We start from the raw sequence: 72,089 nt of genomic DNA on the forward strand, positions 1-72,089 counted from the left end.
GTAGGTAAATTCTATACTTCTTCCAGATTGTGTATAAACTTCTCCGTACAAAATGGTGCAGGAACATCGAGTTGACCTTTACTTTGTCATGCCATAGGTATGCGTGCCATCCAAAAAATTTTTTATATCCCTCTAGGGCTAGTAGTTTCTTATTCTTTAATGTCATCCACTCTTTCAACCAAACTAGGCAGATTGCATCATGATAAAGTCTCAGGTTGGGCAGTTGCATTCCGCCTCTTTCCTTTGCATCTTGTAAAACTTTTACTTTCACTCGAGGCTTCTTGCCTGCCCAAACAAAATCTGATATTTTCCTCTGCCATTTTTCAAATTGTTTAGAGTCTCTGATGATTGGTATTGTCTGTAGCAAAAACATTACTCTTGGTAACACATTCATCTTAACTGCTGCAATCCTGCCCAACCATGACAAGTTCAATCTATTCCATTTGATCAAGTCTCTCTCTATCTGAGTCCATAATTTTTCATAATTGTTCTTGAACAAATCTATATTTTTTGCAGTCAGCTCAACTCCCAAGTATTTCACCTTACTAGTTACTTCACAATCCGTTGTTTCCATTAACAATTGTTGTTTCTGCTTAGTCATGTTTTTGCATAATATCTTTGACTTCTTTTTGTTAATGAAGAAACCTGCCAAGTCTCCAAACTCCTTGATCTTATCTATCACTTTTGGCATGTTCTCCAATGGGTCTTCTACAATTAACATTATGTCATCTGCAAATGCTCTGACCTTATATGAATAGTCCTTTATTTTTATTCCTCGTATTTCCTCATCTTGTCGTATTTGTATCATCAGAATCTCCAATACTAAAATGAACAACAATGGAGATAACGGGCAACCTTGTCTTGTTCCTTTACTAATCGTCAATTTCTTGGTCAGTTCATCATTCACTACAATTGCTGCAGTCTGGTCTCTATAAATTTCCTTAATTGCTCTGACAAATCTTTCTCCCAGTTGTAGCTTTTCCATAGTGGCAAACATAAAGTCCCAGTTTAAATTGTCAAACGCTTTTTCAGCGTCTACAAAGAAGAAACCAACCTCTTTGTCACAGCGCTTGTCATAATATTCAATAGCATTGATCACTGTCCTTAAATTGTCTCTTATTTGTCTGTCTGGCAAAAAGCCTGCTTGTTCCTCATCTATAACTTCCGAGAGCCACCCCTTCAATCTCTCCGCCAATATCTTCGCAAAAATTTTATAGTCATTGTTAAGTAGTGATATAGGTCTATAATTTTTCACGTTGGTCAGGTCTTGGCCCTCTTTTGGGATCAATGATATATTCGCTTCACTCCAAGTATCGGGAATCCTTTGATCCCTAAAAACTCCATTCATCACCTCTTTTAGGAATGGTGCCAGTTCATTGGCCATTGTCTTATAAAATTTAGCCGTAAGTCCATCTGGCCCTGGCGCCTTTCCTAGATTTGCGGATTGTATTACCTTACTTATTTCCTCATCAGTTACTTCACTGTTCAACTTATTTCTCCAAGCTTCCGAGATTTCTGGAAGTTTGGTTTTCTCCAGATATGATGCTATTGATTCTTTGTTTACTTCTTTTTTATTATACAGCTTAGCATAGAATTTATAAAAGGCTCTACTAATGGTAGTCTGCTCCAAGTACGTTTTATTTTCTTCACAAATTTTATTTATTATTTTCTTTTCCCTTTTCTTCTTCAATTGCCATGCCAAATATTTCCCAGGTTTATTAGCACCCTCAAACGCTTTTTGATTCAGGCTTTTAAGGTTCCACTCCAATTCTTTATTGCTCATTGCTGTTAGCTGTTCTTGAAGAATTTTGATTTCCTGGTATATTTTCTTTTTTCCTGGTCTCTTTTTTAGCTGTGCTTCTTTGGCTTTTATTTTCTCCTCAATCTCTTGTCTTTTCTCCTCTTTCTTTTTCCTTGCTCTGCCATTTAAATCCATTAGTATGCCCCTTACAACCGCCTTGTACGCATCCCAAACTTTATTGGTTGGTACTTCTTTGTTCACGTTGTATTGTATGAAAAACTTTGTCTCTCTTCTCAATATTTCCATATTCTCTCTTTCCTGTAACAAGTCCTCATTTATTCTCCAGGCTTTCCTTTTTCTCCTTTTCCCAAATTTCCACATAATTGGGTTGTGATCTGAGCCTACCATCGGCATTATTTCTACCTCCTTAGTCCATAACGCTAAGTCTTTTGAGGCCCAGATCATATCAATTCTTGATAATGTGAAATGCCTTGCAGAGTAAAAAGTAAACTGTCTGGTTTTAGGATATTCTCTCCTCCATACATCTTCGAGAGTCTCTTGTTGAGTCAACTAAAAAAAAAGCTTTGGCAATAGTCCTCTTTTCTTTTGTGCTGTTGTAGTCTTTTTGTCTAGTTCCAAATCTGTCACTCCATTGAAGTCTCCAGCAAGAATTATCTGGTCATATACAAGATCGTCTAAATGCTTCCTTAAATCCTCAAAGAAGCTTTCCTTTGCACCGTTAGGTGCATAAAGTCCGACTACCAACACTCTCTTTAAATTCCAATTGCATTCCACTGCTACAAATCTAGCTTCCACATCTCTCATAACAAATTTTGGCTGCAGCTCCTCTTTTATATACAACACCACTCCTCTTTTTTTCTTGTTGGAGGCCGCTGCAAATTCTTTGCCCAATTTTCCAGATTTTAAGTATTTTACATCCTGTTTTCTGATATGGGTCTCCTGCAAACAAACAATATCACATTTTTGTTTTAGTAGCCAATGAAAAATATTTTTCCTCTTATTCGGTGAGTTTAGTCCATTTACATTCCAAGATAATACTTTACACTCCATATTCATGGTTTTGTTGGTAAGTCTTTTTCATTGTCCTTAATAAATCTCTCCATCTCCCGCTCAGATCTGATGCGTTTTTTTGCCCCTCCAAACTCAAAGGACACTCCTTCCGGTAATTCCCATCTGTACCTGATATTCATGTCCTTCAAAGTCTGAATTAGCACTTTATATTTTTTCCGATCCAATAACACTGATCTGGGCAGTTCCTTCATTATGATAATCGTCTTGCCATCAATCTCCAATGGATCTTGAAATTGTTTTGTCACAATCCTCTCTTTCATGTTTCTAGTTGTAAACTGCACAATCACATCCCTTGGTAATTTCCTCTGGGTTGCAATTCTCGAGTTCACACGGTACGCCACATCTAGGATAGCCACAATTTCCTCCTCCTCCTTCCCCAGGTATTCAGCCAACACCTCAGTCATCTGTTCTTGCGCTGACTTCCCTTCCACTTTTGGCAGACCACGAAAACGAAGCTGCTTCTCCATGTGTTTAGTTTCTGCAACTGACATCCTCCCCTTCACCAGTCTCATCTCTGTTTGTTGCGTGTCTATTAAATTCTCCATCGCGTCTTCTACTGTTTTAACTCTCTGCTGCGTTCCTTGTAATTCACTACTAATCGTTTCCACGCCTTTTTTCACTTCTGACAGCTCCGACTTTACTGTCTGTGTAACCTCTTTAACCTCCTTAATAAGCTCCAATTTCGTGTCCTTAAGTTCTTTCATCATGTCTACAAGTTTTTTGTCCAGATTTTCTATTGCCGATTGCCACTCTTTTTTCGACATTGTGGGGCTTGCTTTAGCTCGCTCCCACGAATCTGCTCTCTTCCTTAACTCCGTGGCGTATAATTAAACGTTTTCCTTTTTTCAAATATCCCAATCTTTGCCAAAATTAAATTTTAAAGTGTCCAAAATGTCGGGCGTCTTTTCTCTATGGTTTCTCTATGCTGTTGTAATCCAAGATGGCCTACTTCCTCTTCTGCTGAAGCCGCGACCCTTCCCCTTTCAAAAATGGCGATTCCCTACTTCCTGTCCTTCGGCAAGGGCCGCTTCTCTCCAGCCACTCTATTGTTGTTACGCACTTCCTGTCTCCCGTCTTCCCACAGCAGGTCTCGCGATGGTGTCTTTTTCCCACAGCTCCAAAACCACAGGTATTCAAAACAATAGTCCGATTTTTATAATAACTTCTTTAAACTTAGTCTCTTTTAAAATACAACTCCTGCCGAGTCTTCACCTCCTTTTCACTAGTCTGTTGCAGTTTAAAAATCTACTTTCTTTCCTCTCTGTTTTTGTCAATCTGTCCCGTTTCAAGAGATAGCGATCTTTACCTTCCCTTCACCTTTCTCGGGTTGTAATCGCTGTTTCGATCTTAAATTCTCCTCTCAGCTTCCTTCCCCGATCGAAGCTTGGGTATGTAGGTCTTATGCCAGCCGAATTGGCCCCGAAACTGCCGCAGAGATTATAGCCGACCCGTCGCAAGGTGGGACCTCAAGGATCGGGGGGGAGACTCGTTGAGTAGAGCCCCCCCTCGTCCGAGATCTAGCTCACCCTAGGGTCTTGAGCGTTCTTTGCCTGCTCCCCGCCTGAGAGCAGTCGGCCGCGGGCTATTTTCACCCCTCTGGCCGGTTAAAACGGCAGTCCGGTCAGCTCCGCAAATGGAGCTGCGTTAGACCTCCATGAATCCCAAACCGGAAGTCGGAGGAATTGCTCTAACACTTGATTAGTTCTTTCAGACATTTCATCGCTTTGAGGATGGTGGGCAGAGCTTATTCCTTGTTCAATGCCCGCCACTTGTAAAAGCTCCCGCCAGAAGTTGGCAATGAACTCAACTCCCCGATTCGAAATGACCCTGCACCACTACACTCAGCAGGTCTCGAATTAATGGAATCGGATAGGCATTGGCCATATACACAGTGCTGATGCCTCAAAAGTCGGTACAAAGTCTGAGTCCCCCATCCTTTTTCTTCACGAGCAACACTGGGGTGGCATGTGGGGAGCTAGCTGGGCAAATCAATCCTCTTTCTAGATTCTTGTCTATGAATTTCCTGAGTTTTTGTCTCTCCGCCGGACTCATGGAATATAACTTTCCTTTGGGGAGCTTTTCCCCTGGGATTAATTCAATAGCACGGTCCTTGTTCCGGTGCAGTGGCAGGCTATCCGCCTCCTCCTCACTAAAGGCTTGAGCCATGTCCTGATACTCTGGAGGGATTAGACTTAGTTCCTCAGCGGTTAACAGGGCAACTTCCGCATGTGTGGGGAACACTATCATTCCTTTGGCCCAGTTGATGTAGGGGTTATGATCCCATAACCACCTACTGCCTATGATGAGCGGGTATTTGGCAGCTTGGCTGACAATGAACGGACGCACTTCCCAATTTTTGCCCATGCCTGTGGGCACTTGCTCTGTTTCTAGGACTGCTGGGTTCATGTTAGAGCCATCCATTTGCTCAAAGATAATTGGGACTTTCAGTTCATGCATTTCTAGACCCAGTCCATTCACTAGCGCTGTTGCTATAATATCTCAGGAGCACCCTCAGTCAATTAAGGCTTGAACTCGAATGTGGGTCCCCCTCTTAGGGTTTAATAGCATAATGGGAATGAACAATATGGCCCCTCTTTCTCTCACCTCCTCAGGGGTGGTCTTCCTCTCGATCTGCCGTTGGGGCCTCCTCACGACAGATCCATCTCGTTTCCCGATGGCGGGCTGAGCTCATCGGTCTCCGGACCTGGGCTTCAAACTCCATGCACACTTCCTCTGCCTCCAAGCCCGTCTCGGTGCGCCCTTTTTTTGGTATACCCTGGCCCCTGCTGGATCGTGGGGCCGGAGTGGGACATGGAACCGTGGGACATGGAACCGTTCCCAGACTTGGCTCCATTCCCAGATTTAAGCAAGGACGATTCACTGGTTGCCAATCGCTCTGCAAACTCAAATATACGTCCTGTAATGTGCTATAAGGACAATGTAGTCAGGTCTTGAGACTCAAGGACGGCAATTAATGGGAGGCAAGTGTCAGGAAGTGATGAGAGTAAGATTAAAACTTTGTCCTGCTCAGTGACAGTTTTCCCTCTCAAAAGTAGCTTTCGAAAACACTCTGCCATGGAGTTTATGTGAGTCTTTACACAACCTCCCCGGGCCAACTGCATCCGGTACAGCTTCCTGGTAAGAGATATAACAGACCCAGCAGACTGCTGCAGATATATCTCTTTCAAAGTGTCCCAGGCTGCTTTTGCACTGGTTTTATTAGCCACATGTAGAAGCTGATCATCTCCCAGGCACAACACAATAGTGGCAAGAGCCTTCCTGTCTCTCACCTGCTCTGCAGGACTTGGCTGATCAGGAGGTGCATCCACACTTTCCCACAGCGACTCCCTGACGAGGTAGTGCTGCATCTTCAATGCCCAGACGCTGTAATTACTGGAAGTGAGCTTGTCCACTGACAATCCCATCTGGACCTGTGCCATGCTGTCTGTTAGGACAGAAACTAAGGCTGGGATCCAAAACAGGTACCTGGAGCTCTTCCTCCTCCTCCTCAGGCAAACCTTCGTGAGTAGACAGGTTTCTTTCCGTCTCCTCCTTCTTTGCTGAAGGTAGCCACTCCTGGCCTCTCTGTTGTCTTGCCTCTTGAATGCAGCTCACAGTCCACTGACCTTGAACCCAGCACCACAGCCGCGTTCTGGGCCCATAACCCTGTCAAGGACATCTTCCTTGGTGTGGACAGCAATGCCGGGTTGCAGGAAACTGTTGCTATAGAGGCACACACACCATCCAAAGTGTATGAAGTTTTATTTACAATGACTATATTACAAGCTATCATAAGACTGACTGGCATAAGGCTCTGCCAGACTTGTGTTACCAACAGAGGGCACAACATAATAGTATTACAACCTTTAAGTACACAGTTGCTTAATCACAGGAGATTACACAAATTGCACCAATTAACCAATCATGGAATAGTTGCTGACTCACCATGACTGAGTCTAATTATCCTTGTGTATCACCTGACATGCAATCATGTGACTCAAGTATGACCTGTCAGGCTAGATCATTCTCATCCAGCTAGCTGTCACTGCCAGTAAACAGCCTCAACATGGTATTCCATGGAACAATCTGGCATTGAATTTGTGTCTTCTGGCTCGACTCCATTCCACACGCAGATACTGTGAGCATACCCTGGTATGTCTCTCAACATGTGCATATGTATGTGCCAATTTCTCCCCATAATAGTCACACGTGATCCAATTAACGCCTCCCCTGTTAATTTGCAGTCCATAACATCATCATCTCCTTGAGCCATCATCTAGACAACATTTCCTTCCATGGGATCCCATTGTACCAAGCTCCTGTCACACCAAGCCAATCTGTCAGGACATATTGCAGCTGTTCCTGTCAGAGTGCAAAGCCCAACTTCTGGTTTTGGAAAGGGAAACCCTTCCTTCCCCCCCCCACTTGTTTGTCAATTGGGGAAACTATCGGTGGTCCCACTGGGTGTCTTTCTCCTGGTTCGACTTCCCCCTCTGACTGCGGGTGTGTTCCTGAACTCTTCCCCAAATCTTGGGTCTCCTCAACAATCTTCCCCTCTTGTGGTGTCTGTGGTATCAGAGTTGGAGCTATTCTCTTTGGAGGTGGTATTGCATTGGGTGTTGGTGGTCGAAGAATTGCTCTGCCTATACATTTTTCTGTAGCTTCTCCATCTCCTATTAGCTTTGCCACACAACCCCCCCCCCCTTGAACATTGGGCTTGTGATTCCCTTCTAGGCCAAACACAAACGTATGAATCCTTCAAATTGTGTGCTTCAAAAAGGATGTCCATAAATATCAATCCAGAACTCCCTGGATGTATGTATGGTCACCCCTCATATGGACATCGTTTTCCTGTCTCACTCACCAGTATTACTCAAGGTCTGGTGGGTATCCAGAAATCTGATAACTTTTACAGGCTCCTGTGAACAAACCTGACCCACACAGAGCATCCAAACTGGATGGACACCTTTCTGGTTGTCCTTTTTTGCACTATGTCTGACACCTTAGTTACCAATTCATGAGTGTTTTGTAGCATTTGGAGTATGGGTAGAGTCTGGGTTGTTCCCGGGATCCGATCTTTCCGGAGGTATCTCTTTCTGTATCCATTTAAGTATCTCTTCCTCAGAAGCCTCTTTCCCACATGTAACCAAATTTGTTTCCCATGCACACATTTCCCCTTCTGTCTGTACTCCCAATAAATAGGGTCCAGCCAGACCCCCATCTAGAAAAACATGAAACATTTTAGTTGCAGGTCCTTCAAATGCAGCTACAGAACTCCTTAATGGGCTTCCTACCAGGGGTATGTCTGGATTCAAAGCCTCCTCCTCCTCTGGGTCACATGTCAGTAGGGAGATTTCCCACTCACGTGCTCTTTCCTCCCACAAAATTGCCCCCATCAGGACTGGATCTTGATCTTTGGTTCCCAAAAACTCATGTTCCAACTCTCCCACTGGAAGAGATGTCTGGCAATTGTTGGGTCCCTGTTGAATTTGAATGGAACATGTGCCCCTATGATACTGAAACGTTATGCTCACCTTCCCATTTGGGTATTCCCACAACTCCTGTGGAGATCCCCCACAGTTTAGCTTACTCACTTGAATGTCAGGCGTAATTCACTTCACACTCTCTGGGTTCCAAACACAATTCTATGTATCCGGTAATTGAGACCCTCTCAAGTTGTAAGAGACAAGAGCATCTGTCACTTGGGAGCCATTGTTTGAATCAATTTGCTGATCAGGTGTGACGTATGCATTGCTGCTGGAATTTCTGGTGGAGGTACGATCCAAAAGAAGAAGAACAGGGAAAACAGCACAACAAAAGAGAACAGACAGCAACAACACTTCATGCACATTGTGTCTCATCTGTTAGGTCCAGTTTTTCTGTAGAATCTCCTGAAAATAAATGGTATAATGCTCCTTGGCTACTATCTATATACACAATCATAAAATCTCAAAACAAATTATTCTTATACTACTAAAAGTAAATTATTCTTATACTCTAGCATGTAAAATAACATATTCTGTGTACAGCTGAAGAGAATTGAAAGTAAGTATCATGGCTCATTCTAGGTTCCTTTCCATTGAGATGAATGAAACCATTTCTGTTTTGTGTCCACGTCTGAGCCAGACCCTTTCGTTATTTCCACTAGGTATACTGTATATACTGTAGGTGAGGCTCTATCAGCAATGTAGCACGGCCCCTTCCAATTTGGGGTCAGAGGATGCTTCCTTTTTGAGAAGTCCCGGTACATCACTTCAGATCTTGTTGTCTATTCTATGGGATTCTTCACCCATCTCAAATATTTATCCATTCTTTTTATGTTCACTCCCAGTTGATTTGCAATATTTCTGTGAACCTCCTCCAGTCTTTCACTTAGTTGTTGAATCCAGTGATCTGTTAGCACTTTAGGTTGCCATTCGTCAGGGATTTCTGTGTTTAACCACCATTGCTGTGGAGTATTCATTAGTCTCCCTGTCATGGTTTCAAATGGTGTGTAACCATGAGAGGCAGTGGATGCTCTAATAGCCATTAGTATTGTGGGCAACTTCTGGTCCCAATCTTTGCCATCTGCCTTCTCTAGCTTCCTCAATGTTTCCTTGATGACCCTATTTTTTCTTTTCATGAGGCCAGATGCCTGCGGGTGAGCAGCTATATGAAGCCTTTGTTTTATTCCTAGGAGTTGACACATTTCTTGCATCACCTGACCCACAAAATGTGGACCCATATCAGAATTTACGCTTTTTGGGATCCCCATGCTTGAAAAAACGTGGTTGTACAGGTGTTTGGCAGTAGTCAGAGTTGTGTTGTCTTTTGTGGGAAGTGCCTGCACCCATTTTGAGAACCCATCTATTAATACTAGGCAATACTGATTCCCATTCTTAGTCTTTGGTAGTGGGCCTATAAAATCTATCTGTATGTCTGACCATACTCCACTTGTCCTCTGGTGTCTCATAGCTCCCTTTTTAATCTTGGAATCTGCATTTACCATGGCACACTTGAAACAGTTGAAACACCATCGTTTCACATCTTGCTTTATTTTAGGCCACCACCCTACACTTTGAACTTGTTCCAGGGTCTTTTCCCAACTGAAGTGTGCTTGGTTGTGTACATATTGAATCAGATCATTTTGGACCTTCTGAGGAACTATCCATAATTTTAGCCCCTCTCTCTCAGCCCAAATCACTCCTTCAGTCTTGCAGACAGAATATTTTCCATCAGCACTTTCCCCTTCCTCTAGTAATTTCTGAACCTCTGTATCATCTGCCTGCAGTGTTCCCAAATCTAGTATTGGAGGAGGAAGCATTTTATTCTTTGACCTAGTAACTACAGCCACCTTTTCTCCCCCCCTTAGGGTCTCTGATCTGGCAGTTTGTTTGGCAAGTGAGTCTGCCTTATTGTTCCAGTAAGCTTCTTTAGAATCCCCTTTCTGATGTGCTTTTACCCACATAACTTTAATCTCCCCTTGCCATTTCTCAATGTGTTCAGCAACCTCTCTCCACAAATTGGCATGTGCCACTGGTTTATCATCTAATGTGCACATGTCATGAGATTTCCAAATAGGTAACCAAACTAAGAGAGCCTGCTTTATTCAATCTGAGTCTGTAAATATTGCAAGCTTCTCAGTATTGGCTTCTGTGTTGAACACCTCCCTAATTGCATTGAGTTCTGCAGCCTGAGCAGAGTGTGGTGTCACTGCCCCTCCTTTCTCCAGCCCATCATTAACTCTGATGCATACATAGCCTGTTTTTGGCATTCCTTTCTCATAGAAGCATGCCCCATCTTGCACCAAACTCAGAAGTTCTGTTGTAGAGCATCCTCCATTGATATTCCTGGCATAACTGGCCAATCTATGCATGTGTATTCAGGCAGCGGGCATTCATGTTTGGTTCCCTGAATGATTAATCCATAGGGAACTGGAGATATCACCTTTCCTTTCTCTGTTTGAATACCTTGGTTATTGATTGCCAGGGACCACTGAAAGACCCTTGAACTACTCATGTAACCGTCCTGAATTCTGCCAGAGATTATGCATTGTAGTGGACTGTGAACTGTTTGAACAATTACTTCACTCTCTCCCAGCATGTATTCCCAATGTTGCAAGCACCAAAATAACATAGGGCATTCTTTCTTGCGTGGGGTGTAATTCTGTTCCAGTCCACCACATAAGCAATTACTCTTCGTTTCCCCTCCTGGTTTTGAGTCAGTGTTGCAGCCAGGGCTCTGTCATTGGATGCCAATTGAACCTTGAACGGCTCCCCCACCCAGGGATATGGTAGAGCTGGAGCCTGTGCCAAGTCTCGCTTCAGCTGATCAAGTGCTTCTGTATGCTCTGGGCCCCATTCCCACTATCTGTTTTTCTTTAACAAAGCCCACAAGGAACGTGTTTTGTCAGCAAAACCTTCTATAAATTCCTGGGAAAAGTTTAGCATTCCCAGGATGGCTCTTAGGGAGTGGGCATCAGTGGGGAGTGGCAATTTCCCTAAAGCTTCCACCCTCTGTGTATCTGGAGACCTCCCCTCTTGGCCCAGATGCACCCCCAGGTACTTAACCTCTCTTTGTACTAGCTGTGCTTTATCCTAGTTAATTTTAAACCCCATGTTTTGCAAGAGTTGTAAAACTGCTCTGGTTGCTTCATGTGCATACACCAAGCTCCTCCCATAAATGAGAATGTCTTCCACGTAAGAAGTGACTGCCCCTTTGAACTCCAAAGGGAGTTCTTCTAACATTTGAACTACGTATTTGTTGCATCTTGAGGGGGACAGGAAACAACCTTGTGGGACTCTTTTGTAATAATATTGTCGGCCTCTAAATGTAAATGCAAGTTTGTACCAGCATTTTTCAGCCAATGGGACGGAGTGAAAGCAGTTTGCTATGTCAATCACACTAAAGTACTTTGCTCCTCCTGCTATGGCAGCAATAACCTGTGGATAACTGGCTACCACTGGAGCTACAGCTGGAGTGACGCTGTTTAAGGCCCGAAAGTCTACTACTAACCTGTAAGTACCGTCCTTTTTCTTTACTGGCCAAATGGGTGCATTATTAATGCTTTCCATTTGAATCAGGACTCCTTGATTCACTAAGGACTCTATGATTTCTACAATTGGCCCCTCTGCCTCCTGGGGAAAGTGATACTGTTTCTGTGGTTTCAGATCTTTCCCTACAATTAAAACTTCAGCATCTATCTTCCCACATTCGTTCATGTTTTTAATCCCCAGATGAGGGAATTCTTTTACCCACTCCTCTTTCCCTGAGGTTGTCTTAAAGCACTTGCTTTCTGCACTGAGTAGATTGGAAGGGAACTGTCCCCTCCACTGGGCATTTGCCACAGACAATCATTGCAGAAACAAAGAAAACGCAGGGACCACGACAACCAAATCCAGCTTTTATGTTCCAAATTGTAGAACTGAAATATACAATGCACTGGAGCTTGATATATATAAATATTGAGTCAAAAAATACCACCAAACCTCCCGGCGGGAGATGGCAACGGGCTTGCCGGCTTGCAATTTTCCCGTTTCGCAAGAGTTATGCTTCTTCCAAAGCCACAACTTTTCTGAAATTAATATACAAATACAAATCAGGATGTAACCATCAAGCAAAACTTTCTGCAATAGATATTTTCATTTACAACTTCATTTGCAAACTTAATTGATTATGTACATGGTAAATATAATGTATAGCATCATGAAATGAATAAGAAAGCCCACTTCCAAAAAGATCCCCCAAATGCATTCAAAATATTCAAAAATATAATCCAATGCATTCAAACATATACATTCAATATTTTCCCTTTATAAACTTAACTTTTTCAACATCCTCTTTGCACTTGGTAAAGAACATAACATTTAAAAAGGGGATCACATTAAACCATTGTTCCCTTTTATAGTCTCGTATACAAACTTAATACTATATAAACTTTATAATATACCAGTAATTACTTCATGCAATGGTTAAACTCACCAATACACTTGCAAAATAAACCTTCAGTCCTTTCTTTTTTCTAAAGTCAATCTGTTCCTAACTCTTTTTTCGAGCGTTTGGTGAGGAACGCTGTGTAAATTAACTCTTTAAAGGGAGCGGATCTTGTCAAATCAATCATCCCCGTCCCCACAATTAAAGGGTCAGGGTCGCAAGGCTCTTTAGGAAAAGAATGTGAAAGTGTCTGATATAAACAACAATGAAAGGACCAATTATATCTTATCCTAAAAAGAGAGTGAAATCAGCCTCATTGTTAAGTCCAAATGGTGATAGGCTATTTAAACGAAAAATCCACTGAGTCTCCAGGCGTAACAAAGCTCTCCATGTGTCCGAAGGATGTTTGCAAGACAAGGTCTGTAATACAGAAAACTGCAATTCACGTTCATGTGTGTGCCTATCCTGGAAGTGCTGGCTCAAAGGGGCTTCTAATGACTTGTTTCTAATTCTGGATAGATGTTCTTGAATGCGAAGTCTCAAGGGTCTGATGGTGCTTCCAACATACAGTAAATTACATGTACAACAGATTACATATACCACGTTGGATGTGGCACAGGTGGAAAAACCTTTTGCATACAATTTTCTACCCGTTTTTGGGTTGGTGATACTATCCACACTCACTGCAAGATCACAGACATTACAATGCCCACATTTAAAGTGGCCACAGGGCAAATTACAGGTAGGTGTTCTATCTGTTAGCTTGGTTGCTAGCCAACAGTTTACCGTGCGAAAGGGGGGGATCTTTTAGTATATCTTCAACTGAGTCAGATTTTCCCAAATGAAGAGAGAGCAAGGATACAACACAGGCCTGGACATAAATTTCAGTAAGTTTTATTTAAATCATTTTGCATAGGGTACATAGACTTTAAGTATCGTGGTACAGCATGGTCTTAGCATAGCAATAGCTTGATCAACAATACAACAAGAACAAGGCATAGTAAATCATCTTACCAGTCCTGGAGATGTCCCAGAGATTCTCGTTGATGGAAAGAATGGGAGCGCGCTTTGCCAATCTGAAAGGAAAAGGAGAGAGATAGCAAGGAGGTATTCCTTCCTTTCTCTCCTCCTAGCTTCTTAGACTCCATGGTTTTCTTGCTCATTTTTATACAGTTTTGGCTTACATCAACCCATTCAAATTCACCAATGAGATTCTTCAGAGTCATTCCTGGCACTGGAAATCACCTAAAAATTGCAGCATTTGCAGATTTTGTGCTGAGATTGTGACATCTGTAAAACGGTCAGGTAATTCTGATCCCTTAGCATTTGATATCATTGCTCATATGAATATCATGTATCAGCAAAAATCCCCTAGATCTTAACTTATTGCCACGTTTCCATTCCAAGTTCATTTAGACTCCATTTTGTTTGGTTCAGTATATCCTTAGTCCCTTATGATTAAGGCCTATGTGATTGATATATGTATAGTGATTGCTGAGTTATTTCATGTAGAGATATAGTGAGGTTGATTGAGCTGTGAATATATGGATATATGCATGCATGTACGTGTGTTTCCAGCAAAACAATCATGTGGTTAGTGTCAGCGTGATGTTATAGTCAAGGCAGTGTTTCTAAGTGACTTGAACTAGTATTTCTGAATGGTCTGAACTAAGTCTGCAATTGGTCAGTCAGTGTTTCCTCCTTTTAAAACCAAAAGCTCTTTAAAAGAATCTCTCTTGCTGTGGATTATCCTCATGTTCCCTCTTTAATTGTGTTCTCATTATTGCTAGTGTGTGCACAATGTCTTCCTTCTTCTTTAGACATAAGAGTAGATGTATGAATTACTGTGTTTTAACGTCTTTGAATCTTAAAAGAGAGAAAAGTTATCCGTTTAAAGTAAGCCTCTGAGTTTATTGTCTGTCAGCCCCTCCTTTTCTGCTAGGTTCCTGTGACACTGAGCATGATCAGGTTCTGGCCGACTGACAAGATACTGACCTGCCATCGATTTTTGCTTCTGTACACTGGCTAATGCAAACAGCAAAAGCAAACACTTTGTCCTTTCCCGTTCAGAATATGTCATTTTGGAATCCGTCCCAACTGAGCATAGAGTGTGTCAAGTAAAATAGTATGGTGCTTTCCATACTTAAAAATGGATTCCAAGATTATGGAAAATAGGCCGGCTTCACTTATACAGGAATACAACACAAAATCAGAATGAACTACTGCTTCCTTAATGCTCTTTGTTTTTCTTAACCCCACCAATGGGGGAGACTCGCACCCTGGGATATTCTGCACAATGTGCCAGTTCTTCTTAACAATCCTTATAATGCCCCGTGCCAGTGATGAATATTCTATAGACCATGTCAATCTGTCTTCACTTGATCTGTCAGTTGGTATTAACAAGGTTTCCCTGGGAACCTGATTTGCTCGCAACCTGGCCTGTTCTACCACCTTTGCTGGGTAACCCCGTTGGATGAAAGCCCTGGCTAATTGATTGCATTCACAGCTATAATCCCCAAACATGGTCAAGTTATGTCTCAATCTCAGAAATTGGCCAAAGGGTATGTTCTTTTTCAATTGGATGTTATGGTGAGATGAATAGTGGAGGTAGGCAAACCTATCTGTGGGTTTTCTATAAGGCTTAACGCTTAACCTCCAATGTCTAGTTTTATATACACAAACATCCAAAAAATTAATTTCCTCACAGCTGTAATGCCATGACAATTTTATGTTTGGATCAACTGAATTCATCCACTGGGCCAAACCTTCCATGTATGCAATATCATCCAAGATCACGGCCACATCATCAATGTATCTCCCAAAGTACAGTATCTCCTTAAAAAAAGGATTCCTTTCTGGATTGAGAAAAAACTTTTCTTCCAATTCAGCCATGTATAAATTTGCAATGCTGGGTGCAGCAGGGCAACCCATCGCCACTCCTTTGCATTGAAAGTAAAATTGCTCTTTAAATCGAAAATAGTTCTTTCCCAAAATTATATCAACTAGCTGAAGAATAAATGGAGTGGGGGGAATTTCAATACTTCTTGAATGAAGGGTATTTTCAACAACGAGTCTGGTACCCTCATGAGGGATTGAGGTATATAAGCCCGTTGCCATCTCCCGCCGGGAGGTTTGGTGGTATTTTTTGACTCAATATTTATATATATCAAGCTCCAGTGCATTGTATATTTCAGTTCTACAATTTGGAACATAAAAGCTGGATTTGGTTGTCGTGGTCCCTGCATTTTCTTTGTTTCTGCATTGACTTTGGGACGTCCCCCCATTTTTTCTTTCTTTCCACACAGACAATCATTGGACAAATCTGTCACCAACTGGTGCTCTTTTAAGAAAGGGTTGCCAATGATTCCAGGTTCCTTATTGTCAGCTACACAAAATTCTATTTCAGTTTTCAGAAATCCTATCTGAATGGGACAAGGGTTCAGTACTTTAGCAGAGCAATCATTTCCTGAAAACCCCACTAATTGTACTTGCTCAGTTTCCTTCATTGAGAAGCCTTCAGGCATCCATTCAGGATTTAAAATATTGACAGATGCCCCTGCGTCCAGTAGGATAGAAAGAAGCTGTTTCTCCCCCTCCCCCAGTTTTGCCTCCAAAATAGGTCTCCCCAAAACAATCATAAGTCAAGTCTGTAATTTGTTTGGGGTTTTCCTGGGGAGTGTTACCGGAACTGCTCTTTATTTGGATGGGGAATTAGCTAGCAGTCCAGAACTGAAATTAGCGGGGATCCAACCAATGTATACCATGGTCCTTTTTCCAGAGACTCATGTGACAAAGAGGCAGACTACAATTATTCAATCAATAAGGTGTATTTTCGAATAGTGTGGCATATGCCTGAGCTTACACACACGTACAAGATTACATACAAGAGCTAAGAAATACAGAGTAGGAAAATTAGAGACGGCTGCATGAGCGGGAACCCCACGATGACAGAGGATATACTTACAATCCTGAGGCAGAGCAGAGATGTTGCAGCGAGGGGGTCTAGTGCCAGCACTAGGACCACGGGTAGAAAGGCAGCAAGGAAGTTAGGATAGGAATGGCGTGCCCTTAGGTTCGAGGGGCTGGCGCCCCGTTCAGTGGTTCTCACGACTTAAATCAAAGGATTTGGGGCTATCGGAATAGCCTTGATTGGACACTGTTTGAAGTCTGATTGATATATCATGACACCTTTTGGGAGAGGGGACGGGGGTGTCAGACTGTGGCTTAGTAAAAGTTGCAATCCAGACTATCTCTTGCAATTAGACATGAGTCCATTGGTTTCAAAAGATTTTTACTGAATATAAACAACCATTATAGTCCACGGACCAAGACGCAATATCTTGGCTGGTACATGGGTATCGTTACGAATGAAGGTAAAGGTTAAGGTACAGAATAGCATAGCCCAGCAATTCCCATCCTCCTCCCCCACAGGCAGTTCCCCTCGGTTTCCTGGCTGCCTGAGAACAAGGCTGTTGTCGTGGGCACGGTTAGGACTTACCAGCAGACTGCCTGGCAGTGATGGCAAGCTTGGTAACCAGCCCGCGGGAGGCTCCCGGTGGGAGCTGGCCAGAGGGCGCCTGGCCAGGTTTGCTGAAGATCTCCCTGGCTGGTGCCTGGCTGCTAGCAGCGTGGCTGGGGCCCAGGGTGAGGCAAGCTCTCATGGCAGGTGAGGAAGCAGCGTCTAAGACACAGTCCGTGGTTGGTGGTAGGGTAGAACCACAAGGGAAAGTCCAAATATAAGCTTGAACAGGGCTGTGCCACACAAGGGTCCTGAAAGCAATTGTCCAGGAAACCGACACAGTCTGTTGCAGCATCAGATATGAAACTGACATGTGTATTAGAGGCACACGTGCAAGGCAATCTTTTAGTGTAGAACTCAGACACAGTTCGTGGCTGGCCTCAGGGCAGGAGGGGGGGCTGCTCGGTAACAGGACGGCCTCTCTATTGCTGCTTGGATGTGGAAGGGAGAGGGTCTTTACCTTTCAATCCCTTTGCACATGCTTGTGGTGCAGCCTGATTTTCTGTTAATAAACAAGCTGCTTCTTCCTGCTGCTTTATTATCTCTGCCAGACCTTATTATCTCTGCCAGCTTCCATATCCTTGATCTGACCCCTTCATTCCAATCCCGTCTAGGTGGTCTTGGAGGACAGTCTCAATTTGGTGTCCCTGGGTTCTCTTGAAACCTCCTGAGTGGCACATTTCCTTCCCCTCTTGGATTGTCCCATGCTGTATTAGATCTAAAATTGCCCCAAAATTTGTTTGTGTAATTGTTCCAAGGTGTGTTGGGTCTGGGATTGCATGGCCATACATCTGGTACACGATTCCAGGGTCCATTATTAGAAAAAGTTACATTATGCAGGAACCCATTTTTACCTTTTCTGATCTCTGCCTTCCTATTCTCCCTAAACAAGTTTCCTGTGGTTTTAATCTTATCCAAGAGCTCTGGGTATGTCATGGGTCCTACAGTAAGTGGCCTCAAAATAATTTTTGTCTGGACATTCAAGCCATCTACCAACTCCCGTTTAAACTCTACTGTGTCAAAGTCAGGACCCCCTTGAGGAAGGCGAATCAGGTTGGCCGCAATGCCAAGCAGTTCTTTACATTTTATGTAAATTTCATGGGATTCACCTGGTTTTTGTTCCTCCTGGTAGTAGGCTTTTGAAATACTTCTGCAAGGCAATAAAGCTTGTACACAGCTGGCAAAGAATCATCCAATGCTTTGCGCCCCATTGTTAGCGTGAAGTTGGATCGCAGCTCAAATCTCCGGATCTGAACACTGCCTAGCTATCCGTTTTATGTCATCTAAAGCGAGTTCTGAATTTCAGGAAATTTCAAACATCCAGGAAAGGACAGTGTCTGAATTTAGAGGCCCAAATTTCTTTGCTGCTGCTTGTAGCTCAGTGAATTTCATTGGGGCGATCTCCTCTATGTGATCAGTTATGGCTTGGCCACCGTCCCGCCATGTGTGGATGAATTGCCTGACCAGTGGGTCCACTGGGCATGGAAGTTCCTCGGCACAGTCCTTCTCTGACTCTTCCAGCACTGCCTGTGTGTTTTCATCACAAATATTTTGGGTCACTTCCCAAATGCCTTCCTCACAGGCTATGAGGTTCGGATCACATTCTGGGAAGGAATCCATTCCCTCCATGACTGCAGAAATCAACCCCCTTTTTGCAGCTAAAGCACCTTTCAGTTTCTGGATATTTTTCCTACACTTCTTGTGTCCATGGCCTTCGGGCTTTTTGTGACCTGAAATCACACAGATTGCTGCTTGGGTCTCTCCAATCTTAGTTGTGAGACTGTGTACCCTCCTTTCAGGGGTTTCTGCTTTGGTTTTCCAGACCTGACAATCTGCTTCCTTGTGATGTAAGGTCAAGAAGACTTTACAGTTTCAGTTTCAGATTTCAATTTCAGTTTCTGGATATTTTTCCCACACTTCTTGTGTTCATGGCCTTCGGGCTTTTTGTGACCTGAAATCAGACAGATTGCTGCTTGGGTCTCTCCTATCTTAGTTGTGAGACTGCATACCCTCCTTTCAGGGGTTTCTGCTTTGGTTTTCCAGACCTGACAATCTGCTTCCTTGTGATGTAAGGTCGAGGAGATTGTAAATTTTGGGATACATGATCAAAGTACTGAATTGTCCATAGAGATTCTTTCTCTTTTAGGTCGTCAATTTGGTGCTCTTGGTCATTTAGTTTAGTTTGACACTCTCGGAGCTTGTTGTTTTGTTCCTGGAGTGTCAGCCAGAGCGTCCATATTCCAATTCTGTCTAACTGCTTTTTGTTTCTTGTCAAGCTTTTTATTTCTTTGAACGTTAGGCTAGCTGCTTCCATGGGATTTTCTCCCTGGAGCATTTCTGGGTTTACAATGCCAATTTTTCCTTTTCCTTCCACCCATCTCTGTAAAGGGTCTGCATCTACATGTTTATTTCCATTGCTCTTTCTCCAAGCAAATAGTTTTGATTTTCCTTGTGGAGGTTCAATGGAGGTTTTATTTCCCATTTTGAGCTAATGGTTAAACCACCTTGCTGTTCCAGAACTCAGATAAAATTGTTTACTCTTTCCAGAGGGGTTTTTCAGTCCCAAAATATGCTCACATTCTCCACCAATCTGTTGGCTACAGCCATTTCGACTAAACCAGCATTAATATGCTAGAGAGGGATCTTGCGTATTTTGCACTGAATTTCCCCAAATGAAGAGAGTAAAAGATGCAACACAAACCAAGTCATAAATTTGGTAGATTTATTCAGATCAACTTGCATAGGTTACAGAGAAACTTTCAGAAATCATGTTGCAAGATTCTAGAAAGCCAAATTGTAACACAGTATAGAAACAAAGGCAACATAAGAATACAATGAAGCATGAGGAGTTATTTTACCAGTCCTGAAGATGCCCCGAGAGGTCTGTATTGGTGAGGAGAGAGAGATCTTCACCTTGCTTCTGTGTTCTGAAAAGGCAAGGGAGAGCCAGGAAGAAGAGTGTATTCCTTCCTTCTCTTTTCTCATTGATTCTGCCATTTTCAAAGCTCATTTTTATATGTTTCTTTGAGTAGTTTCTCCCCTCTCTTCCACCAGTAAGATCTCTTGGGGTCATCTCTGGCAAGGAAACCACCTAAAAATCATAAAGTCTGCAAAACAGCTGGGTCACCATGACTCCCCAATATTTACCCTCATTGCTCAAATTATGACAGTATGCAACAACAAAAATCCCCTGGGTTATTCTGACCCATTCTAACCATACTCATTATACCACGTAATTGTTCAAAGGTTCATTTAGACTCCATTTTGTTTGGTTCAGTATATCCTAAGTTCCTTATAACTATGTGATTATAACTATATATGATGTGTGATTACTAAGTTATCCTGTATGAATTGTTCCTGATAGTCTATGTGGATATATGCATTATGTATTATATATTGTTTAGCAGAAGTGATCATATAGTGTATTGTTAGTAAAAATGATGGTGTATGACAGGCCTAATTGTTTCTAGATGGACAGAAATTTCAGTGTTGTTTTCAGAGAGAGAGAGAGAGAGATGGTTTTTTCTCAGAGAGAAAGAGAGAGAAAGGAGTTTTAGCTTATGTTTGGTTCAACTATTTCCTCTTAACTGCAAGTATATGTGCAAGTCTTTCTTTATAAGAAACAGGTGGTTTTGGGGCAGCCATTACTGGTTTTAATTATTTGAATTTTAAGAGTTTAACAGAAAAACTTTTCTTTTAAACTGTGGCTTGATTTCTCTCAGCCCCTCCTTCCTCTGGCTGTTGTAATTAGGTCCAAATGTTTGGACTGTTGTCAGGACACTTGACCTCTCAAATTATTTGCTTACTACTGTTCACAAACTATAATCAAACAGTACACTGTCTGTTTTTCGACCAAAGGGCACAGCATTCTGGATCGGTGGAAAATAACAAAACGGATTGAGGTTCAGCTCTTTATTCCATGGCATTTGTAGACCATAATGGCTTTGGCATGGTCAGGCCTTATACAGGAAGGCAACACCATACTCTGGTGGGAGGCTATGAGCCCAAGCAGGGAGAGCAAGGACAGCCAGGAAGGGACTCAACCAGAGGGAGAGGGCACAGGAAGCAGAGACAGCAAGCTAGCCAGCAACCTTACCAGCAGGGAAGGAAAGTCAGCCATGGCAACCAAGGGCTGTGCCCCAACCTGCAGGCAGGCTAGAAGGGGTTAGCCAGGACCAGGTGAAGCTAGGAGCAAAGCAGCCACAGGTGGGACTTCCTGAAGCCACCAACAGAGAAAGCCCAGCAGCCAGCAAAGGAGGTGCAGGTGTGGCTGCCCAGAGCAGACAGCAAAGCAACCACAGATGTGGCTGCCTAGGAGAGTCAGGGCCATGGCTAGAGGGCTGGGGGCATGGTTGGCAGGTCAAGCTGGGAATGAGTAAAGGTATATAATGGAAGTTCTCCCATAAGGTGGGGTGGTGAGTTAGGAGCAGGAAGTGGGTTGTATAGGAGCGAGGAGGAGGTGAAAAGAGTGAGAGCTTTGCAGCGGCCCAATATGGGCCTGATTCAGCCTGAATCCATCCAGATTGTGCCCAATTTGGGCCCAAATCAGCCAAAATCTGACTGGATTTGTCCCAATTCACACCCGAATTGGGCTGCTGCAGTGCATGAGAGCACGCCACATAACCTGGGAGTGTGCTCTGGGAAGTGCGTCTCCCCCACTGGCCAGGTAAGCAGGGGTGGGGTGGAGGGGTGGAGTAGAGGATCCCCCACTGGGGCAGGAGACTGGCAAACCTTATTTGGAGCTCAGCCACTGACTCCAACTTCACCGTTGGCCTCTCTTGGACCTACTTTGCTGTGTGGTCTTCCACCTGCCTGATCAATTTCTTAGTTTGGTTGTTGCCTCGCTGCCCCCAAGGGATCCCTTCCCTCTCCTCACTGAAATAAGGCTTGAGTGTCTTTGCTTCTACCCTTTTGCTTTTCCTCACAGGCAGGTAGCTGTTAAGAAAAGGTTTTGGGGTTTACATGTTGTAAAATTTCCCTCTTGCCCCTATCTTTATTGTAACAGCTATTTAATTTGGTGTCTGTGTGTCAATTAAATAAAATGTTTTTTTTTAAAGAAATTACAAATGCTTATTTCCCCTTGACTTTTTGGGTGCTTTGCTGAATCTGGATCTCATTAAACACTGGTTCAAGATGCTAAAACATTGTGTGGAAACAACGTCTGCCCCCCCATACAAGTGCTTGTTCCGTGTCAGGAAAGGGACTGCTTTGCTGGTTAAGGGGTCCTCACATGTATAGATATTTGGGTAATATTCCCTTCTCTATAGCCCTGTTCCGTGGTAAACCTAGCACACCCAGAAAGCACATAATCTTTGTGAGCCCTCTCATCGAAAGAGGAACTGGAGATTTCCTGGCTGCAGCTGATTGATTTTTCACTTCCCTGCAGAACCTCTGTAGAATGAAAAAAATGTGCTTCAGTCCATCACATGGGGTTAGATTTATTAGGCACCTGACATTTTCTTCTTCTTATAATGCAGTATTGGGCTAAGCATTTGCACTGGACAAAAAGGGACATATTAAATTATTGAAGATGCTTCATTTGAAGGGGGAGTAAGGATTTAAGCATATTTGGAACTGGAAGACTGTTATGTAATTTGTCAATGTCAACATTTCTACAGTATATTCATTGACGTTTCTGTGTCATTATGGTTGCTTCTAAAGACTGCATTATGATGCAGTGTTGAGTTACCTCATGCAAAAAACAGGATGACTCACTATACTGTATTATTGGAAGAAATGTCTATTTTTTAATATGGACATACCATTGCCTTTCCCTCACCTAGCCTCATACACATTCCTTCCTTCTTTATGTTCCTTTGCAATATTACCTCAAATGTTGAGTTGGTTACCTATTATATAAAAACAAGAGACTTGTGGAGGGCATATTTCCCTCTCTAGCCCTCTGCCACTATTTCCCTTTCCCTTTTCCTGGAAGCCCCTAGAACATTTCTCATTTTCATATTTCCTTCTTCTCTTTGCACCCATCAGGCAACCTACCTTTACCTACCCACCTTGGTCTTCAACCTTCCCTCCTCCTCTCCCCCTAGCAGCCTCTCCCTGGGAAAAACTAGATGAATTGTACAGTGGTGTCCACTGGGCAGGACCCAGCTGCTTTAGAGGATACTGCTACTAGACCAGACCCAGTTGTGTGGGTAGTGAATCTCCAGTGGTTGCTGCTGGGCCTTTCCCCAGCAAGTATTCCTCCATCAGGAAACATAACAGAGAAGGGGAACAGGATCTTTTTTTAAGGCAACTTGATTGATGTGCCCAATAATTTAAAGAAAATAAAAGTGAATTAGCTTCAGGAAGTTTATTTCCACCATATTTGCATATTTCTCCCCCCTGCTTTCTAATGTCTTGTTTATCAACACCAACTGCCCACGGAATGAATTGTCATTTGCTCACTATGTATTATTATGAGTACACCATGAACTCGAACAGAGGTTGATTACTTCATTAAATGGGGAAGAATATGCAGTATGTCAAAAGGTTCTGGAAAGATTTTAAGTGTTTTAACAGTTAGTATCATCCTTTCAGCTCACTAAGTGTAGCTTAAATAGACCTCAGTAAATGTCATCCCTCAGGGTATAGGATACATAAAAGCCACACATTCTTCTGAGCAAATGTTGTGAACCTGAACTGAGAGTCAGCTTAGCAATTACATCCAGTTTTGTGTTTTCTATATTAGGTACATCCAAGAAAGAAGGGATACGGTATCCTAATGCCAGTTTTAGGGCATGGTACTCCATTATTACAATAAATAAATGGGAGACCTTGATCAATCATTGTTGGTGTGACCACTTCATATCTACATCTTCTTACTAGCAAGTATTCTTTCCCACAGTAAGTATAATTGGGTCTAACTAGACCAAGGCTGATTCTACACAAGGTTATCTGCCCCCCCCCATTGGAAGTCACATTACTATTATGATTGCTGCTGAATTCACACTTGCAACAGAGATTTCACATGGCTCAGAATATTCTGGATTTTCACCCTTGCTAGCCATGGTTCCCCTTTAACAACTGATGTGGATTACATCGCTCCCCTCACCTTGCTTTTGTTATGCCACCCTCATGATTCACCACCCACCTTTTAAAATTTTTTTTAAAATGGTGCATGCATAGCACTGCTCAGGAATGACACGATGTTATTACTTTAAACACACACACACATTAACACCGTGTGAATCCAGAAAATGCTCTACTTGAATTCTTTGGTGATGCTAATTGCTGGAAGGTACTGAATGTTCCATCATGGTTATCTACATTGAAAAGGCTAATTGGCCCCTTACTGCTTAGGGGAAAGTGAGAGAGAGCATTTTAGGAACTTTTCAAATGCTAATTGAGAGACCAGAGAAAAATACTTTCTACTTGTATAGTTGTAAGGTAGTGACCGAGTAATAAAGTTGCCCTGACACCCCTCCCCGCAATCTCCCTTTGGTTGGTACAAGTAAGAACACCAAGGCAATTCGCTGTGAAAATGCAAAACAAAGGGGCATTTCTTTCATTTAAATGGAAAGGCAGATCTTCCTTTCTGGACACATGGGGAAAAAAATCTTTCCTGAAATGCCATGCTGGAAATGATCGCTTTTTTGAAGCTAAAAAGCAGCATTTTTAGTGGGGAAAACTCCCAGGTTGTTCATGATTTGAGCACTTATGGACAATGAAATTGTATGGAAACAAACAAACAAAACAGCATATAACCTCTGCGCAGAATCATCACAAACGTCTGACTTGGGTATATTTGTGTGATAGCTAAATGCTCTCTCTTTTGTTCAGAGGCAACAGTCCTATGAATGCCAGAACAACAAATACCAGAAAAATAATAATGGGGAAAAATTCTGCTATCTTGTTCTGCTTCCTAGAGGCTTCTGGCTGGCAACTCATGGAAACAGGATAATACATTAAATAGTCTTTAGTCAGTGAGATCTAGTTGGGCTTTCACATTATCCTTGTTTACTCACAAGAAAGTCCCTATGTATTCAGTGGAATTTAACAGTGTGCAGGGGATAGAATTTTTAGTTTTACATAAACAATCTATTAGTTTATTTGTTCACACTTTTCAAGTTTGCATGTCTCAATGACGTCCCACTTCTTGGGGAGGATTTTGAGAGTTAAAAATCAAGTCAATAATATCCCCCCCTTTTCTCCTATCAGTGGAATGTGTCAATGAATGAGTGCTCTTACACCTTTTAATTTAAACCCAACAGGTTGATGTAGGTAATCATCAAAGCAATGGGTATCATTTGCTGGATTGCTCAGTAATACAATGATTGTTGGAGAAAGTTCATAGATTTTATGTCACTTTCTTCCCTACATACAATCGTTATCATGTGAGCAGAGTGACAGAATACCAATATCAATATGACTGTTAATAATAACTAAATGCTCAGAAATAGACATGGGCATGGAACGGGAAAAAATGAACCAAGTGATTTGTGGTTCGTTCATTTTCATGGAACACGAACCACGAATTACCCAAACTTGAGCCAGTTTCGAACCAGTTCGAGATTCGAGGGAGCCCAGAACAGGCACCTTCACACTCACAGCAAAACTAAACAAGACTTTCCCAATGTCCAATACCCACTAAATTTACAGGGGACCTAGTCCTCTCTGTCCTCTAAAGATACCCCACCCCCCCTCATGTTTCAGAGAGATTGAACCCTGGAAAAGGCATGATCCATGGGTCCCTCCCTTTCCTGTCATTATCTCCTCACAGTGGCAAAAACTGAAGTGTCTGCTGGAAGCTACTTTGAGGGACTACAAACTGAACTTCCCAATGTCCAATACCCACCAAATTGGCAGGAGACATAGTCCTCTCTGTCCTCTAAAGACCCCCCCCCAAGTTTCAGAGAGATTGAACCCCAGGAAAGGCATGATCCATGGGTCCCTCCCTTTCCTGTCATTTTCTCTTCACAATGGCAAAAACTGGAGTGTCTGCTGGAAGCTACTTTGACGGGCTACAAACTGACCTTCTCAATGTCCAATATCCACCAAATTTGCAGGGGACATAGTCCTCACTGTCCTCTAAAGACCCCCCCCCTCAAGTTTCAGAAAGATGGAAAGGCATGATCCACCCAGGAAAGGCATGATCCATGGGTCCCCTTGCCCTGGGATTGGCTCATAGGTTGAGGGTGGGGATGGAACTGGGAATAGGAGAGGGGATATAAGGAGGGCTCCAAATGCAGGCAGGGGAGCAGAAAAACAGATACTGCCAGAAGCTAGAGAGAGAGCAGAATAAGTGACAGCTGCTGAGAGAGCTGGTAGGCTTGGGTGACACAACCCCCCAAGACCATCTGTCTAAAGTCTGCAGGAGCCTTTGCCAGGATAGTGGATGGGTGGAAGGTGAACAGTTGGTAAAAATAATTATACTCAGTCCCAAGAATCTGTTTCAGAAAACATCATTGCTGGAAACTTTCCTCATGGTAGAGCTGAGGGAACCAATGAGAGAACCCTACGGAGCAAAAGGCCTCATCCACCCAAGGGCATGGAGTTGGGCCTACTTGGAGTTGGAATGCAGGGAGAGCCATGGTTACCCTCTTCCACTAGGTCTAATCCAAAATGGAGACCCCTGCCAGAAACCAGAGAACCTCAGAGGCTCAGCCACCATCTCTGGCCTCTGAAGTCCATGGGGCACCGGGGTGGGGGGTGGGGAGGAGAGCCTGGGGACTGTAGGAGGCAGCATAGACATTTCTGCTGGGAGTGTCCATTAATGGAATGCAGCACAGGAAGGGAGATGGCCATGCCTGTGTCAGCCCATATACCTTGCCCTCCTCTTAGTGGTGGTGTGCATCGCAGGAACATGACTGACTGCCGTACTAGACAGCAGTAGCTCGGTATCAATGACCTGAATGCATCTCATTCATGTTGTTCTCCTAGTAGGTTGCACAGCTTCTGCCGCCTGTTCTCACTACTATGTGGATGAGTACCAGATTGTCAGGGTGCCTGTGCAGTATTAGGGACAGGTGCAGGACATGGAACTGGCCCATGTCATGGAGCTGCTTTTCACAGTCCTTATGGCAAGGTATGCATCTGGCTTCCAGCATACCTTGCATGTAGCAATGACTTTTCAACTGCTCTTCACTTGGAAGATCCAGAGACTGACTTGCCAAGGGAGGCCAGAGATGAAGAGACCCAGGAGGAGCATAAGGAGTTTCAGGCCACCCACGAAGAAGACAACACTCTGAGGGCCTTACGTGAGAGCATGGTGGTGAGTGATGGGGGAGTGCAGGATGAATGCTTGGCTGCCAGAGTCCTCCAAGTCATGCAAGAGTATTACCTGTAAATGTACCTGTATTGTAAAGGTTCATCCACAATTGGGGATCTGAGGTCTTACAATTACTGTTGCCTCAGCAATATTGAGGGGGGGATATTACCATTTGCTAATGACCATGAATTTGAAAGAAGCCTGTGGATGATACAACTGTAGGATATGATACCTGTATTCAGGTGAAAGGAGTTACAGACATGTTCTTGAGAAAGCAGCGGGAAATGAGGCAACAACAAGCCAGGCCCTTTGTTGGGCAGTGTCTGGAATGAGGAATTTCTCCTACAAGAAAGAGATATATTATTGGACTGACTAATATTACTAAAGAATAGTAATATTGGGTGATCCTTTTGTGACTGTGGATTTGGAAAAGTGACATTGCATGACTGCTTATGGTGAAGAGACTGATAATGACTTGGGTTGAAATATTTGAACTGACAGTAAACCGTATAAGCAGTTAGATAGTTACAGTGGTGTCTTTCTTGTCATCAGAGCAAAGACCACACCTGGGCAGGACACTAAGGGGCCCAATGCAGCCAGCCCACAGCATGATGGCCCACACCATGGGGACTCGCAGAAGATGGTGAGACTATTCTGGAACTGGACCACAGTTTGCCCATCACCCAGACCTCCCAACTAAGGGGTCTACTTAAGACATTCTCTCAGTGCCTGGGATGGACATCGGTCCTAGCCCACGCCATACCTACTCAACCCAGGTGATTGACCCGGGCAGTCTGAACTTTGGAGACTTCTTCTGTGAAAGCAGTGGGAGATGGTGGTGTGGGAGATCAAAGAGATGTTGTGCCTTAAAACAATCAAGCCCTTTTATAGCATTTGGCAGAACTATATCATCCCGGTCCCCAAGCCTGATGGAAGCATCAGGTTATCTTTAGATTATTGAGTGGTCAGTAAAATTGCACAATTTTATGCCTTTAATATGCCCTGGGCTGACGTGCTCATTGACCAGTTGGGCATGGCTCTCTACCTCTACACACTGACCTGACCAAGGGCTACTGGCAGGTTCCATGGTCCCCAAAGACTGAGAAAAGACAGCTTTTACCATCCCTGAAGGATTCTTCCAATTCAAGGTCATGCCATTCAGCCTTTATGGGGTGGCAGCTATCTCTCAACAGATAGTTGATAAAATATTGGCCCAGTGTGAATGCACCTTGGTGTACATAGATAATATAATCTTCTTTGGTCCTGACTGGCAAACTCACCTCCAACATCTACATAATGTGCTCCAATACCTAAATTGGGATAGTCCAAAGATCAACCCAGGGAAAAGTAAGATCAGATTCCAGGAATTAAGGTACTTGGGATACTTCTTGGAAAAGGGGCAACAGTGACTCCTTTAAGAAAAAAATAGCAACCCTTGAGCAGAGTCCCCTGCCATCCCCCAAGAAGCAAATCCAATGGTTCTTAGGACTCATGGGGTATTATATTAAGATCGTACTACACTTCAGTGGTCTGGCTAACCTAATACTATGGTGTGTGTGGACCCCAAGTGCCAACAAGTGTTTCTGGATCTCAAAGCTGCACTGCCTAATGCTCCTGTCCTCAGAAATCCTGACTTCAACATACTCTTTATACTAGTCCAAATAGACACCTTGGGAACCAGGTTGAGTGCTGTCCCCGCTCAAGATGTAGAAGGTGAAGAACTGCTGATTCTTTTCCTGAACTGAAAGCTGCAGGCCACAGAGCACAATTATATGACAGTGGAGAAGGAGGCCCTGGTCATCAGGTGGTCTGTTGAGGCCTTTTATATTACCTAACTAACAACCCCTGTAAATTGTTCATGAACCATGCTCCTCTGTTCTGGATGTCCAGAATAAAAATGATGGTAGAATGGTGGATATGACACATTTCTAGTTAATTTTACAATGGACAAATAACCTAGGAATTTCATGGGTTCTCCAATGCAAATATCAGAAACATTTCACAACATTATTTGTAAGCCAATTTGGTGTAGTGGTTAAGAGTGCAGGACTCTAATCTGGAGAACTGGGTTTGATTCCTCACTTCTCCACTTGAAGCCCCCTGGGTGACCTTGGGTCAGTCACAGCTTCTAGCTCTCTCAGCCCCATCCATCTCACAGGGTGTTTTGTTGTGGGGATAATAATAACATAGTTTGTAAACTGCTCTGAGTGGGTGTTAAATCATCCTGGAGGGCAGTATACAAAATGAATGTTGTTGTTGTTGTTGTTGTTAAGGGAAATTTGTATTCAAATTTGATTGTCAAATTTGACGGGCCCCTATTTGACAAGCGTGGTTGAGTGCCTATCATGAAGGCAGTGAAATGGGCAACCCTGCAGAGGGCTTTTTTACATACTTGAGACATCCTATATATTTAAAAATCATCATTATAAAAGCCCCCTCCCGCCTGCTCATGTCCTGATGAGGACTGAGCATGCTCATTGAGCACTGTAGGTTTGCTAACTCAGGACTTGGAAATTCTTGGAGATTTAGGGATGGAGCCTGGGGAGGACAGTGTCTGGGAAGGGGGGCTCAGAAGGGCACAATGGCATCAAGTCCACTCTCCAAAGATGCCATTTTCTCCAGAGTAACTGAAGATCAGTGGTAATTCCAGGAGGTCTCCAGCCCCCACTTGGAGGTTGGCAGTGTTAATGTTGAGTCCGATAAAGCTCCCACAAGCTTACAGTATCCTGAAGAAGAAGATTTCATTCAGGGAATGAAAAAAAATCCCAATCCTTTCGCGCCTTGTCATGATTTTTCAAAGGACCTTCGCTCATTCGTTCTAGTAAAAGCATGTGGAAAAGGAATGATTGCTTAAGTTGGTGGTATATTAAAATGTTTTCTGCTGCTTTGTTGCTGAAAAACAGAAGAAAATCATGAGATGTATAATTAGAAGAAGGGACCAGTCTCCATGCCTACTGTCAGGCTCTACCAGTTAGATCCTTCTTTGCTTAGCTGTGTGAGTTGCACTGTTCTTGTCCCTGCAGTTAGAGGAGAGAAGGCTCCCCTTTGTCATTTGTGTCTTGAGATGGAGTACCTGTGGATGCTTGTAAGAGTTCTGAGTCCAGCAGTGCTAAATATCCACTTGTTTGTTCTGTATCTTGGCTGTTTAGGATAAGTCTTCCCTTCTACCATGTATGGCATGAGAAATGCCTGATGTTCAAGCTGGATTTATAAAAGTTAGAGGCACGAGAGATCATTTTGTAAATTTACATTGCTCACTGGACCATACTAGAGAATTTCAGAAGAAAATCCATTTGTGTTTTATGGATTTCAGCCAGTGCTTTCTGCTAAAAGTAAGCAGAAATCCTCTTGCTTTTCCTCTCTTCCCATGTGCTCTGGGTGGCTGCGTACCTGCACTCCTAGAGAGGGTAAAAGCAGGAGAAAGGGGGCTGTGGTTTATAATCCCTCCTAGAGCACAGGAGGAGAGAGGGAGGTGGGTGAGCAGCTGGGAGGGGAGAAGGTTGCTGGTGGCCAAGTGGAGGGCTGAGAGGGAATCCTTCCTCTCTCCCATCCCCCAGCAAGCCCACGTTCCTCTGCCTTTGAAACTATTGTTCCCAGGTACTGCACCACCAAACACCCATGCCCAGGTTCTCATTGAGCTTGACTCATAGAAGTTCCATTGTGAGAAGTAGTCCAGTGTTTGTGTGCCCGTTCTCTCCCTTTGGGTTATGTTAGAGTGAGAGTTGTGATGAGTTGCCCCAGTTTTGGGAATCATCCCAATTCTTCTTCCCATCGAGCTTCTTTATTAGAGATCCATCAGTATCAGGGCACTCAGACAGCAGCATTGGCAGAAGTGACGTAAAGGGGGAAAGCAATGTTAGTTATAGGGCAGGGTTGACACAACACCTGATTGTGTCTTTGGAGGAAATCAAAGAGAACAAGGAACTTCAGAGAATTTTTTTCCTTAGAAAAACATATTGGAAAACCTTCTTTTATTTTAAAAATTTATTGTGCTTGCAATACAGATACGCTAAATAAATAAATAAATAAATAAATAAATACATCTTATATCTGTGAACATTGAACATGTTCATATTTTCTTTTTCATGTTCATATTTATAAAAGTATATCATTACGGAGCAATAGGCTGTTTCATGGTCACTTTATACAGTATGCAGAAACAAACCCAAATTTGCCACTGCTTCTTCTCTCCCAGTTCACCCTCTTCCTCCCTCCCTCCTCCTAACCTTTTGACCACTTGCAAGAGAGTCATCATGGCCCACTTTGGGGCCCCAACTGAAAGTCTGAGAAACACTATTCTGGACGCATATTCCAAGCACATGGGCCAACGGTGGTGTGTTTTTGGCTTCAGACCTAAACTGAAAGCTTGACTTCGAACATAACATTATTCTCCTACAAACACACTTTCTCTTATTACTACTCTCCACATTGACTCCCCAGATTGTGGGGTTTGCTTAAAACATTATCCCCCTGCCATGATAACTGTTGGGAGTGAGAGGGTTTTACAGCAGGCATTGTAATGCTCTCATGCACTCACACACACACCCCACACATTTTGATAGGTTTTATGTGGAGTTTGTTTATGGCTTCTGGAATAGTTGTGCCAAATGTATCCAAATTGGAAGTTTTGCAGTGCCTTTTTTGTACATCAAAAGAAAGCTTGATGGTTGTCAAATGTACATCTTTTTGAGTCACCTTTTGTTTTTCCTATTGGAATCATTAATAGAATTACTGGATGTACCTAGTAGGGATTTTTCTCTTGCTCAAATAAATACCAAAGACAAAACTCCCCATCCATTTACGGTATTGTGTTCTGTAACTGCAAGTAAAGAAGGCTTTAGAAAAAGAATGGAGAAGAAGAGCACCATTTTTGCAACTCCATGTCTTTAGATTCAACGAAGAAGTCCGAGAAAACAGGAAATGCAAGTCTTTTGTGCCGCTGTTCCTGGCTGCTTATTGTCATTTTCAAAATGGTTATGCCAAGCCTTTCTCACATACAATCAACTGAGGTTTCCATGTGTTTTCAACCACTGGACAACCAGGGTCAGACCATCTTCTGGCAGAAGGACTGAAGCGTCTTTTGAAGCTTGGAAAGAAGAAAATTTTAACTGTTCTCTTAATTACGCTGCTAGGTTTTTGGTGTGCTTTTCTTTTGTCAGCTGCTTAGCATTGCATGCCTTTCTTGGATTTTGATATCTCTATGCTGCAGTCCCTCATGCACTGAAGTATAAACAGCAGCTGGATTGTGTAATATGATTCACAATATGTTGGCAGTGGTACATTAAATAAGCTCCTTCAAAGGCTGCTGCCTGTTGTCACAGGCCTCTTGGTACCCGGAAATGGGCCTGAGCATATTGTGGCTTTGTCGCAAGTCATTGTGTGGCTTTCCCTCCACTCCTTTGCTTGTTCACCGATTCCATTGTCTGCTCATTTGTTTTCCTTGTTGTGCTGGAGCAGCTGCTCATTAGCGAGAGTAAAATCATTTTCTTCACTTGTTTGCACTACCTTGGCTGTTTCTTCTGGGCCATTTTGCACAATGTCATCTGTGTAGAACACAACTCTTGCTTTGATTGTATTTTCAGTTCAGCATACTAATAGGAAGTGGGGGAAGCTCCATCAGGAAAAAAAGATGTCTGGAATACTTTTTAAAGGGCATGTACTATTACAGAAACACAGCAGAGAAATAAATAAAAGAGAAAAAATTAACAAAAGGAATCATCATGAAAATGTAGAGCAACAACAGGCATTTATCTGAACAGAATTTAAACAGATACACCCCAGGGGAGAAGGAGGCCCACTTAAACCCTTCGACTACCAAAGGATTAAATATACATAACAACATAAAATTTAGGGTTGCCAACTTCAAGGTGGGGCCTGGAAATCTCCTGGAACTACCACTGAATTCCAGACTATAGCAATCAGTTCCATTGGAGGAAATGGTGGCTTTGGAGGGTGAACTCTGTGGCATTCTTCCCTGCTAAGATCCTGCCACTCCCCAAATCCCATCCTCCTCAGGATCCTCCCACCCACCCCAAATCTCCAGGTATTTCCCAATCCGGAGTTAGCAACCCAGAGCCCTGCTGGATTAGGCTAGTGATCCAGCTAGTTCAACATCCTGTCTCACACAGTGGCCAAGCTGTTACTCTGTATGGCATAGAGGCTGAGACTGTCCCCTGATGTTGCTTCCTTGCACTGGTATTTAGAATGTTACTGCCTCTGAATGTGGAGGTCCCCTTTTGCCACCCCAGTCGGAATGAAGAGGCAGACACAGGAGTTGGAACTAAAGGGCCACTTTATTAATATAACATCAACCATTAAATACGGCAAGGGCAAACTAGCGGTACAGGTCAAGCCACGGGGTCACCCCTGGACCACCGCCTTGACCTGTCTGGGCGAGCCCCACAGCCCCGGGTAGGAGCCATCCATGCAATGGCTTTTCCCCGGCCAGCCAGGCAAAATGGTTCCCCCCTTCAAGCTCCTAAAGCCTCAGCCATACAGCATGAGGGAAGGACTTACACATGGGGTTCACTGCAGGCAGTCTCCAGGTGGTGGTAGCCATCACAAGCATACCATCCGCTCCTGGTAGACCCCATTTCCCCACCAATGGGGAATTGCCAAGGGGTGCTCACCGGCCCGCTCCCTATCCCCAAACTCTCTCCTGCCAGTGACTTACAACGATACACCACCACTGCCAATTACCTAAAACCTCTTCCTGCAGTGCAAGGTAGGCGAAAAACCACCTCTCCCACCTTGCCAATATGGGGAGAGGAGAAAAAATTCCTACCTGGCTCTGGGAACAGCAGCCGGCTAATCCTGCACTACTACAGGGTGAGGTGGGTGGGCCGAGCACGCAGAGCAACTGCCAGCAGGGAGGGCGGAGCCGTCTTCTGAAGGCTTTGTCTCCGCCCCCCCAGCTATATCCCCATATGCCTGGGAGATGTCTCTGCCTGCTTCTCCTTCCGAAGTGGCAAAGTACGGTCCCCAGCTCAAGCCACTGTGTGGCAGCCGGGAGTACCGCATTGCCACCCCAGTCGGAATGAAGAGGCAGACACAGGAGTTGGAACTAAAGGGCCACTTTATTAATATAACATCAACCATTAAATACGGCAAGGGCAAACTAGCGGTACAGGTCAAGCCACGGGGTCACCCCTGGACCACCGCCTTGACCTGTCTGGGCGAGCCCCACAGCCCCGGGTAGGAGCCATCCATGCAATGGCTTTTCCCCGGCCAGCCAGGCAAAATGGTTCCCCCCTTCAAGCTCCTAAAGCCTCAGCCGTACAGCATGAGGGAAGGACTTACACATGGGGTTCACTGCAGGCAGTCTCCAGGTGGTGGTAGCCGTCACAAGCATACCATCCGCTCCTGGTAGACCCCATTTCCCCACCAATGGGGAATTGCCAAGGGGTGCTCACCGGCCCGCTCCCTATCCCCAAACTCTCTCCTGCCACCACTGGGGCCAAGCCTCTGCTTAGGCCCAAGCGCCCCACAGGTGGCCTAGTGCCCACCGGAGCCCTTGCCGCTGGTTTATGATGATGTCATTGCCAGTGAACCCTGTCACCTCTGTAGAGGTTGGGAAATCCAGCCCTTATCCTAAGATGAAGTAATTTGACTAGTGAACCCCCACACCTCTGTAGAGGTTGGCAAATTCAGCCTTATGTGGAGGCGTGGCAAATAAATGCACAGACCCTTCCCCGCTGTGGGAGCACTGCAGACCAAACATCAACCCGCCAGGCCCGCACTTGCCCACACAAGCCTGTAACAAAAGGGGAGCATATTGCCCAGTCAGATCACCACCATGCAGTAAATGACTAAAATGAGGCGGAGGCCGACCTCCCCTCAAACCATCAGACCACTACTTGCCTGTGCAAGTCCATGTGAGCCTGAAAGGAAAGGGCCATGCCCTATGAGCCAAGGTCATTACCCAGGGTGAATGACCGGTACGTGAGGCGGAGGCCGACCTCCCCTCGAACCATCAGGCCACTCCTTGCCTGGGCGCTGCAAGTTTGTGAGCCTGTAAGGAAAACGGTATGCCCTGTGAGCCATGGTCATCACTCACCAGGTGACTGACCTGGACGTGAGGCAGAGGACCACACCTCTCCTCGAGCCATTAGGCCACTCCTTGCCTGGGCGCTGCAAGTCTGTGAGCCTGTAAGGAAAATGGTATGCCCTGTGAGCCATGGTCATCACTCACCAGGTGACTGACCTGGACGTGAGGCAGAGGACCACACCTCCCCTCGAGCCATTAGGCCACTCCTTGCCTGGGCGCTGCAAGTCTGTGAGCCTGTAAGGAAAACGGTATGCCCTGTGAGCCACGGTCATCACTCACCAGGTGACTGACCTGGACGTGAGGCAGAGGACCACACCTCTCCTCGAGCCATTAGGCCACTCCTTGCCTGGGCGCTGCAAGTCTGTGAGCCTGTAAGGAAAACGGTATGCCCTGTGAGCCATGGTCATCACTCACCAGGTGACTGACCTGGACGTGAGGCAGAGGACCACACCTCCCCTCGAGCCATTAGGCCACTCCTTGCCTGGGCGCTGCAAGTCTGTGAGCCTGTAAGGAAAACGGTATGCCCTGTGAGCCACGGTCATCACTCACCAGGTGACTGACCTGGACGTGAGGCAGAGGACCACACCTCCCCTTGAGCCATTAGGCCACTCCTTGCCTGGGCGCTGCAAGTCTGTGAGCCTGTAAGGAAAACGGTATGCCCTGTGAGCCATGGTCATCACTCACCAGGTGACTGACCTGGACGTGAGGCAGAGGACCACACCTCCCCTCGAGCCATTAGGCCACTCCTTGCCTGGGCGCTGCAAGTCTGTGGGCCTGTAAGGAAAACGGTATGCCCTGTGAGCCACGGTCATCACCCACCAGGTGAATGACCAGGATGTGAGGCAGAGGACCGCACCTCCCCTCGTGCCACTCCTTGCTTGGGTGCTGCAACCCTGTGAGCCTGTAAGGAAAATGGTAAGCCCTGTGAGACGCGGTCATCACTCACTTAGTGACTGACATTGACGTGAGGTGGAGGACCACACCTCCCCTCGAGCCATCAGGCCACTCCTTGTCTGGGCGCTGCAAATCTGTATACCTGTAAGGAAAACAGCACACCCTGTGAGTGAAAGTTATCATCCACCAGGTGAATGACCCAGACGTGAGTTGGAGGACCGCGCCTCCCCTCGAGCCATCACCCTGCCTGGGTGCTAGAAGTCTGTAAGCCTGTAAGGAAAATGGCAGACCCAGTGAGACGAGGTCATTACCCTGCAGGTGAATGACCAGGAGTAAGGTGGAGGACCACACCTCCCCTCGAGCCAACAGACCACTACTTGTCCGGGCACTGCAAGTCTGTGGGATCCAGTAAAGAAAGAGGGGCCAGGCCATCATCTGCCGTAGCCTACACCTCCTCAGGTGCATGACTAGATATGCAGAGGGGAGCAGTTATCTCACCACAGTGGCAGCAGCCTGGCCAACACAGTTCTAGTTGGTCCCGTGACTTGATAACTGCCATTAACAAAACCAAGCTAATTCCCAACTGGCATCCTCTAGGCTCAAATGACTGCCCGAACAACCCCATGCTGGGCCAGCAGATGAGGGACTTCACCCTCCTGTGGCAATACACCGCACCCACCAAAAAGACATGATAAGACATTCTACAACACCAGCCTCAGCCTAACTCTGAACAATCACTGTTGGCTGGCACCAGACAACCTGCTGAATAACAGCCTGAGGTCCATGGCTGTGGCCCTAGAGGCTGCCCCGTACAAACTGGGTACTGAGAGAGAGCTGCCAGGCCATGTGGGGTATCACTATCTCTGAAACACCAGCCAGGGGTGGTGAGGGAGTGTCCTACATGTCAGGGAAGTGGCCACACCCTGTTGCAGGGTCTCCCTTTGCTACCCAAGGGGGACATGGCCCCAGCCCCCCTGGGCCCCATGGCCTTCATGACCACCCTTTGGGTTTGACCCAGTTGCCACTGAGACCTGCCAACTTCACGCCATGTGCCAGAAAGGCAACCCTTGACCACTCCATAAGGGATTAGCCATAGGAAAACTGAGCAGACAATGGAAATAGAGATGAAAGCCGGGTGTTACTTGCTCATTGAGGAAAAGATCTGATTCAGATCAAGGCAAAACCAGAGGCAGGGTGCCCAGTTGGAAGAGCCCAGCCTGTATTAGATTGGCCCCTGAATGAAAACCCCACAGCAAAGAGCCCCAGGCGGGGCTAGGAGGAGGCAAAATGCCAACCCAGAGCTGCTGGAGGCCTTACCAACCGCTGTACCCACCCAGACCTCATGGCCAGTCAAGACTGTGTGCGTGTAGGGCAAGACTGCACTGGGAGGTTTCTATGCCAAACAGGCCTTTTGGGGATCATGCTTCTGTCCCATGAGAGGACAGCACTTGAGCTTCTGACCACATAGGCTCAGATGCCTCACCAATGGGTAGGAAGCCCTGGCATGTATAGCCTAAACATGTTAATAATGTCACAAAATTAACAGTTGATTCATATACTGCCCTCCAGGACACACACTGCCCACTGAAAGAGTTTAAAAAGTGTAACTGGGCATAACGTGCCAGGGGTGAGGGGACCAGGCCTGATCAGCAAGGCTGCATGGCAAGACATACCCCAGCCAGGGCCCATGGGCCCACCCTCGTTGCCCACAGGCTCCCTGCTACAGATACCAGCCCAGTTTACTCCACAAACTCGGTACCTAACAGCACATTCGCACGGCAGTCCCACACCCTATGGTCTGGGATACACTTCCCATGCAAAACATAACAAATGCCCCCATTATCTCCTTAACTGGCGGTTGCACTCTACTGTTACCAGCACAAGTTCCAACTATAAATCTCCTTCAGCCATATCAATGTCATCTTCCCCCATCATCTCACAAGAGGCTGTGTGCCAGACTGGTTGCCACCGAGGGCGCTGGACAATCCCCTTCTGCCAGATAGACTTGACTTCATCAATCCACTGCAACAGTCCCAGGACCGGCTTATGGCAGACTAGCGCATCTCAGCTGCTGCCCATCACTTACAGTAATCTTGTCAATCAGATCCACTGTCTCCTCTGCATGACTGGATTACAGCAGCCTAGGCCAGATCCACTACTGGCTGTCAATTGTGCGAATCTGGTAGAAAGATCAGACCACATCTTAGACTACTGTGCTCTGCATGACAGCTCTGCAGATGCAACAACACAGCATGCCTTTAGGTGGCATGAGTGACATGAATGACAAAACCTAAAAACAACCCTTTAGGCCTACAAAGGCTGCAAAATTGAGCAGGGGAAGGTGGGGCAGCAGGTGGTTTAACTAGCCACGACCCTGGGATTGTAGAACCTTGCTAAGCTGGCAGAAATAATATGTGAGGCAATTCACCATTCAGATGACTGCAAGCCTCCTCCCCCGCCCCCACTAGCCTCAGACAAGCCTTCTCTGCTGTTGCTGTAAGTACTGTCTCCAGACAAAGTAGAACAATGGGGTGGGGGAAGTCTAGGGAGAATGGAGGCCTGTGGGGGCTGGGCCTAAGCCTGCTTCAGCCCTCCTGACTGATAGACAGTGATAACCCAATATTTTCTTCATCCCTTTGGCCTCATCATCCTCCTCAAAGAATGAGTCTGCAGGTAGCTGCACAAGCCCCACCAAAATGACTGCTAATGCCAGTAAGTAGGAGGCAAATCAGGCCACACAAATGGCACACTCAAAATGGCCGCTCTTGGAGCTGTGCATGTTGTAGATGCCTTCACAACATGGCTGCACTGCCAGGAAACTAAGGCCACTGGGTGCCACTCACAAAATGGCTGAACCCAACTGAATAAACTGCAAAATGGCCACTGCTGCCTGAAGGCCTTAGGCCAAGCTATTGCTGCTAGAATTACTCCCTCCCAAGTAAGTGTAAATGGCAAGGGAGGGAAACGCCTAGATGGGAGGAAGGGGGGGGGGCTACCAGCATCCACCCTACTAGACCAGTAGTAATAAAGTATGAATTAATCTATCCCTCAGGGGGCTGCAACTCACCCTTCTGGCCTACAGCAAAGCCTATCTATTGCTGCTGCTGAAGTACTCTCTCCCAACAAAGTAAAACAGTGGTGGGGGGAAAGGAGCCTAGGTAGGCCAGAGGCCTGCAAGGGCTGGGCCTCACCCTGCTTTAGCCCTCCTGACTGATAGACAACAGGCCCCAAATGTAAATAAGAAAAAAGACTCTGCCAAACCAGTGAGCCTGGCACTGGGCCCTGGCTCTCCTCTTGAAGTCTGAAGGTAGCAAGCATGGGAAATTCACAGCTCTCCAAGGCAGCTACTGCTGCCTAGCCCTGAGGGCCTTTAGTAAAACCAGCCTCAGAGGAGCTCGGCTGAGAGAGCTTGAGACGTGCTCTGCTCAGGCCGAGCACGCAGAGCAACTGCCAGCAGGGAGGGCGGAGCCGTCTTCTGAAGGCTTTGTCTCCGCCCCCCCCAGCTATATCCCCATATGCCTGGGAGATGTCTCTGCCTGCTTCTCCTTCCGAAGTGGCAAAGTACGGTCCCCAGCTCAAGCCACTGTGTGGCAGCCGGGAGTACCGCATAGTCACCATGGCTAGTAGCAATTCATGGACTTTCCCTCCTTAAATCAGTCTAACACCTTTTTAATGCTGGTTTTGCCTGTGAGAAGTGTTGAATTTCAGAATATTTATTTTTTATTTTATATTTCAATTTATATACCACCCAGCCCCAGGGGCTCTGGGCGGTGAACCGTTTAAAATGAATAAAAACAAGAAAACAACAATACTAAAATCAATATACAAAACAATAATGAAATAAATTAAAAAAGTACAGTGGTGGGGAGAACCCCCCCCCCGAAGGTGGGAGGCCGACATGGCACCACTCCCTTCAACCACCGAATGCCTGGCGGAACAGCTCTGTGTTACAGGCCTGGTGGAACGATAATATGTCCCGCTGGGCCCGGGTCTCCATTGACAGAGCATTCCACCAGGCTGGGGCCAGGACTGAAAAGGCCCTGGTTCTGGTTGAAGCGAGGCGGGCTTCCTTAGGGCTGGGGACCACCAGTAAACATTTATCCGCCGATCGAAGCAGTCTCCGGGGAATGTACAGGGAGAGGCGGTCCCGAAGATATGCCAGTCCCAACCCACTCAGGGATTTAAAGGTAAGAACCAATACCTTGAACCTGATTCAGAATTCAACTGGAAGCCAGTGCAGCTGGCTGGTGCAGGACAGGTGTGATATGTGACTGGTAAGATATACCAGTCAGGACTAGGGGTGTGCAAGGAAAAAACTTTCGGCTTTCTTGTTTCGGGATTACCCGAAACAAGATTCTCTACCGTTAAAGCCGAAAGCCGAAACAAGAATCTCTTTCGGGATTCGGGATTCGGGATTCTTTCGGCATTCTTTCGGCATTCTTTCGGGTTTTTTTTGGGGGGAAAATGCCTCCGTCTTTCAGGACGCCTGGAGGAGGCATTTTCCCACCTAATAAGCCCAAAATTGGTGGGGACCTTCCTCTAACCCTTCTCTAACAACCACCCAAGTTTCAGACAGATTGGACTTTGGGGGGCCATGTTATGGCCCCCCAAAGCAGGTCCCCCCATCCTCCCATAAGAAAGCGAAGGAGCAGCATATTGTTAGCATGCTGCTGCTGATCTTTCTTCATTATTTCCTATGGGGAAAAAATGAAGAGGCAGGCTTCCTTTGCCAGGGGTGGCATTTTGCATGCAAAATGCCCCCCTACCCTCAGGGGCCCTTCTCCCACCCCTCCTCCCACCCCCCACCAAGGCTCAGCCTGCTCCTACTTGGGGGGGGCATTTCATGGCCTCCCCAAGTAGGTGCTCTAATCTCTACCACTGACAGCTGGGGGAGGCTTGTGTTGCCAGGGGTGGCATTTTGCATGCAAAATGCCCCCCAACCCTCTGGGGCCCTTCTCCCACCCCTCCTCCCACCCCCCACCAAGGCTCAGCCTGCTCCCACTTGGGGGGGCATTTCATGGCCTCCCCAAGTAGATGATCTGCTCTCATCTCTACCACTGACAGCTGGGGGAGGCTTGTGTTGCCAGGGGTGGCATTTTGCATGCAAAATGCCCCCCAGCCCTCTGGGGCCCTTCTCCCACCCTTCCTCCCACCCCCCACCAAGGCTCAGACTGCTCCCACTTGGGGGGGGCATTTCATGGCCTCCCCAAGTAGGTCCTCTCAGCCCCTAAAGTCCACCCCTTACAGCCCCACACAAACCCAATTCCCCCCCCCAGCTGCCACACACAGACCCAAATCCCCACATTAGCCCCTCACAGACCCAAATCCACCCCCACCTGCCCTACACCCATAACCCCAGGAACTGGCTGGCAAAGGCCAGCTCTCTCCCTTTGTTCCCTATGCTGGGAACTTCTAAACTCTCTTTCCCTGGGCAATTCTGCACAGCCCAGGGGTGCCACAATGGTGGGCACACTTCTGAGTGCCAGCTGGTCCCTGTGAAAGAGCACCTGAACCACAGACACCCTCCCTCAAATTCCCCCACCACCTACAGAGATGGCTGGCCAGCCAGCCCCATTGTTCCCTATGATGGGAACCAACTGCACAACAAAGAATAAAACAAGAACAACACAAAATAAAGTTTTAAAAAAATTATATTCTCCCTTCCAAAGTACAAGTAGGCAAAGCATTATGACACATTACACCAGCAGTCCCCCACACAGAAAAATTAAAACAAAACTCACTTAACATCAGAGAATCACAAAGCATGATTCCTGTCAAAAACACTTTATTTCTTGAACAGCTTTAGGTTACACAGCAGGGGGGAACACCAAAGGGCATGGCAGCACTATCTTACACAAAAATAACACAACTCGCTTCACATTAAAGAATCACCCCAAAAAATTGCTGTCAAAAGCACTTTATTTCTGTAACTGCTTTAGGAAGGCACCACAGAGCAGGAAAGCAGTGTACTACACAAAAATAACACAACTCACTTCACATCAGAGAATCACACAAACACAATTGCTGTCAAAAACGGTGAAGTGGGTTGTATTATTTTTTGCAGTACATTGCTATCATGCCCTGTTGTGCCCTCCTACTGTGTAACCTAAAGCTGTTCAAGAAATAAAGTGTTTTTGCCAGGAATTGTGTTTTTGTGATTCTCTGATGTTAAGTGAGTTGTGTTATTTTTGTGTAAGATAGTGCTGCCATGCCCTTTGGTGTTCCCCCCTGCTGTGTAACCTAAAGCTGTTCAAGAAATAAAGTGTTTTTAACAGGAATTGTGCTTTGTGATTCTCTGATGTGAAGTGAGTTGTGTTATTTTTGTGTAAGATAGTGCTGCCATGCCCTTTGGTGTTCCCCCCTGCTGTGTAACCTAAAGCTGTTCAAGAAATAAAGTGTTTTTGACAGGAATCATGCTTTGTGATTCTCTGATGTTAAGTGAGTTTTGTTTTAATTTTTCTGTGTGGGGGACTGCTGGTGTAATGTGTCATAATGCTTTGCCTACTTGTACTTTGGAAGGGAGAATATAATTTTTTTAAAACTTTATTTTGTGTTGTTCTTGTTTTATTCTTTGTTGTGCAGTTGGTTCCCATCATAGGGAACAATGGGGCTGGCTGGCCAGCCATCTCTGTAGGTGGTGGGGGAATTTGAGGGAGGGTGTCTGTGGTTCAGGTGCTCTTTCACAGGGACCAGCTGGCACTCAGAAGTGTGCCCACCATTGTGGCACCCCTGGGCTGTGCAGAATTGCCTAGGGAAAGAGAGTTTAGAAGTTCCCAGCATAGGGAACAAAGGGAGAGGGCTGGCCTTTGCCAGCCTGTTCCTGGGGTTATGGGTGTGGGGCAGGTGGGGGTGGATTTGGGTCTGTGAGGGGCTAATGTGGGGATTTGGGTCTGTGTGTGGCAGCTGGGGGGAATTGGGTTTGTGTGGGGCTGTAAGGGGTGGACTTTAGGGGCTGAGAGGACCTACTTGGGGAGGCCATGAAATGGCCCCCCAAGTGGGAGCAGTCTGAGCCTTGGTGGGGGGTGGGAGGAAGGGTGGGAGAAGGGCCCCAGAGGGCTGGGGGGCATTTTGCATGCAAAATGCCACCCCTGGCAACACAAGCCTCCCCCAGCTGTCAGTGGTAGAGATGAGAGCAGAGCACCTACTTGGGGAGGCCATGAAATGGCCCCCCCAAGTGGGAGCAGGCTGAGCCTTGGTGGGGGGTGGGAGGAGGGGTGGGAGAAGGGCCCCAGAGGGTTGGGGGGCATTTTGCATGCAAAATGCCACCCCTGGCAACACAAGCCTCCCCCAGCTGTCAGTGGTAGAGATTAGAGCACCTACTTGGGGAGGCCATGAAATGGCCCCCCCAAGTGGGAGCAGGCTGAGCCTTGGTGGGGGGTGGGAGGAGGGGTGGGAGAAGGGCCCCTGAGGGCTGGGGGGCATTTTGCATGCAAAATGCCACCCCTGGCAAAGGAAGCCTGCCTCTTCATTTTTTCCCCATAGGAAATAATGAAGAAAGATCAGCAGCAGCATGCTAACAATATGCTGCTCCTTCGCTTTCTTATGGGAGGATGGGGGGACCTGCTTTGGGGGGCCATAACATGGCCCCCCAAAGTCCAATCTGTCTGAAACTTGGGTGGTTGTTAGAGAAGGGTTAGAGGAAGGTCCCCACCAATTTTGGGCTTATTCGGTGGGAAAATGCCTCCTCCAGACGTCCTGGAAGACGGAGGCATTTTCCCATAGAAAAGCCGAAAGAAAGCCGAAAGAATCCCGAAACGTTTCGCCTTTTTTCTTTCGGCTACCCGAAACGTTTCGGCATTCCCCGAAACGTTTCGGCATTCCCCGAAAGAAGCCGAAACACTTTTGTTTCGGCATTCTTTCGGCATTCTGAATGCCGAAACGCACATCCCTAGTCAGGACCCACGCCACCACATTCTGGACCAGTTGTAGTTTCTGGATCAGGCCCAGGGGTAGCCCAGCATAGAGTGAGTTACAGTAATCTAGCCTGGAGGTAACCGTTGCATGGATCACTGTAGCCAGGTCCTTGGGCGTCAGGTAGGGGGCAAGTTGCGTGATCTGACAAAGATGGAAAAATGTAGACTTGGCAACCGCCGTGACCTGGGCCTCCATTGATAGGGAGGCATCCAGGAGCACACCCAGACTCTTCACCACTGGCAAAGTTGCCAGTGGTGCCCCATCCAGGGCAGGGAGCTGGATCCCAACATCTGGCAGCCCCCGTTCCAGCTGCAGGACCTCCGACATCACCGGGTTCAATTTCAGCCTGCTCTGTTTCAGAATATGCTTCTCTACCCGATGTATAGGATATCCCTGAGGAAAAAGAATAACATGTAGTGAGGCTCTAACAAGGCAGTCCTAGAAGAGGTTCTATATTCTAAGCCCACCAAAATCAGTGACATTATGCTGGAGAATTTTGGGTGAGTAGCTGTGTTGGTCTGCAATAGAACAGCAGAATTTGAGTCCAGTGGGACCTTACAGACCAACCAGGTTTTCGGAGTGTAAGCTTTTGAGAGTCAGAGCCCCCCTCTTCAGACAGAAATTATACATAGAAAGTATATACAAGTTTAGAGAGAGAGGCTGGGTCTCAGTATAGGAGTCTTTGCTTGGCATGCAGAAGGTCCCAGCTTTCATCCCTGGCTTATCCATTTTAAAAAGAACAGGCAGTAGGTGATGTGAAAGACCCCTCCCCAAGACCCTGGAGAGCTGCTGCTAGTCTGTGTAGGCAACACTTGAGGTACAGATGGTATGATTCAGTACAAGGCAGCTTCACATGTGTTTACATGTGGTTGTACTCTAAGCCTGTCTCATGACCAAAGCCTGCTTTTAAATATATGCGCACAAGTCCAAGTGTTTCTTCACAAGCAGGAGAAAAGCAGAGAAAGCAACTAGCAATGGATTAACCTCTAAAAATAAACTCAAATTGGAAGGTTTATTTTCCTCTGGGACTAAAAGAAAAAGAATCAATAAGTTTGTAGAGAATGTGAGCTAAAGTGCTCAGCCTGCTAAATGCAGTTTCTCAAATAGAATGTAAGTATCTGACTGCAATTCTTAAGCAGCTTACTCTTGAGTAATGCCGTCAAAGTGAGTAGAAATACTTCAAAAGATACAGTTTGTGGACCTCAATCTCAGTAAAACTAAACTGGAGCTGTTCTGTGATGTGGTGGTGTTATAGATTTGCTGGAAATGTCAGAAGGTTATAGGATCAAATAGAGAGGATTTTTTTCCCCTGAAGTTACCATCAATGCTCAAATAGAAAATATTACAAAGCTTGGAGATTATTCCGTTCAAATTGGTCAATAAATTATATTTTGAGTGGCACAGGGTGACTTCTTTAGAGAAAAGGAATTGAAACTTGCATGAAATCAATGGGAGAAAACACTTCTATAGTTTTCCACGTTATGCCACATTTAAAAGGTTGAAAGCTTAAACTAATAATAGATAAATCAATTGCAATGTTCATTGATTTAAAGATGGAAGCAAATTTTAGCTTGCTGGAAGAAAATCTTAATTGCTAGAATGGTCAAGAAAAAATACCTGTTCTCACAAAATGCAGAGTACATAGGTTGGGTTCAGGGTATCAAGCAGAGGTGTGAATCAAGAAAGTTTCTGTTTCAGTTTTGGTTCTGGGTGAGGAGCAGGGTTCTAGAATAATATCTTTCCATTACTGTTTGTTCCAGCTGGGGCATTGTCAGATCAGAACTGATCCTTTTTGGTTATTGTTGTTTGTTTTCATGAGTTTTGGTGCATTGCTCAAGTGTTGGCAATGCAAGAGCAAATGCCCAATGTTCTTTTCAAGAGTGGATGGGGGAATAAGGCTCTGGGGCAGCTGTTTTTGCCCCATAGACCCTAAAATTGCAGAAAGCACAGTCCTGTCTCTAAACTGTCAACCCACTGAGATTGAGAGCTTACAACTAGAGATGGGCACAAACAGGAAAAAAACCCAAACATGATGTTTGTTGTTTGTTGCCATCATTGGTTCATTGGTTCGTAGCCATCGTTCATTGTTCGTTCACCTTAAGAGTCGCATTTACTTCCCCCGCTGGCAGGAGGCCTGCTCCTCAGGGAAGCTTGCAGCTTACCTGTTCTTCCAGTGGCAGCTCTTAAAACAACCCACTTTTCTGAAACATAGGACTCAGAAGAGCCACAGGAGTCATGTCAAAGAACCGCATGTGTCTTTCAAGCTGCTAAGTGAGCATCACTGCTTGAAATGGAGGGGGGAAACAGAGTTTTGATGAGATCGGCAAAAATTGTCTTCCTGCTCCAAATTAGAGATGAGCACGAACAGAAAACCCCCCCGAACATGATGTTCGTTGTTCATTGCCATCCACGAACAGGGACTCACGAACAACCACAAACATGGCCCTGTTCACGAACATGTTCGTGGTTGGCTGTTCATGGGGGCCAGCAGGCTCTCCTCCAGCCATCATCCAAGTCAAGATCCCTACTGCACCATTCCCAGAAACCTGACCTGAGCAGGTACCAGGAAAGGTACCAATAATAAATAATAGCTTGGTCCAGGAGCCTGGCAGCAGCCCTGGAACATGAAGAGGTAGATCCCTATCCCACCACACACAAAGAAAATTCATGCTCCAATGCACTCTCTCTATCAAAATGCCAAAAGCAACTGTCTCTCCACTGTCTGCAAACTAAGCCAGAGCTGGGAGCCCCCCACCCCCCTGTTCTTTTCTCCCTTGTTGTAACAAATTTGGAGCTCCACACTTTTTTTTTTTTTGAAAAATTTTTTATTGGGTTAGAATCCGTTATTTTTACATTTACATTCAATTTTCCCCAAATTTTTCATTTCTAACCCCCTCCCTTTCCCCCCCTTTTGTTGACTTCCAACAGTTTTCCAACCCTTTGTCCCTTTTCCCTTACTTCTATTAAATTCCCCTATCTAAAACAAATATATATTCTCCATTATACTAAGCAGTACATCCTTAACTATTTTTCTTATTATATACCCAAACTGTAAGTCTTTGTTTCCATTTTAGATAAACAATTTATCCCATTTTCCATTTTTAAATATTTCTATATATCATAAACCTGTATATCATAAACCATAAAAATCTTACACATTTAAATCAAACAATTTGACTTATTCTCTATATATTACTCATTCTGTCTTTTTATGGTAATTCTATATAACTCTCATCACATAGTCAATCAATTTGACTCGTCTATACCTTCAGACATTCAGTTTGGTGCATTATACAAATCTTCTCAAAGAAAGAAAATATTGTTGGTTACTCAATCCTTATATTTATTCCTTATAGTTAATTATTTTCTATCAATATTCTATTTATTAACCTATATATATCTATATATATGTCAATCTGTTAGTCTAACTGCTTATAGATTCACATTTATCTCTTCTCCCCCCGGTAAAGTCACCCCCCTCTACATTTTATTATACTTCAGTAGTTCTCAAACTGCCACAGTTTTCCTCCCACCTCCCATTTCTTCTCCAAATATTGTTTCAGCTTCTCCCAGTCTGTGTTAAACTGCCCTGAGTCCAGATTTCTCAGTTTTCTTGTCATCTTGTCCATTTCAGCCATGTACAGCAATTTGTAGATCCAATCTTTGATAGTTGGCACTTCCTGTACTTTCCATTTTTGCGCATACAATAGTCTAGCTGCTGCCGTCATATAAAATATCAGCGTCCTGTGATGGGCTGGAATTCCCTCCATTCCCAAGTTCAGTAGCAGGAGTTCTGGGTTCTTATTAATTTGAAATTGTAAAATTTCACTCATTTCTCTTATTATTACCCCCCAGTACTGCCTGGCTACCTCACACGACCACCACATATGATAAAGGGAGCCCTCATGCTTCCTACATTTCCAGCATTTATTAGAAGTGTTCAAATTCCCTAGCGCAATCTTCTTTGGCGTCATGTACCAACGATAGATCATTTTGTAGATGTTCTCTTTGATATTTGTACATGTCGTTGTCTTCATTGTAGTCTTCCACAAGTATTCCCATGCCTCCATTGTTATTTCTTTATTAAAATTTATAGCCCATTTCACCATTTGTATTTTAACTGTCTCATCCTCAGTATACCATTTCAACAGTACTTGGTATACCTTGGATATTCTTTTCTTGTCCTCTTTAAGAAGGGTCTGCTCTAGTTCCGAATTCTCTATTCGTATACCTCCTTTTACAGAGTCCGAGTTATACAAATCTCTGATCTGTCTATACTGGAACCAATCGTAATTAGGTGATAGTTCCTCTTGCGTCTTTATTCTAAGTTTAGATGCTTCTACTTTAGTTATTTCTTTGTATGTTAAACATTGTCGTTCATTATCAACAGCTCTCGGGTCTATCACCTCATATGGAACCACCCACCAAGGAGTTCCTTCTTGTAGATAAATTCTGTACTTCTTCCAGGTTGTGTATAGACTTCTCCGTACAAAATGGTGCAGGAACATCGAGTTGACCTTTACTTTGTCGTGCCATAGGTATGCATGCCATCCAAATATTTTTTTGTATCCCTCTAGGGCTAATAGTTTCTTGTTCTTTAATGTCATCCACTCTTTCAGCCAAACTAGGCAGATTGCATCATGGTAAAGTCTCAGGTTGGGCAGTTGCATTCCGCCTCTTTCCTTTGCATCTTGTAAAACTTTCATTTTCACTCGAGGCTTCTTGCCTGCCCATACAAAATCTGATATTTTCCTCTGCCATTTTTCAAATTGTTTAGAGTCTCTGATGATTGGTATTGTCTGTAGCAAAAACATCACTCTTGGTAACCCATTCATTTTAACTGCTGCAATCCTACCCAACCATGACAGATTGAGCCTATTCCATTTAATCAAGTCTCTCTCAATCTGAGTCCATAGTTTTTCATAATTATTCTTGAATAAATCTATATTCTTTGCAGTCAGTTCAATTCCCAAATATTTCACCTTACTTGTTACTTCACAGTCCGTTGTTTCCATTAACAGTTGTTGTTTCTGCTTAGTCATATTTTTGCATAGTATCTTTGACTTCTTTTTATTGATATAGAAACCTGCCAAGTCTCCAAACTCCTTGATCTTATCTATCACTTTTGGCATGTTCTCCAATGGGTCCTCTACGATTAACATTATATCATCCGCAAATGCTCTGACCTTGTATGAGTAGTCCTTTATTTTTATTCCTCGAATTTCCTCGTCTTGTCGTATTTGTATCATCAGGATCTCCAATACTAAAATGAACAACAGTGGAGACAACGGGCAACCTTGTCTTGTTCCTTTACTTATAATCAGTTTCTTAGTCAATTCATCGTTCACCACAATTGCTGCAGTCTGGTCTCTGTAGATTTCCTTAATTGCTCTGATGAATCTTTCTCCTAATTGTAGCTTTTCCATAGTGGCAAACATAAAGTCCCAGTTTAAATTGTCAAATGCCTTTTCAGCGTCAACAAAGAAGAAACCAACCTCTTTATCACAACGCTTATCATAATATTCAATAGCATCAATCACTGTCCTTAAATTGTCTCTTATTTGTCTGTCTGGCAAAAAGCCTGCTTGCTCCTCCTCTATAACTTCCGAAAGCCACCCCTTCAGTCTCTCCGCCAGTATCTTCGCAAAAAATTTATAGTCATTGTTGAGTAACGATATAGGTCTGTAATTTTTCACATTAGTCAAATCTTGGCCCTCTTTTGGGATCAATGATATGTTCGCTTCAGACCAAGTGTCTGGAATCCTTTGATCCCTTAGAACTCCATTGATCACCTCCTTTAGGAATGGTGCCAGCTCATTGGCCATAGTCTTATAAAATTTAGCTGTAAGTCCTGGCGCCTTTCCTAGATTTGCAGATTGTATTGCCTTACTTATTTCCTCATCCGTTACTTCACTATTCAGTTTATTTCTCCAAGCGTCCGAGATTTCTGGTAGCGTCATTTTCTCCAGATATGACGCTATTGAGTCTTTATTTACTTCTTTCTTGTTGTACAGTTTAGCGTAGAATTTATAAAAGGCTCTACTAATGGTAGTCTGTTCCAAATACGTTTTGTCATCTTCACAAATTTTATTTATTGTTTTCTTTTCCCTTCTCTTCTTCAGTTGCCATGCCAGGTACTTCCCAGGTTTATTTGCACCCTCAAACGCTTTCTGATTCAGCCTTTTGAGATTCCACTCCAATTCTTTATTACTCATTGCTGTTAGCTGTTCTTGCAATATTTTAATTTCCTGGTATAATTTCTTTTTCCCTGGTCTCTTTTTTAACTGTATTCCCTTGGCTTTTATTTTCTCCTCAATCTCTTGTCTCTTTTCCTCTTTCTTCTTTCTTGCTTAACCATTTAAATCCATTAGTATACCCCTTATAACCGCCTTGTAAGCATCCCAAACTTTATCAGTTGGTACTTCTTTATTCACGTTGTATTGTATGAAAAACTTTGTCTCTCTTTTCAGTATTTCCATATTCTCTTTTTCCTGTAGCAAGTCCTCATTTATTCTCCATGCTTTCCTTTTTCTCCTTTTCCCTAATTTCCACATAATTGGGTTATGATCTGAGCCTACATCGGCATTATTTCTACATCTTTAGTCCATAACACCAAATCTTTTGAGGCCCAGATCATGTCAATTCTTGATAATGTGGAATGCCTTGCAGAATAAAAAGTAAACTGTCTGCTTTTAGGATATTCTCTCCTCCATACATCTTCAAGAGTCTCTTGTTGAATCAGCTCAAAAAAGAGCTTTGGTAATAGTCCTCTTTTCTTTTGTGCCATTGTAGTCTTTTTGTCCAGTTCCAAGTCTGTCACTCCATTGAAGTCTCCAGCAAGAATTATCTGATCATATGAAAGATCGTCTAAATGCTTCCTCAAATCCTCAAAGAAGCTCTCTTTTGCACCATTAGGTGCGTAAATTCCGACTACCAACACTCACTTTAGGTTCCAAGTACATTCCACTGCTACAAATCTGGCTTCCACATCTTTCATTATGAATTTTGGTTGTAGCTCCTCTTTTACATACAACACCACTCCTCTTTTTTTCTTACTTGAGGCCGCTACAAAGTCCTTGCCCAATTTTCCCAATTTTAAATATTTTACATCCTGTTTTCGAATATGAGTCTCTTGCAAACAAACAATATCACATTTTTGTTTTAGTAGCCAGTGAAAAATATTTTTTCTCTTATTCGGTGAATTTAGTCCATTTACATTCCAAGATAATACTTTACACTCCATATTCATAATCTTGTTGGTAAGTCTTTTTCATTGTCCCTTATAAATCGCTCCATCTCCCGCTCAGATCTGATACGCTTTTTGGCACCTCCAAATTCGAAGGACAAACCCTCTGGGAGCTCCCATCTGTACCTGATTTTCATGTCCTTCAACATCTGGATTAGCGCTTTATATTTTTTCCGATCTAGTAACACTGATCTGGGTAGTTCCTTCATTATAATGATTGTCTTGCCATCGATCTCCAATGGATCTTGAAACTGTTTAGTCACAATCTTCTCTTTCATGTTTCTTGTTGTAAATTGTACAATCACATCTCTTGGTACTTTCCTCTGGGTTGCAATTCTCGAGTTCACACGATATGCCACATCTAGGATAGCCACAACTTCCTCCTCCTCCTTCCCCAGGTATTCAGCTAACACCTCCGTCATCTGCTCTTGCGCTGTCTTTCCTTCCATTTCCGGCAGGCCGCGAAATCTCAGCTGCTTCTCCATATGTCTACTTTCCGCAACCGCCATCCTTCCCCTCATCAGCCTCATCTCTGTTTGTTGCGTATCTGCTAAGTTCTCCATCGCTCCTTCTACTGTTTTAACTCTCTGCTGCGTCCCTTGTAATTCACTTTGTATTGTTTCCATACCTTTCTTCACTTCTGACAGCTCCGATTTTACTTCTGACAGCTCCGATTTTACTGTCTGTTTAACCTCTTTGATCAGCTCCAATTTCATGTCTTTAAATTCCTTAATCACCTCCAAAAGTTTTTTATCCAGGTTTTCTATTGCCGATTGCCACTCTTTCTTCGACATCGTGGGGCTTGCTTTAGCTCGCTCCCACGAGTCCGCTCTCTTCCTTAGCTCCGTGGCGTTAAATTTAGTACCTTTTTTATTTCAAATGTCCCGGTCTTCTTGCATAAATTGATTTTAAAGGGTCCAAAATGTCGGGCGTCTTTTCTTTATGGTCTCTCTATGATTTTATAATCCAATATGGCCTACTTCCTTTTCCGCTGAGGCCGCGACCCTTCCCCTCTCAAAGATGGCGATTCCCTTCTTCCTGCCCTCCAGCAAGGGCCGCTTCTCTCCAGCCGCTCTATTGTTGTTACGCACTTCCTGTCTCCCGTCTTCCCACAGCAGATCTCACGATGGTATCTTTTTCTCACAGCTCCAAAGCCACAGGTATTCAAAACAATAGTCCGATTTCTTTAATAACTTCTTTAAACTTAGTCTCTTTTCAAATACAACTCCTGCCGAAGCTTCCCCTCCTTTTCGCTAGTCTGTTGCAGTTTAAAAGTCTACTTTTTTTCCTCTCTGTTTTTATCAATCTGTCCCGTATCAGAAGATAGTGATCTTTACCTTCCCTTCACTTTCCTCGGGTTGTAATCGCTGTTTCAATTTCAAGTTCTCCTTTCCACTTCTTCCCCCAATCGAAGCTTGGGTATGTAGGTCTTATGCCAGCCGAATTGGCCCCAAAACTGCCGCAGAGATTGTAGCCGACCCGTCGCAAGGTGGGACCTCAAGGATCGGGAGGGGACCCCTTATGCAGAGCCCCCCCTCGTCCGAGATCTAACTCACCCTAGGGTCTTGAGCGTTCTTTGCCTGCTCTCCGCCTGAGAGCAGTTGGCCGCGGGCTATTTTCACCCCGCCGGCCGCTTAAAACGGCAGTCCGGTCAGCTCCGCAAATGGAGCTGCGTTAGACCTCCATGAATCCCAAACCGGAAGTCGGAGCTCCACACTTTAAAGGAAGACTTGCCTATCAAGCTGAATTGGGCTTAGATTGGGGTTTCCAGGGCAACAGCAGGAGTTCAGACAAAGTTCAGACAATGCCTGCCTAACTTGCCAAGGGAATTGATTGCAGGTGCCAGACTGTCTGTCTTGACGAACAGCAAGGAACAGCAATGAATGAGGCTTGCAATGACCACCTGTTCATTTAGAATGGGGCCTCATGAACAGCTTGTTTGTGAACAGCAGATTGGGCTTTTTGTGGCCCCCCCGTATTGCTGTTTGTGCCCATCTCAACTCACAACAACAGGGGTTCTGTGTTTATGGGCCCTGAGGAATGCTTGAGAAGGTGCACATCAAGGCAAGTGTTGGACAGCTGTACACTGAGCATGTGCACACACAAACACTGTTCTTTTCAGGTGCGGGGAGATGGAGAAACAAGGCTCTATTCATGATTAACCAAGAACTGCATTGTTGAAAAATGCATCAATTCAATGCGTTTCTCCTCAAACACAAGAAAACACAAACACTGGACCCCAAAGAATGTGAGTGTTGGCGGACATACACAGTGGTGGACATACACATTGGTGGACATGCACAGTGGCGGACATGCACAGTGGCGGTGGACATGCATTGTGGCGGTGGACATGCACAGTGGTGGACATGCACAGTGGCGGACATGCACAGTGGCGGTGGACATGCACAGTGGACATGCACAGTGGTGGACATGCACAGTGGCGGACATGCACAGTGGCGGATATGCACAGTGGCGGACATGCACAGTGGCAGTGGACATGCACAGTGGCGGTGGACATGCACAGTTTACTTGAAAAGTGGTCCTAGCACGGCACACTGACAGCACACAAGCAGGAAAGTGCTCTATTGCCAACCAGCCCAGTACAGCTAAATAAACAAGCATTACTTTTTATGATAGCAAAAACAATAACTCATTACCTTTGTGTCTGTTGTTATGCCATGTTTCCCTGTGCCTTGCAGTTTTGTTTCCATGACGAGGGGTAAATCCTCCTTGCCCTAATCTGCTTTGCTGCAGCCCAGGACTCCCGGTTTAAACTTTCTGGCTGCCAGCTGGTCCTTGCATTGTGCATAAAAGCGCACAGAAAAGGAGGGCTAGAGGTTGTTTTTTTCCTTTACGGGAAGGGAAGTAGAGGGGAAATGGCCTTCTTCACCTTCTAATTTTTACTAGTAAAAAGTGGGAGACGAGAAAGTTGCTGCAACCTGTCCAGTCCCCCTTCCTGACTCCAACGGTTAACCCAGAGCTGAATGAAGACGAAGAAGTGCTGCTGAAAGAGAGCGTCCCATTGCTGTACCATAAAATAAAAAATCTGACCAGATTAGCCCTTCAGTGTAGAATACTCCTCTGGAAAGCCTTGGCGCTGTGTGCATGTGCAAGAGTGCATGTGATGCCCCGCTACCTCCCCATCATTTACAGACTAGATGGTCTGTAAGACCTCTTCCAACTCTATGATTCTATGTACATGGATTATATGTATATTCACTTTAACTTGTTGACAGGACTAGAGTTTAATTCTAAATTGGGTCTTGCCCATTTGAGTCTACTCAAGCTTACATCCTTTCAACTGACTCCTCTTACTGAGGGCTAAACCACATAATGTATTTTGGTTGAACCCGGACTCCATTACTTTTCCCTGAAGCTAACACAGCAACTGTGGAGAAGGCATTTTAAAACTTGACCAGAGCCCAATGGCTTGAACTGTGGTGTGTGCTCTTGAATTCCCCCATGCTATTTCCACTAGCCCAAATGGCCCCAGCAGGAAGTGGCATGGGGGGGTGGCAGGAGCCCCTCCTCACTCCATGCCACAATTCTGAGCTGAATTGGGCTCCTGCTGATTTTAAAAATGATGTTCTCAAAGTGAACTAAGTCCAAATAGTTCAATACCAACTCGCCAAAAAATACAGAATGTATCTTGATCCTAAGAGAACACCTTTTCTGCCCAACATAAAAGAGCATGGGGAACCACCATCATTAAGAGTTCCTTTTCAATAGACTAACTCCCCCCCCCCCCTGCATCCTACTTCTGTGTTCCTGTCAAAGTGGGTCCCATTGGGCATATTTAGGTATCTGACTTGGGAAATGGGTCTACAGCTAATACTTGCCCAAGCAGAACTAAGCCTCTGGACAAAACAGAAAATAGTTTTTAAGAAAACCTAAGCTCCAAGAAGCAGATTTGAAACTTGAAAATTGTCTCTTAAAGAGGATAAGCTCAATAAAACTTTTCAGAAAAAGTTTCCTGATTGCTTGAAGATATTCCTAATTCCTAATTTTTGATCTTATTTCTTTGATTCCTCCTCATCAGGTCACAACATTCGACCAGAGTATTAGCTGTGTAGTTATCAAAGGTTTATTAATACTGCTTTTGGTGCCTTCTTGGGACTGAAAAGAAAGGGAGAACAGGGACTGCCAATCCCTTGGAGAGCATAATATGTGGCAGGGTGAGTGACATTTAGACTGGGGACTTGCATCTTGTGTAAGTCTATTATACACAGATAGATCATGATGATGACTGACAGAAAACTGCTGACGGAGGCCCTTGTGGACAAAATGCATAAAGCAGCGTGGCCCAGAATACTCCGGAATCCTGACACAGCCTCTTCAGCATATTTTGTTGCCTCAAGCCCCTCTTCCTGTTCCACTCCCTTCAGGCTTCAAGACTTGGAGCCAAGAGGCAGTATGAGTGTGTGTGTGTGGGGGGGCATACCCACTGTACTGGTAGAGCTGGAGAAGTGCTCTGTAGCCCCTCTGACACCCAGGCAAGAGTGGCAGGAATGGTAAAGGTCAGACACTTGAGTCTTGAAACTCAACAGCAGCAGCACAAGCACTGTGAGCATGCCTCTCCCTCCCACACTGCCCTCCAAAAAGAGGCTGTACAGGTGCTCTGCAGTCCCTCTTGCAACCTGGAGATAGCACATGGGGGCACAACCTCTCTTGTACCACCCTTCTGAGCTCTACGGTAAGCCACAGTGACTCTACAGTTTGTCCTGGATCTGGGCAACATCACCATATATTTCTTGGAAGGCAACGGCTGGGGCAAGCCACGGTAGTCTTCCACCACACAAGCCACCACCCTCCACTAATAGGACATCCCAGGCAGTTGTTTGAGTTAAACCGTTTCTGGATCCCACAACAGATCTGTTATGGTCATCCAACAGATGAATGGTTTTCAAAAAACATGTTCATTAGAAGACCACATTTCTTTAAAATTTGAAAGCACACTGGAAAGTGATTAATCTTCAGATCCTGAATTCAGGTGCAAAACTTGAATTAATGTTACTATGCACAAGGAGCTTTCAAGTCTAGAAGACTTTTCCATTCACTTCAGCATTAGGAAACTTCATACATAGGACAGTCACCAGTGTGGAGTTCTGCCCATTAAATCCAGAGGAGTTAGCCGTGTTAGTCTGTAGTAGCAAAACAGAAAAGAGTCCAGTAGCACCTTTAAGACTAACCAACTTTACTGTAGCATAAGCTTTCGAGAACCACAGCTCTCTGACAATTCATCTGATGAGGAGAACTGTGGTTCTCAAAAGCTTATGCTACAGTAAAGTTGGTTAGTCTTAAAGGTTCTACAGGACTCTTTTCTATTCTGCCCATTACTTTAATTAACTTTAAAGTTAACTTTAAAGTTAATGGAGAAAACCTTGGATGAGATTCACCAAGTTTTTTTGCTCAGTCTCTCCAACTTCTCCTTACTACAATCTCCAACTCATATGGCTTTTGTCCAGGCATGTGCCACAATCTTTATTGCAGTCTTTTTGGTGGTGAAAGGAGACCATTCCCATTATTTTCACCAGAAGACAAACTGGTTGGATCCAACCATTAGTATTCAAGGAAATGAGCTCATCAGAGCTCTTATACGGCTGATCAGATATGGGCTGAGTAAGAACTGAGGTGTGGAACATTTCTTTATTACTAGGAATATTTGACAAGAGGTATTAGTATCTCAAAAAGACACAAAGTGGGCAAACAAACACACTCTGACACAAAGTTTGCAGCAAAGACATTAAACATTATGCTCTACAACAGAGGCTAATATATTTGTTCTCAGACATTTTTTCTTATATTGTTTCTGCAAAACTAAGAAAACAGATATAACTATGACCAAATAATTTAACCTTTGTAATTGATGGGAAGTATTATGGAATACGTTGATATGATAAACCGGATTCTGGTGGTCTGAATTAAGACGCTATTGATAATAGATTCTGTTACTCATTGCAACGTGCTCCACCCATGTGTGGTATGATGCTGAAGCAGCACAAGAAAAATCACAGAAATCAAGATCTGGAGAGCCTCAGCATTAATTTTTTAAACATTATGACTGTGAAGAAATGTTTGAAAAAAAACGTGCGGCCAACGCCCAGAATTCCATGAAACTGCAGTTGCGACTAAACGGGAGTTCTACAAGTGCAGGTTGGTCCCGAATGCCCAATCTGCTCCCCCCTCTTCTCTATAAGGAATAAGCCAGAATAAATTATACAAAATAAAATTAAGCAAATTTAAAGGCATAATTTATATAGGATGCAGAACTGGCCTTTTCTTGGCACAGAATTTTGTTTATTTGTTGAGTACACAGAGCCCAATGTTTAAAATTTCAGGAACTTGGAAGCCATTTTTCCTTTCCTGTAGCTTGCAGACTTGCCTTTCTTGACACATTCTACTTCTTTTCCACATCTGTTCAGAACTTGCAACTAGTTATGCTCCATGTATGAACCTGAACATAAACTGAACTCTCAATAATCAATGGTACATATCTCCTTCCTGCCAATCAACCATATCTGCATTGTCAATTTAGTTGTCTATTTTGGGTCTTTTAATATTTCTTTAAATAAAAGGTACAGTAAGCAATATTACCAATGAACTTTAATATGTTTTTGCATGATTCTTTGGTAACCTCCTTGAATTAAATGTCTACCTGTTTTAATTATATTTGTTACTGCATTTCAGTCCTAATTAGTATTAAGGAATTACATTTTTAAATCACCATTTTAGGATCTGAAAATTTTAATTAGGCATTAATTGGCAGCCTTTATGCTCTGGTTTAATTTCTTATTGTTTATTATATTCTACATATTTTAATTTGTTTAGGCTGAGTGATTCACACACACACACACACACACACACACACACACACACACACCTTCAAGAAATGTCTCCAGTCATATCACAGCTTTCAACTTCCCTGAAGATCATTTGCCTGAGGAGGAACTTCCAAATTTGTCTTGAAATTTCATTTTAGGTGGACATTCCTTACTGTTGAGAGATGTGAGGGGCCATCCTGAGAAATATCACTAGTCTAATCAAAACATTGGATCTCTTAAGATTCTTCAAATGTTTCGCTGGAGGAAGCCCCCGTGCTCAGCTCAAAAACACGAGAAAAAGACTGTGCATCTCAGTCCCTCCGTAAAATGCAAGCTTCGGGTGCTGCAGCTTCAATTTGTCCTGGGCCATGTAGGAATGGGAGAATAAGTTTAACTCTTACATGTCCATTTTGCATTGCTGTTCAAAACTAGCAGGTCAATACTGGGAAAGGCCAAGCCAGGAGCAAGAATGAAGGGCTTATTAAATCTCCACAGGTGTTTCCATCTCAACTATGTGCAACAGGCAATCATGACCCATTTGTAATATGTAGACAAAAAATTATAATAGAAGAATGGGGGGGGGGTTGTATTTTATTAATGGACCAAGATGCATGAGCTTCATCTCATCTGAGCCCTTAAGTTAATTAAGAATTGCCAACTGGCAAGACTTGGTTCTCTTTCTTCTGGATGGTAGAGGAAGGCTATTTTTTTCTTGTAGAGAATGGGAGATGTTTGTTCTTTAATACTGTCTTTATTTCTTATTTGTTTCATTCATGCTTCCCCTCTCTTGTCACCCAAAATGACTTGAGCTGTTCAGGGAAATGCATGAGATCAGTGGACAGATATTAGCGGGTTGCCAGGCTGAGACTGGCAAGCAGCAGGTAGACTGGAACTGGGGACGTCATATTGACTAGGTCACTACTAGTGACTATCACTATGTCACTTGTTTCGGGTTGTACCGGGAAGTGGTAGGGTCTGGAAGTGATCTACAGGCATGAAGGCCAGTAGCATTCTAATTTTTCTCCCGCTGCTGCTCAGAGAGGTGGCAGGCAACAGCAATGATTTATGGCAATCCTAACAGGTATGATACATTCTGCATTTCTGCTGCTGGCTTGGCCTTTTCTACATCTTTTCTCTCCCTCCCCCCTCAGCTCTACAACAAAAAAATTGTGAGCCCCACACCTTGCCAGATTTGTCTCTTCCAAGAGCTTGCAACCCTATTAGCAACAGGGATAGGTAACATAAGGATTAGTATCATAGTAGGGTTGTTAAGAGAAATTCTCTTAATTCCTCTTTACCCATTTTCTCCCTGAAATCTAACGATCCCTTTCCCTCTCTTTAGGAATATGGAGTCAGTTCTAATCAATTCCTTTTTGAGCTAAGAGAAATTTGAAGAGAGGAGGGGCAGAAAGGGAAATTCAGCAGCATTTCTGAATTTCACTCTGTAGATGCTCAGAGGCAGACAATGTCTTTCAAAGTCTTCCTATTCTCTTCCTGCTGCAGCACCATCCTGAGGTGTATAACATAATACAACTGCAAGGGCTGAAATTACAAAAGGTACCTTAATTTCTCTCTGAAGAGAAAAGAGAGAGGCATCCTGCCCTTAAAAGAGAAAAAGCAGACAAGAGGCTATATCTACAAAAGTGAATTTCAGAAAAAATAATTCCCTGCCCTAGAACAGTCCTAAGTTATCTAGTTCAACAGCAGCAAATAATAAAAGAATGTTGCTTTACAAAGCCCACCCCCGGCCTAAAGAACACACGTTTTTACTCGGTAATACCACCACTTGACTTCTTCTAAAGGGAGGTGTATGCTGGGTCAAGGCCAACAGACTGTCAAGTCAAATGTTAAGATCCCCAAGCAGACATGGCCTAGAACCCGAAAGTTCTCTTTTCTCCTAATCCTGAACTCTCCTGAAAACCTTTCCAAAGGTTTGATATTTTCCAGAAATTTCACCTGAAGAACCTCCATACTAACTTGAAATTTTACTTTAGGCAAAATTTCAGGGGCAACAAGAAGTTAAAAGAAGACCTTATTAAGTTGTTGAAATATGTGTATCCCACTTTTCCTTTGGATGTCCTTCCTTGTTCCTCTGCATAAAGAAATCCCATTCTGCTTCCTGATCAGTGGTGGTGACCTTGTATATTTTGTGCCCACCAAATATCACCAGTTTCTGGGCTCATGAATTATATTCATCTCAGCACTTTGAAGTGTAGCAAGCATCCTCAAAAATATGTCAGAAAGAATTTGTCTTAACACATTACTGTTTGCCAGATCACTTTAAAAAATGCATTTTATCAAAAGGATAAAAGTGGTTGCAAGCATTTCTCTTTTTAAAGTGACCTCAAACACTCAAAAGGTTTCACATCATGACTGTGAAATGTATTTTGTCTTGTTTACCCACAATGAGTGTGTATAGATTCACTATGCATGACTGAAGCCAGTTTCACATCTCTCGATGTTTCTGCTAATTTGACTTCATTGGCAATTTTAATGCAAAGCTTTCAAACTAGAATCCGTTCTGGTGAGCTTTTGCTTATGTGGCAGGAAGTGTGAGTGAGAAGCAAGCATGTGAGGTATATTTATATGTTATGCATGCTCTAGTTCTCAAATGTAGGTGCTTTTTTGAATTGGGGGTTTACAAAAAATTTAAATGTACCTTGAAGAAGCATTTTGTGTATTAGAAACAGAAATGGACCATTAAGGACTAAAGGAACACACAACCTTATTTAATGCACTGGCTGTCAATAAAAATTAAAAATTATGAATGGAAAATGAACTATAACATGAAAATTGGTTTAAATGTAGCTTGTTAATTTTGCAGCTTAAAGAAAGAAAGAAAAGAAAAAGAAACAACTTTTTTTTACTTAGGATCTGCCTAGGAGCATAGATAGCTGCACTCAAAACCAGATGGAATGAACACTTTCCCCATCAGAGTCCCTGGGGTCTGTTGCTTGGAACTGAAGCACAACCACCACCAATCTGTTGTCCTCAGAAGGGAAAACCAAGCTCTGTCCAGAGGCGTCCTACTGCCCTCAATCGCATGGATCTGTCTGGAATTCCTATTGCCTTATATACTGAACAGGAATTTTGATTTGGCTTGTCAGTCCACTATTGGGGAATCCCCACCTTATCTCTCATTTTGCCAAAAAAAAAAGGGGGGGGGATTAAATTATCGTCAGACCAATAGAATGATGCCACTTCCAGAGAAAACCCAGAAGGGAAGTTACACCTCTCTAGGAATTGCTGCAAACAGGATAAATCCATAGTTCTCAGCGTGATGTGATGCCGTTTCTGGTTTTTTCCTGGAAGCAACATCACCTTGCCTCTGACAGCCCCTCCCCCATGTCCTTGCCACCCAGCCAGTTGCTAGTCCAGGTGTGGCAACCCAAACTTAGAGGTCTGAGCACACTCAGTCCCAGGTAGCACATGGCTCTCAATGCTACTCTCCATCTTTGCCACAAACGATGAGGTTCGTGGTTCACATTCAGAATCCCTGATGGTTAGGAAGTGACTTGAATGTCATAAGTAAATTGAGTTTCTTAGGACCTATGGTGAAGCTCCACCACTACTTTTCTTAGAAGTTTATAAAGGGGTCAAACCAAATGAAAGGATGGGAGACACAGGTATGAAGTCCCTCCTTCCCCTCCAAGTAGCCAGTGAGCAGGGCTCACATTTGCACAGGGAACATGGTATGGGGGGAGGGGGATAAGTTTCCTGCCAGAGTTTTCCCCAATCAGAAACAGCCTTACAGTGCTCCCTCTTGCCCCACTGGGGAACAGGATACAGGTTCTGTACCAATCCTGTATGTTTACCACAGCAAAGGAAATGGCAGCTCTTTGGGTTGAGAAAATATTGCAGTGGGCAGGCTGTATTGCCCTTCTATCTATGCCAATCCTGATGTCAGGTCTTACCATATAAGTCTCCCAAGCACTTCACTGCAGACACTCTGGTGTAAGAGTTAAAGTTACTTTATTAAAGAGATATCGGTATCAAGGTACTCAGAGGGTCATTGGCAGAAGTGACGCAAGGTGGTTAATAGGAGGAAATCCTGGCTTAGTGCGCAGAATCCTAGATAAGTATTGTTATAATTTGATAATATAAGGTAATTTGAATTTTAGGTATTTATATTATGCAAATTTTAGTAACCTACAATTTTAATGATTGCCTGGATATTTTAAGTTTATATTGTTGCCAAATATGCTTTTAGGACTGATTAATTTTATAAGTAAATTTTTAAAGGTGGTAACTTGTGAAATATGTACCTTTTAAATAGTTATTTTAAAATGGTGTGTGTCTCGCTGATGTGCAATTGTGTAATTTTTAATTGATATTGAGAATGTGATGGCCTCTGGCTAATAAACTTTGTTGTTGTTGTTGTTGTTGTTGTTGTTGACCATGGTTGAGCAGTGTTAATTATAGGGGAATGGGAGACCATTAGGGTTTTGGCATGAAGGGTCCAGGCCTGGGAGAGAAGGGAGCAGGGAAGGATGAGTTCATCACAGCTCTCAGGGAGGACTGGCTCCAGCCGGCACTCCAAGGCCACGTTCTCAAGCCTACCGGGAAAGCGAAAGCAAAACACTTGCAAGTAGCAACACAGCCAAGTAGCAACTAAGTTCCCTTTACACATTCTCAGAGGATCAGAACATTAAGCATAGAAACAATCAGGGCAGATATGCTGGGGTGTATCTGACACCTAACTGCATTTTATAAGGAAAAAAATGCTTAGGAGCAGCAAACATGGAGCTCCCAATATTGTGTCAGGTTGTGTCCAAAGTCTCTTATAATGTTGGTAATCTCCTCTAAATGGGCACAGATTTGAGCAGATTATGGTTCTATTAACACAGAGAAAGGAACACTGGATATGAGATTCAGTTTGTAATTCCCTTTATGGAGAACCTCAACTTGCATTTAAACAACAACAACAACAACGTGATTTTAGCAATTACCAATGCAAAAAAAAAAAAATGTGGAGGGATGCTTATACATGGGAAATGCCTGGCGAGATCTCAGGAGCACAGCAGTCATGCAATGTCAGGAATGGGAACTGAATACCATATTTAGCTTCAGGTTTCTTCCTGTTACCAGCAGAAATAGCATAAAATTATGCAAAACAGTACATTGCAAAATAATGTTGTCTAAACTGGCTTCATTTGAATAATTTATAGGGATCACTACATCCAGTTTTTCTTGGTGCAAAAATTTATGTTGTTGTTATTCTCATTTAATTAATCAAGTACTTCCACAGTAAGATCTTTCTGTCTTTCCCTCTGAAGCCTTCATTCTTTCTGCATGTTGGACAAAAGGGTCTGGCAATTGGCTGGTCTGGACCAGCCCTTTTCTGGCTTTGCCTCAATGGTGTCATGCATTTTAAGCAGCAATGTGTGCAACACTAAAAAGGTATGCAGTTTTGCAATAGTGCTGGTGTCAAGTTGCCTCCTTAGCCTTCAGGGAGGAAGAAGAACTAAACTGAAGCATCCAACTGGAAACATAAAAATAGGAGTTCATCAAGTTTCTAGCACTGGACAAGACACACAGAGATTTCTTAGAATGCTGAAAGGACAGAAAGAACTTGGTAGCTCTTACGATAACTTTGCTGGAGATTAGTTGGCGAGTAAGTTAAAAAGTCAATAGAAGCCAAATCAGGTACTTTCTTGTGTTATGGATGAAACCCAAAAGCACAATTTTTTCCCCAGTTGACAAATCCTTCCCTTTATCAACTGAAGTCTAATATTCTTGAAGTAATAAAAGGTTGCAGGCAGCCTCAGTTGTCCAAAGCAAAATCCAAAAGCTATGTAAGGCAGCTTACTAGCAAGTCTGAAATACAGAGGGTGGGGGAGAAGTCTCAAGCGTCAGTCTTAAGGCCTTGTCTTGTTAGCATCCTGTGAGAGATGCTAAGCAGTGCAGGTTTAGATGGGTACTGGTGTCAGGTTGCACCCTAGGATCAGTATGTAGAATTCAGGATATAGCATAGCTCTCTGAGAGTGGGTTCTAATCTGCTTTTCTTTATCTTAACTTGGCTGGCTTGCCAAATAATTCTTTTTCCACCATGAAAACACACCATCTGGAAGAGAGTGCACTATGGGAGCCATCAACTGCAGCGGGGACTTAATTCTCCATATTACAAATGGGTCAAATGTTGCTTTTCATTGTTGAGATGGCTTGAATGGTACATCCCCCCCCTCCTTTCCCCCTTCAAAGTCATGTATTTGTTTTGCCAGTTGGGCTAAAGGGATTGGGCACTGACTGTTCTTGGCCTGACTTCCTGTGACTCCATCATGCAATGAGATTGCCTTATCTGGATTTACAGTTCACTGAACTAAAATAGTATACCAATGCTTGACTATAATAGCTCAGTGTTGCCTGTCCATCCCTTTGAGATGGGGGCTTCTATTTTTTCAAATAATAATAATAATAATAACATTCGATTTATATACCGCCCTTCAGGACAACTTAATGCCCACTCAGAGCGGTTTACAAAGTGTTATTATTATTATTAATGAAGGTTGTTAATCAACATCTTCACCTTTCTTTTTCTTTGTGTACATAGCTTTGGCCTGAAAGTACAAAGCAAGTTGAGAGAGAAAATCATAATGGAACACTGAAAGCTAATATGAAAGACACATCACTCTCTCTGGCGGGAGGTGGGGGGCCCAGCACTTACCTGCCCTGCTGTCCTTCACGTGTGCATTGAGTGCACGTGCGCTCCCAGGCCCGTGTGATGACGTCACTTCTGGGCCTGGGCCTGGATGGTGGGCATGGTACTTTGCTCTGCCTGCCTACATCCATTTGGGAAGCTGGCAAAGCACACCCTAGATTACACTTGAAAGACTGTGGGAGGCAGACCTGGGAAATCAGGCTGCTCCACTGCATTAGAGTCAGAACTGTGGGTCGCTCTTCAAATTGGTTGAGGGATCGTGGATTTATTATTGACTGCAAGTTGAATCCCCCCCCCGGGGGTCATTGGAACTTGTATTGGGGGATCGATTAGCCCTCAGAGGATGAAGAAGGGCTAAATGATAATTTAATTACATGCAGGTTGGAATTAGTTGGAAGGCTGAAGTAATTAAATTGGGATAGAAATAAATTCTGTGCCTGGTAAATGTGATTGGGGGTATGGGGCAATATGAGTATATTGCAACTCATATTGAAGTAATTGAGGGGAACTGAGTTCTGATGCTGTGTTGTATTATTTGTAGGGTATGTTAGGGGACGGAGGTTGTGGGGGGGTGAGAAAGGAGATCAGGATGGAGCTGGGGATTCCAGTGCTCTGGGGTCAAGGGAGGTATGGTGGTGGGACAAGGTTTTGGAAGGGAAGGTCACAGAGACATGGTAGGGCTCAGTGTCCTTCCAACCTTCGTCCCAACCCGAGGCATGCTGGTTGTGGGGCTAGGAGGATAAATTACCTCCTTCCAGCACTGATGTTGTGTAACGCCAGGTCTATCAATAATAAGACCAAGACACTGCAAGATTTCTTTGCAGTGGAAAATGTAGACCTGGTGTGAGTGACTGAGACCTGGGTGAGGGATGGCGAAACAGTCGCCTTGAAAGAACTGCCCCCCCCCCTGGTTTCTTGGTCCTTCACCAGTCCCAGACAGATGGTCGGGGGGGAGTGGCTATTCTCATTCAGGAGTCTTTCTCCTTCAGGCTGCTCCCCGCACCAAAGATCACTGGCATTGATTGTGTTGGCCTGATGTAGGATGCTGAAGAGAGCTTGGCTATCTGTCTGGTGTACCAGCCGCCTAGCGTACCAGTATCAATGGGCTGAGGAGGACCCCATTGGAAGCCATTATTAATCTATCACTGAGCTCTGGGGTTTTTCCCAGGACATTAAATGAAGCCATAGTGAGGCCCCTCCTGAAAAAGCCAACCGTGGACCTCACCGATCTGTCCAGTTACCGCCCAGCCTCGAACCTCCCGTTTCTGGGTAAGGTGATTGAGTGAGTGGTGGTGGAGCAGCTGCAGGGTTTCCTGAAAGATGCATTGGTCCTGGACCCATTCCAGTCTGGGTTCCGCTTGGGTCATGGGACAGAGACAGTGTTGATCGCCCTCACAGACCATCTCCATAGGCATCTGGATCAAGGCGGGTCAGCGCTGCAGGTGTTGCTAGACCTCTCAGCAGCGTTTGACACGGTTGACTGAATTGTTGACCCACCACCTTGCCGATGTGGGGATCCAAGGGACTGCCTTGCAGTGGCTTGTCTCTTTTCTCCACAGTTGGGGACAGAGAGTGGCGTTGGGGAGAGGTTATCAGTGCGCCAATCCTTTTTTTTAAAAAATTTATTAGCTACATTGACTAACAATACAGAGGGAAAGAAAGGGGGCAGGGGAAGGAAAGAAAAAAAACAGCAACATATAACAACACTACACTACACATAATGCTTTCCCTTCATACTGCCATTATTAAAGAATTAAAACTTTGTATGATATTGATGGAGTGGTTGACCTTGCAAAATACAAACTACAATTCAAATTAAGTCTTCCTCCCCCCCCCCCCCCGGGCCTCGGACGCAATTCTCTCTGAGCAACTGCAGCCGCAGTGCTCGTTCCCTCCCCCCCCCTTTCAGACTTTGCCTTTTCTTCTTGCTTGGTGTCTTGCTGAAATTCTTGATTTTTGTCCTCAAAATCCCTTAGTTGATCTTCTGATGTTATCTTGTAAGCTTCATCTTTGTAACTGAACCAGATACCTTCCGGAAATAGCCATTTGTACTTTATTCCACGTTCCCTCAGAAGAGCTGCGAGCTTTTTATACTTAAATCTTCTTTTCCGAACTAAAAATGGGATGTCCTTCAGTATCTTGACTTTATTACCCAGAAAGTCCAGATCCGCATTGTATGAATTGTATAGGATAGTGTCTTGGATCCTTTTAGATGAAAAATCGATGATGATCTCGCGAGGCAGCTGACGCTTCGTTGCATATTTTGAAGAAGCCCGAAGGTCTTCCAAAATGGCGCTTTTTACCTCTTCTTTAGTTGCCTTCGCGGGTGTCGCCAATAGTTCCGAGGCCAGACCCCATAAATCCTCATTTTCCTCCTCTTTCACGTTCTGGAGGCGCAAAATTGTCTGTGTTCGTTCCACTTGTAGCCCGATCAGCTGGTTCTCCACCAGCTTTAACTCTTTATTCGTTGCCCTCACGAGTGACGCATTTTCCCGGGCAGACTTCTCTGCCCCCCCGCTGCTTCCTTAATGGTTTTCACTTCGCTCTCAATTAAGCCCACCCGTTGATCTGTTTCATTCAGCTTGTCAACAAAGGGATTTATGGCTTCTATAACCGACCTCTTCACCAAGTCCTCGAGCGACTCTCCTTTCCCCTGCAGGGCAGCTGAGATTGACTTGCCCAAAGCGGGACTCTGCTTTTTCACTGCCATTTTAGGGGGGGGGGACCGCCAACCAAATTCTGAAACTCAGCGAGGGGGAAGAACGTGCCTTCTTAGCTTCAGATCCCACCACTCCTTCGCGTGCGCTTGCAATAACAGAAGGGATTCTCTTACTTACAGGCTTCCGCCTAGTTCTGCTCTTTGCCGTTTTCCATGGCCCGACAGCACTCAAGATGCCGCGCACGTCTGCCGGCCTCCATAGGGACAAACGGGCAATTTACCCCCCGCATCGACTTCAGGGGGCTCTTCCCGCCGTGTCCCGGACCCTGCCTCCCTCACTGGGAGTCCTGGGGGCTAATCTTCGCAGATCAGCCGCCCGGTCAGGCTGCTCGGGTGCTTCCTCCCGGACCTGCGGAGAGGAGCATCCGACATGGCAGAGAAAATGAAACCGAATCCATCTGCGCCAATCCTTAGTGTGTTGTGTCCTACAGGGGGTGTTACTCTCCCCTTTGTTGTTCAATCTTTATATGCACCTTCTTGCCCAGCTAGCATGGAGTTTCAGACTGGGTTGCCATCTATATGCGAATGACACCCAGTTGTACCTGTTGATGGGCGGCCAGCCTGGCTCTGCTTCCAAGGCCCTAATTAGAGCATTAGGGGCCAGGTCTGGATGGGTGAAGCAGAGCAGACTGAAGTTGAAACCTATGAAGACGGAGGTCCTGTACCTGAGCCATGGGGGAAGTAGATATGGGGATTCAGCTCCTGGCCTTTGAGGGGGCACCACTTGTGCCCGTTTCATCAGTCAGGAACCTTGGCGTGATGCTGGTCTCCTCATTGTCAATGGAGGCCCAGGTCTAGGCAGCTGCCACAACTGCCTTTTCCCATCTTTGGCAGGGTGGGTGTGGCAGAGTAGACTGAAGTTAAACCCTATGAAGATGGAGGTCCTGTACTTGGGCCATGGTGCAGTGGATAGGGGGATCCAGCTCCCAGCGTTCAATGGGGCACCACTTGTGCCCATACCGGCGGTCAAGAGTCTTGGTGTGACAATGGACTCCTCCTTATCAATGGAGGCCCAGGTCACAGCAGTTGCCCAGTCTGCCTTTTTTTCACCTTCAGCAGGCCAGTCAGCTTGCCCCCTATCTCTGAACCCATGACCTAACGACAGTGATCCATGCAATGGTCACCTCCAGATTAGATTACTGTACTCTATGCAGGGCTTCTCTTGGGCTTGACCCCGAAACTGCAGTGGATCCAAAATGCTGCAGCTTATGTCCTGACTGGAATTTCATTCAGGGCACATGTGACTCCAACGCTGCAGCACCTGCACTGGCTCCCCATGGAATTCCGGATCAGGTTCAAGGTTCTGGTTCTGACCTATAAAGCCCTAAACGGATTGGGACCATCATACCTGAAGGACCGCCTCTCCCCATATGTACCTCGGAGGGCTCTTAGATCTGCAAGTAAACACCCACTGGTGGTCCCTGGCTCCAGGGAGGCTCGGCTGGCCTCGACCAGGGCCAGGGCATTTTCTGTCCTGGCCACAACCTGGTGGAACTCTCTGTCGGAAGGCACTCGGGCCCACCAAGATCTTGTATCTTTTCGGTAGGCCTGTACGACAGAGATGTTCCGCCAGGCATATGGTTGAGGCCAGCACGGGATCCATCTAATTAGCCTCCCTTCCGGTCTCCTGCCAGGGGGGGGGGGCATATGGTGTTTTTTCCAAGCCTCTTTATCTGTTCTTTCAATCATAATCAGTTTTGAAACCCTTTGTTAGACTGATGAGCTTGCTTTTATAAAGGGCCTTTGGCAGAAAAAATAATTCCTCATGACAGTGAAATGCAGATCCTTCATTATTATCATATTGATTTCAATGGCTCATGTGTTTGGTAACATTAAATTATGGTCATTCGCACTAAAAATGTCACTTCATGGCTGCTTCTTACTCTAGCAGCTTTCTAGTGGGTCTTCGTCCACCTGCACCTACCAAACACCAATTACTTAAAACATGAATGTGTTGTTTTTGTAAAGTGCAGAAAAACTCCCAAAGCAGGCAGCTTATTACTCTGTGGACTGATACAACACTGCACAATCATGGAGAAGCCCCTAGAGGTACTACCGATACATGTACTAGTAGGATGCCACCATATGGTGAGAATCTGTATCAAAATATGGTTACACATGTTTTGCAACAGTGAGGGGAAACAAATGCAGGCAATAACTTTTTTCCAGCTAATACTGCTCAATCTTCCACTCCTCCCCCCTTCTGTCCCTTAAGAGCCTCCCTCTCTCCACTACTTGCAAGCCCCGTGGTGCAGAATGGTTAGCTGCAGTACTGCAGCCCAAGCTCTGCTCACAGCCTGAGTTTGATCCCGGCAGAAGCCAGGTTCAGGTAGCCGGCTCAAGGTTGACTCAGCCTTCCATCCTTCCAAGGTCAGTAAAATGATTACCCAGTTTCCTGGGGGTAAAGTGTAGATGACTGGGGAAGGCAATGGCAAACCACCCCATAAAAAAGTCTGCCAAGAAAATGTTGTGATGTGACATCCCCCCATGGGTCAGTAATGACTTGGTGCTTGCACAGGGGACTACCTTTACCTTTACCTACTGCTCAATCTTCCATTCCTTCCCCCTTCTGTCCCTTAAGAGCCTCCCTCTCTCCACCACTTGCAAGCCCTATTCAACCATACTGTGTCGATGTTTGGGGGAAAATATTGCCTTTCCACCATCAGTAGTCATTACACCAATCTTTCTTGAGACTGCTCAAAGTATGCTTATCAAGTCACCACTGGTAGCAGGGGAATCTCTACCACCAGCGGGTGCTTCCTGCTACGTCGCAGATGGCTGGTAGAAGAAAAAATGTCAGGAAACAGGAAATAATGTTGACCTCATCCTGACATGCTGACATCATTCCTCATGCACTGAAAAGTGATGTCATTGCATTGATGGGGTACACTATGGCATATAGGCAAAACTCTATTGTTAAATCATAGTTCTTTATGAAAAGTCTATAAAAATTGGTGAAAGCCAGAAACTATTGTATCTGCCTCCGAGTTGTGGGGGGTTCCCACACCATTACTGCTTGTATTTTCTCAGGGTCCATTTTTAATCCCTGCCCCAAAACTCTACAGCCCAGGAAATCCAGCTCTTCCTTGTGGAATTCACATTTAGACAATTTTACAGGCAAGTGATTATCATGCAGGGCTTTCAGTACCCGCCGGACCAATTGAACATGTGACTCATAAACTTTTTAATAAATTAAAACGTCATCCAAATAAACAATAAATGACCACACCATTTCACAAGTACTCATGTAAGGTTTTGTTGATTAAATTCATAAACACCCCAGGGGCCCCTTGTCATCCAAAAGGCTTCACAGTGTACTCAACTTGTCCCAAATGGGTGTTAAACGCTGTCTTGCATTCATCCCCCTCCCTTACTCATACCTGGAAATAAGCATCTTTCAAGTCCAATTTTGAAAAGATCTTCCCCTGAGCCACTACGCTCAATAAGTCTCTGATGAGAGGGAGGGGGTAGGCTTTTAACATTGACACTGTGTTAATGCATCGATAGTCAGTGCACAGTCTTATACCCCCATCTTTCTTCTTGTGAAACAACACTGGTGCGGCATGGAGGGAGGTGGGGGGTCTGATGAATCTTTGCGCCAGGTTTTTGTCAATGAACTATCTCAGTTCCTCCCTCTTTCCCCGGTTCATGGAATACAATATCCCTTTCAGCAGCTTTTCCCCGGGGATCAATTCAATGGCACAGTCCGTAGGCCTATGGTGGCGGGGAGCTTGTCTGCTTCCTTTCCATCAAACACCTGACTTAAGTCCTGATATTCGAGGGGGATCTGCTCTAATTCCTCTTTCGTAAGCAGATCTGCCTCTAAGAGGGGGGGGTGCCTTCTCACCGCACTCCGCTCTCCATACATGGTCAGGGCAGTTTTCTATGTTAAACTGCAGCACGCCTATCTTCCACCTTACCTACAGGTCATGTTCCCAGAGCCATTGTGATCCCAACACTAAAGGGAATTTAGTGGCTGTGCTGACAACGAAATTCCTGGTTTCCCAATGGTTCCCCATCCCCAAGGGGATTGATTCTGTTGCATAAGTAGCAGGGGCCCCTTTCATCCGGGACCCATCCATCTGTTCAAATACTATGGGGTGGTCCAATTTGCACACTTCCAAACCCATCCCCATGACTAATGCGGGGGTAATTAAATCCCGAGTGCATCGTGAGTCTAGCAATGCCCACACTCGTATATGAATCCCTCTTTGGGGATTTACTAAAGTCACTGGTATGTAAAGTAGGGTCCCTTTAGGTCTCACCTCATCAGGTGTTAGTCCCTCCTGGACCTGCGGCCGGGACCTCTTTACAGCAGG

At 44.6% G+C, this 72,089-nt stretch overlaps 1 long non-coding RNA gene across 2 annotated transcripts; it reads left to right on the plus strand.

The window, feature by feature from the left end:
* The first annotated feature begins 11,530 nt into the window (after positions 1 to 11,530).
* Positions 11,531 to 31,471, plus strand: LOC129343179 (uncharacterized). Of its 2 annotated transcripts, XR_008598279.1 has the most exons (4): positions 11,531 to 11,829; positions 23,953 to 24,107; positions 27,356 to 27,474; positions 28,024 to 31,471. It is a non-coding gene; the product is annotated as an uncharacterized LOC129343179 (long non-coding RNA). The 2 variants fall into 2 exon arrangements; XR_008598280.1 differs by lacking the exon at positions 23,953 to 24,107.
* The last annotated feature ends 40,618 nt before the right edge of the window (positions 31,472 to 72,089 follow it).

Source organism: Eublepharis macularius, chromosome 15 (assembly GCF_028583425.1).
Source record: "Eublepharis macularius isolate TG4126 chromosome 15, MPM_Emac_v1.0, whole genome shotgun sequence".
NCBI lineage: Eukaryota > Metazoa > Chordata > Lepidosauria > Squamata > Eublepharidae > Eublepharis > Eublepharis macularius.